This window comes from Procambarus clarkii, chromosome 33 (assembly GCF_040958095.1).
Source record: "Procambarus clarkii isolate CNS0578487 chromosome 33, FALCON_Pclarkii_2.0, whole genome shotgun sequence".
Classification (NCBI taxonomy): domain Eukaryota; kingdom Metazoa; phylum Arthropoda; class Malacostraca; order Decapoda; family Cambaridae; genus Procambarus; species Procambarus clarkii.
Genome location: NC_091182.1, coordinates 17,638,365 through 17,710,453, shown reverse-complemented (window position 1 = coordinate 17,710,453; position 72,089 = coordinate 17,638,365). Strand labels below are relative to the sequence as shown.

General features: G+C 45.7%; 1 protein-coding gene across 1 annotated transcript; it reads right to left on the bottom strand.

Annotated features, from left to right (window-relative positions):
- Positions 1-27,762: 27,762 nt before the first annotated feature.
- On the bottom strand, positions 27,763-38,682 carry LOC138370865 (homeobox protein Hox-A3-like). Its single transcript, XM_069335475.1, has 2 exons — positions 38,649-38,682; positions 27,763-28,989 (listed from the first exon to the last, which is right to left on the bottom strand). The coding sequence occupies exons 1-2, from the start codon at positions 38,662-38,664 to the stop codon at positions 28,238-28,240; spliced, it is 768 nt and encodes a 255-aa protein (XP_069191576.1). The 5' UTR covers positions 38,665-38,682; the 3' UTR covers positions 27,763-28,237.
- Between the last annotated feature and the right edge of the window lie 33,407 nt (positions 38,683-72,089).

Sequence of the window (72,089 nt, the reverse complement as noted above, 5' to 3'; positions counted from 1 at the left end):
ATGTTGGAATCTGTGGAAATGAATGAGCAAATGTGCTGGCTGAAGGTGCTGAAGGAAACCACATTGGTTTCATTTTGGATACAAATGTCCATGGAGATTCAAAATGGAAACTAATTATATAGTTGAACCTGCAGAGAGTTTAAGAATCTGTGTTGAGAGTGATGGACACAGCCTTCACAATTATACTTCAGAGAATGTAAACATCTAAGAGTCATTAGAAATATGTGTAGAATAATAAACCCTACATTGTTTGAGTTAGGGAAAACACCATTTGTGATATATAGATACTATAGCTGTTCCTAAAGATTCACCCTTTTTTGCACCAGCAAGATAACATATAAGATTTTAAGAGTTGACGAATGTTAATATTCTTGTTTGATAAACTGTGAACTTGAGACATAGTTAATAAGAACATATTAACACAACAAAATGTTTTCAGAATCCTTAACACCACTTTCCAACAACTTATATAATTTATATAAATTATTTTAGAGAATAATACATAAATTATATATTTAAACATGATATAGTGTTTAGTGGAATGTATAAGGAGTCAAATTGTGTTAAAAAGAGCAATTTTTAGAAAATTTGGAAAAATACTTTTTTCTGTTCAAATTATAACTAAATGGATTATAAAGGTTTCACTCAGCCAATATATATCATTCACAATTTATTAATGAATTTTACAAAAAAACACCATAAATTTTATATTTAAACATGTAAAAACTATTTGTTTTACATTTGGAAGAAAATAATTGTAGAAAAACAATTTATAATTAAACCTTTGTGTTTGGATTTTTTGAGTAAAAGTTTCTCAAAGGCTCTCCTGCACCATTCTCAATGCAAATCATTCCCACACCTATGGCAAGAGATAGGCGAACGTTGTGTAGATGATTTGTGTTTGCTGGGAAATAAGTGCTGGTAGCAAAGTATGGAGAAAGAGCTTTGATACAAGAGATATATTTATTGATTTAAGGGAATGTGGTATATCTCTTCTCACAAGGAAGGAAAGCAAAGCATTGGCTAAGAATTAGGGACCTGTTGCACTAACGTCTCACATAACAAAAGTATTTGAGAGTGTGATCAGAAGTCAGGTCTTCTGTTTCATGGAGACCAATGTTCTCCACAACCCAGGTCAACATGGATTTAGAGCGGGAATATCATGCCTCTCGCAGCTACTTTACCACTAAGGCAAAATTACTGAGGTATTAGAAGAAACAGAATTCAGATGTAGTATACATGGACTTTTCAAAGGCATTTCATAATCGAGACCATGGAGTGTTTAGCACACAAAATGTAGTTAATCAGGTGAAGTAGGTTGGTGGATATTCCATTTTCTGTGTAACAGAACACAGTAAGTAAACCATTTAAAATCGAGTTCAAGTAAGTAAGTAATTATCAAAAGAAGGCACCAAACCAGGAAGGCTATGTAGCACCATCAAATACGCAAAATAATCAGAGGGCGCTAAATATCACCAAGGATGCCAATACGAGAATAAAAACGCATAAGGCGAACGATATCAAAAGTATCCGAGTCACCAAGAATTCTATCAAGGGACAGGTGACCGCGAGGGGCGGTCGGAAAGCAAGACACACGCTCGTCCTGGAAGTCAGGACATTCAAGAAGGACATGCACGACCGTACGAGGGACAATGCAACTAGGACAATAAGGAGCAGGGCGGTGCTCCATCAAGTGACCATGGGTTAAGCAAGTATGGCCAATACGCAACCTCGCCAGAGCTGTTTCCCACCGCCGGTGACAGTGGAAGGAGGACTGCCATGAGGAAACACAACATTTAAGAGTGCGTAGCTTGTTACCAGTAACAGACAACCAAGAAGCCTGCCAACGGGTAAGGACTGAGGAATGGATAACCGGGTAAAAGTCGGAATACGGAATGCCCTTACGAGAGATGGGACAAGAGCGGACAGCTTCCTTGGCGGCAGCATCCGCACGCTCATTTAAAGACACACCAATATGGCTGGGAACCCAACAAAACTCAACCGACTTAAATTTACTGTGAACGAGAAACAGCCAATGCTGGATCTCGACAACCACTGGATGAACCGGATTAAAGGACCCGAGAGCCATGAGGGCACTACGAGAGTCAACAACAACTATAAAGGAAGACTGACAACGAGAAAGCAGGAGACGAAGAGCATAGAGAATAGCATAAAGTTCCGCTGTACAGATGCTAGTCTCCGGAGGCAAGCGACACATATAAGTGCGATCAGGAAAAACAACAGTAGCCAACACCGTCTGCTGACTTAGACCCATCGGTGAAGACAGAAACGGAGCGGGAGTGAGAAGAAAAGTGCTCGAGGAAAAGGCGTTTTAGAACCGTAGGAGGCGTAAAAGCTTTAGTGAGACGGGTCAAGGATGTACAAAACCGCGGAAGAGGGACCCTCCACGGGGGCAAAGAAGGAACAACACGAGGAGAAACATCAGAAATACGAACGGAAAGAGAATCCTGCAGGCGAGAAAACCGGACAGAAAGAGAGAGGTGGTGAAGAGGAACAGGAACTGCAGGAGGGGTAAAAGTTAAAGCACGACAGAGGCGAGAGGAAGGATGTTGCAAGGACCGCGCAAGATAGCCAAGACAGTAGCGATCACGGCGGTCCTGGAGAGACAGGAAGCCAGTGTCAACATACAAGCTAAGGACAGGAGTCGAACGAAAGGCACCAGAACTGAGGCGCAACCCAGTATGGTGCAAAGCATCAAGACGGCGAAAAGTAGAAGGAGAAGCAGACGAGTAAGCAGGGCAACCATAATCGAGCTTAGACAGGACGAGAGAGGAATGTAAAGCAAGGAGTGCGCGCCTATCTGCCCCCCAAGAAGTATGGGACAAGACCCGAAGGAGGGTAAGGGCCTTCGAGCACTCAACACGGAGGTAAGAGATATGGGGAGACCAAGACAAACGAGTGTCAAGGAATAACCCCAAAAGCTTCGCGGAATCTTTGTATTCAAGGGGATGACCATAAAGTGACAAAGAGGGACGAAGAACAACCCGTTTCCGCGTAAAAGTCATGGCACAAGTCTTAGAAGTAGAGAACTTGAAGCCATGATCAGTGGCCCAAGACGACACGGCATCAATGGCAAGTTGAAGCCGGCGTTGAAGGAGAGGCGAATCATCACCCTGACAACAAAGGGTAAGATCATCGACATAGAGAGCGGAGAAGACACCAGAAGGAAGAGAGGAAAGAAGACCATTGAGGGCAACCAGAAAAAGAGTAGTGCTCAGAACACTACCCTGGGGCACACCTTCGTATTGCTGAAAAGAGGGAGAGAGAGCGGTACCAAGGCGCACCCGAAAGGAACGACGAGAGAGGAAGCCGCGGAGAAAGAGAGGGAGATGACCACGAAGGCCCAAAGAATGAAGTTGAGATAGGATATGATAACGCCAAGTGGTGTCGTAAGCCTTTTCCAGGTCAAAAAGGACGGCAACAACGGAGGTCTTCACAGCAAAAGCAGTACGAATATAGACCTCCAAGTTCACCAGGACATCTGTCGTGCTGCGGCACTTGCGGAAACCAAATTGAGAAGGGGAGAGGAGGTGATGGTGTTCCAGGAACCACATCAGACGAACGTTAACCATACGTTCAAAGAGTTTGCAGACACAACTTGTGAGAGCAATAGGGCGAAAGTCCTTAGGGGAAGTACCCAGAGACCCCGGTTTGCGAACAGGGAGGACAACGGCATCGAGCCAGTCCTCAGGGACTGACGACGACTCCCAGATCCGATTATACAGTCTCAGTAAATACTGAGACGTGCTCGGAGGGAGATGGCGAAGCATCTCATAATGAATACCATCGGAGCCCGCCGCCGTAGAACCGCAGAGGGCCAGGGCAGAACGAAGTTCAGAGAGAGAGAGAAGGGATCATTATAGGGAAGCTGAAGATGAGTGCAGAAATCTAAAGGACGAGACTCAAGGACAGGTTTACGAAGAAGGAAAGATTGGGGAAGATGAAGACCAGAGCTAACAGAAGAAAAGTGGGAACCCAGTTCGGAAGCGACCTGCAACGGGTCCGCCACAAGAGTATCATGGAAGTGAAGGACCGGTGAAACATCGGGAACGAACTTACCCGCTATCTTGCGGATACGCTTCCAGATCTGGGCCAGAGGGGTTTCGGACGTAATTGTTGAGACATAAGATGCCCAACATTCACGCTTAGCCATACGGATGGCCCTACGGGCCACCGCACTCGCTTTCCGAAAGAAAAGAAAAGAATCGGTCGTCTGCCTACGGCGGTGCCTCTTCCAGGCTGCACGCTTACAGCGGACAGCCCGAGCACAGTCCGCATTCCACCAGGGAACGCACTTCCGTGGACCCCGAGAGGAAGAGCGAGGAATAGAGCGGAGGGCAGCGTTGAAGACAGCGTCATGAAAAAGGAGGAGAGCGCGAGAGAGAGGCATAAGGGACAGGTCAGAGAGAGCAGCACTGAGGGTAAATAGGGTCCAGTCTGCCTTAGTAAACTGTAGTAAAGAGAGGGAAGGGCGAAAAGAGAAAAAGGAAACAAGGATGGGGAAATGATCTCTTCCATGGAGGTCATCAAGAACCTGCCACGTGAAATCTAAGTAAAGAGAAGAAAAGCAGAGAGAAAGATCAAGACAAGAAAGGGTGCGAGTCCGAGAGTCCAAATGAGTGGGCTCACCAGAATTCAGAAGAGACAGGGAAGAAGAGAGGAGAAACGGCTCAAGGAGGCGACCCTGGGTATTCGTCAGAACGTCACCCCAAAGAGAATGACGACAATTGAAGTCACCCAGCAGGAGCACAGGCTCCGGCAAGGAGTCTAGGAGGTGTTTCAAATCAGGAAGAGAGAGCGGGACACTCGGGGGGAGATAAATGGAACAAATTGTGTACCATTTCCCCACAAAGATACGAGCAGCAGAACAATGGAGAGGCGAAGGAAAAAGCAAAGGAACAAAGGGAACATCGGCACGAATCAGGAGAGCAGAAGAATTAGAAGCCCCAGCAATGGCTGGGGGGGGGGGGAGAGAGAAAGGAATAGCCACGAAAACGACCAGGACGAACACCAAGCATTGGCTCCTGGAGACAGACACAAAGGGGTGAAAACCGCGAAATCAGAAGTTGGAGTTCGAGGAAATTGGCGTAATAACCTCGAACGTTCCATTGAAGAATGGACAACGACGAGAAGAGAAAGGACAAAAACAGAGAACAAGGAAGAAACAAAGGCGAAAGAGCAACAGAGCACGTTAAAGAATATCAGGGTCGGGATCAGGGTTTGCAAAGTCAGGGTTAGGGGGCATGGGTAAACTGAGCAAAGACGGAGGGAAGGAAACGGGAGAACAGATAAGAGGTGGGCGGGCGGGGTCCGGAGGAGGAGGAGGAGGAGGAGGAAGAGGAGGAGACAACGGAGAGGAGCAGTCAAGGACAGCAGCAGGAAGAGGGGGAGTAGAAAGAGGGGAGCGCACCTCAGCAAGAGCAGCAACCGAAAGGGAAGCAGGGGCCAAAGAAACCCCCAAAGCAGGAACAGGGGGCGCAATCACTGAAACGGGAGAGGAAGGAGCAACAGAGCCAGAAGTAGGAGCTGAGGAAGAAAGCGAAGCCTTCTTACCCGCCGGGGAAGAGGAAGGAGAGGAGCCAGGCTTTCGCTTCTGACTTAAAGAGACCGGTGTCCCAGCAACTACGTACCGGGCAACGGATTCCAGTGTCTCAACAGGAGAAGCCGAACGAGAGCACACACGACGGCCGTAAGGAGAGCGATGGACATCCGCCCGCACCGACAGGCGGTGGGGAGAGCCGATAGATGGAGGAAGAGGATGGGAAGGAGGCTCGGAGGGAGACGAGGAAGAAGACACAGGAGACATGACAGACCGGGTAGAAGGAAGGGGAACCCCAGACAGAGGACCAGGAGGAGGATCCTTCGGGAGAGAACCCAAAGGAACAAAGGAGGGGGCAGTGGGCGCATCAGGGTCCAAGGCCCGGAAACGGTTGTGAGTCTGAGGAAGGCGGGAAGGACGAGGAGAGGAAGAGCACAACACGCGAGCAGAAGAGATATTAGCAAAAGGCGGGAGCCGGCGAACCTGGCGCCTCGCCTCAGGAAAAGATAAACGCTCCCGGTGCTTCAAGTCGAGGACGGCTGCCTCAAGCTTGTAATGGACACACGCACGGGAGAAGGTAGGATGGGCCTCACCGCAGTTGAGGCAACGAGCCTGGGGAGAAGTGCACTCCGACTTAGAGTGACCTTCACTCCCACACAAAGGACAGAGACAGTCAGTCCCAGAGCAGCGGAGGGCACCATGCCCAAACCTCCAGCACTTGTTACAAAGTCGAGGAGAAGGAATATACTCCTGGACAGAGCACCTAGCACCAGCAAGAATGACAGAGGATGGAAGGGTCCTACCATCAAAGGTGATCTTCACAACGCGAAGGAGTTGACGGCGACGACCACGAGGGGGACGAGTAAACGAGTCAACCTGGAGGACAGAATGGCCTTGGGCATCAAGGATATGCCGAATATCATCGTGGCAATCCTGCAGATTCCGAACACCGGTTGCAACATGGGGTGGGAAGAGAATAGTGCCAACACTGGCATTCATCTGAACGTTCTTGGAGACCCGAACAGGGGTCTCGCCAAGGCAAGATAAGGCAGCCAAGCGGGAAGCCGCATCCTGAGAAGGAGCAGCAACAACACGTGTACCGAGACGAGTGGGTTTGAAAGTAACAGACGCATCCACGGAATCTACAAGATGCCGATGGAGGGAGAAATTGTCAGGAGGCGCAGAATCATGAGGGAGGAGATCAAAGTATTTGGCCCATGAAGCAGGACCAAACAAGGCCTGATACGCATCGGCACGAGAAGGAATCGAGCGAGTGCGGTTGGGGCGCGAACGGCGTTGAGAACCCCTAGAGAGAGAGGGGTCAAAAGGCGCAGTAGTCACAACGAAAGACTTAGCCACACCAGGGGACGAAGTGGTCACCACCGGGGGCTGGAGGCTCGACCCAACCGCAGAGGAGGGAGGGGAGCTGGGGGAAGAAGTCAGGACGGTCAAAGGAGGAGCAAGGTCGGGGCCCAACGCAGCGGGAGCTACAGAGCCTGGTCTTCCAATACAGGCCGACTCGGGGGCTTGGTCGCCCACCCCACGAGCCTGAGAGGGTACAACGGAAACATTCAACGACATAGAGACGAAAAATGACAAATTCATCCACGAATGTGCCCCCATACCCACCATGGAGTCACAATTAGAGGCAGGACACCCAACAGGAAGCTATCGCCGATCAAGCCGGGGCCCCCTAGGGGTGCGTCGTGAGTATACGCCCCACAAACGCCACCTTAAGAACCGTCAGTCCGTCGAGATCGGGTTCAGCGACGAAAGGGGGATTGACAATAAAAGGTTCCCCTCACTCGAGACGTTGGGTACTACAGTTCTACGGGTGCAAGAGTATGCCTCCTCAAGCACCCGGGCGTCAAAATAAAAGAAGTCCAAAGAAAGAATCCAAAACAAGCAAAAGGTCGGCAGGAAACGATAAGCAGATAGGAGAAGAGGGGGGAGAAAAACGAAACATAAGGAAAAGGAAAAGCGATCCGGCACAATTGGAGAAGACAGCAGCAGGAGTGCAAGGCCAGAAAAGGACAGAGGACTGCCCAACGGAGCATCACACTCCGGCAGCCGTCCACCAAGCCCCCTCACGACGCCAACGGGCCGGATGGGGAGGGGGAATCGAGTTCAAGTGCAGTTAAAAACTATGAGCCTCAGGGTACAGTCCCTGCACCTCAGCTTTTTCTTATACTCAAAGCAGATATATACAAAAATACAAGTCACAGCATCGTATCATTTGCAGATGCCACAAAAAGTCAGCTTGAAAATTATTTCTGTTGAAGACATTGATAAACTACAAGCAGAAATTATAAAGAACAAATCCACAAAGGCCGAGAGGAGGGTTCGAACTTATGCCCGGGGAGATCCCAGATGCACATTAGTCAACTACCATGACATGGTAAAAGAATTGCATCCTGGAGTGCTACTGCCCTCACAAGGATCCCCCGCAGCTTCTACGAAGCACAAACCGGGGTTTCACACAATTCCCCCATGCACCCGGGCTCTGTCAACCCGATGTTCTACCTCTTCAGCTTTACTTCAACACACACAAATTACAATTGCGTGATATATTAAATCAAGAAGTCTACAAGGGCCACAAATTTCACGGCCCTTGTGTATTTGTATATTTGATATACCATGTTATTGTGATTTCTGTATGTGTGGAAATTATAATGTTTTCGACTGGGCAGGAGAAAATAACATGATGTTTAACATTGATAAGTTCCGGGTACTCAGGTACGGTAAAAATGAGAACATTAAAGAAAATACAGGGTAGGAAACACAATCAAATTTGCCCATAGTAGGGCAGCTTTTATTGTTTTTTAAGAGTATTATGTAAAATATCTAGGAATAATGTTTGAAGACCAAAAGTTTAGAGCGTGTAACCAAACAAATTTAGCATCAGCCAGAAAAATGATGGGATCTATGGATTTGAAGGTTCCCATAATCCATCCTATCACAATGAAGACTAAACCACACATAAGGAGACGACGACGTTTCGGTCCGTCCTTGACCATTATCAAGTCGATTGTCTTGATAATGGTCCAGGACGGACCGAAACGTCGTCGTCTCATTTTCTGGTGTGTGGTTTAGTGTTGATATCTTCAGCCACGTTATTGTGACTCATCGTCTGCATCCCATCACAATGGTTGTATTATTACAATCACTTCTGCTGTCCCGTTTTGAGTACTACTCTATACTCGCTTCCCCCTTCAGAGCTGGAGAGATTACTGAAATAGAGGGAATACAGAGAACATATACGGCACACAAACACACGATAAAGCATCTAAATAATTGGGATCGTCTCAAAGCTCTTTAAAAATTTTCCCTAAAAAAAAAAAAAAAAAAAAAAAAAAAAAAAAAAAAAAAAAAAAAAGGAGTGAGGTATCAAATAATATACATAAGGAAAGTACTTGAGGGCCAGGTCCCAAATCTACATATACTAGATTGAACGATATAGAAGGAAATGCAGAATAGATCCATCCTCGAGCTGTCCCATAGGCACAATCAGATAACACTGTATAAACATCAGAGGTCCACGGTTGTTCAACATCCTCCCAGCGAGCATAAGAAATATTCCCGGAACAAACGTGGACATCTCCAGTAGAGAATTTGAGAGTTTTCTCCAAGAAGTGCCAGGCCAACCAGGCTGTGGTGGATATATGGACCTGCAGGCTGCTCCAAGTAACTGCCTGTTGAACCAAGCTCCCGCGAGTCAAGCCCGGCCCCGGGCAGGGCTTGGGTAGTAGAACAACTTCGAGAACCCCCCCCCCCATCCAGGTACATCCAGGCACAGTACTAAATTTGTAATATAAATAAAACCCGGGATTATGTAAATATGCTCTTGTTAAATGCTGTCGTGTCAATGTCTGGCTAGTTTATTCCATTGCCATTATTCTTGGAATAATGGCACACACAGTGGCCCTGTGCGCACTACCAGGAGATAAGGGCAGATATTGACAGCATAATGAAGCAGGTGACCCATAATGGAGGGCAAGGTGTCTCGCAAGGATACAAGGAGAAGCTCCATCGAGATAACCCAATTTATCAACCACTCGCCAGCTAAGACGGCGAAAACGTCAAAGAAATCAAGAACACTGATTAGAACGTTTAACCACTTCAGTTGAATGGGGGAAGACCATTAGCGGTAACTAACCAGAGAAGCTGAGCATCACAACAAAAGCCTAGACATTTGTTGGCGGCTTGGCACATGCACTGGTTAGGCCAAACCTTCTGCTTCATAAATGCAAGCGTTTAGGCATGTTCACCGCGGGCAAGGAATAAAGGTAACAAGTAAGTAATTATTAAAAGAAGGCACCAAACAGGGAAGGCTATGTAGCCCCATCAAATGTGCGGATTAATCAGAGGGCGCTAAATATCACCAAGGATGCCAATACGAGAACTAAAACGCATAAGGCGAACGATATCAAAAGTATCCGAGTCACCAAGAATTCCATTGAGGGACAGGTGACCGCGAGGGGCGGTCGGAAAGCAAGACACACGCTCGCCCTAGAAGTCAGGACATTCAAGAAGGACATGCACGACCGTAAGAGGGACAATGCAATTAGGACAATAAGGAGCAGGGCGGCGCTCCATCAAGTGACTATGGGTTAAGCGAGTATGGCCAATACGCAACCTCGCCAGAGCTGTTTCCCAATGCTGGTTACGGTGGTAGGAGGACGGCCACGAGGAAACGCAACATTTAGGAGTACGAAGTTTGTTACCAGTAACAGACGACCAAGAAGCCTGCCAACGGGTAAGAATGGAGGAATGGATAACCGGGTAAAAGTCGGAATATGGAATACCTTTACGAGAGATAGGACAAGAGCGGACAGCTTCCTTGGTGGCAGCATCCGCACGCTCATTTAAAGACACCAATATGGCTGGGAACCCAACAAAACTCAACCGACTTAAATATACTGTGAACAAGAAAGACCAATGCTGGATCTCGACAACTACTGGATGAACCGGATTAAAGGACCCGAGAGCCATGAGGGCACTACGCGAGTCAACCACAACTACAAAGGAAGACTGACAACGAGAAAGCAGGAGCCGAAGAGCATAGAGAATAGCATAAAGCTCCGCTGTAAAGATGCTATTCTCCGGAGGTAAGCAACATATAAGTGCGATCAGGAAAAACAACAGAGTAGCCAACACCGTCCGCAGACTTAGACCCATCGGTGAAGACAGAAACGGAGAGGGAGTGAGAAGAAAAGTGCTTAAGGAAAAGGCGTTTTAGAACCGTAGGAGGGGTAAAAGCTTTAGTAATGCGGGTCAAGGATGTACAAAACTGCGGAAGGGGGACCCTCCACAGGGGCAAAGAAGGAACAACACGAGGAGAAACATTAGAAACACGAACGGAAAGAGAATCCTGTAAGCGAGATAACCGGACAGAAAGAGGGAGGTGGTGAAGAGGAACAGGAGGGGTAAAAGTTAAAGCACGACAGAGGCGAGAGAAAGGATGTTGTAAGGACCGCGCAAGATAGCGAAGACAGTAGCGATCACGGCGGTCCTGGAGAGACAGGAAGTAAGTAAGTAATTATCAAAAGAAGGCACCAAACCGGGAAGGCTATGTAGCACCATCAAATACGCAAAATAATCAGAGGGCGCTAAATATCACCAAGGATGCCAATACGAGAACAAAAACGCATAAGGCGAACGATATCAAAAGTATCCGAGTCACCAAGAATTCTATCGAGGGACAGGTGACCGCGAGGGGCGGTCGGAAAGCAAGACACACGCTCGTCCTGGAAGTCAGGACATTCAAGAAGGACATGCACGACCGTAAGAGGGACAATGCAACTAGGACAATAAGGAGCAGGGCGGCGCTCCATCAAGTGACCATGGGTTAAGCGAGTATGGCCAATACGCAACCTCGCTAGAGCTGTTTCCCACCGCCGGTTACGGTGGAAGGAGGACGGCCACGAGGAAACACAACATTTAAGAGTACGTAGCTTGTTACCAGTAACAGACAACCAAGAAGCCTGCCAACGGGTAAGGACTGAGGAATGGATAACCGGGTAAAAGTCGGAATACGGAATGCCTTTACGAGAGATGGGACAAGAGCGGACAGCTTCCTTAGCGGCAGCATCCGCACGCTCATTTAAAGACACGCCAATATGGCTGGGAACCCAACAAAACTCAACCGACTTAAATTTACTGTGAACGAGAAACAGCCAATGCTGGATCTCGACAACTACCGGATGAACTGGATTAAAGCACCCGAGAGCCATGAGGGCACTACGAGAGTCAACAACAACCACAAAGGAAGACTGACAACGAGAAAGCAGGAGACGAAGAGCATAGAGAATAGCATAAAGTTCCGGTGTAAAGATGCTAGTCTCCGGAGGCAAGCGACACATATAAGTGCGATCAGGAAAAACAACAGAGTAGCCAACACCGTCCGCTGACTTAGACCCATCGGCGAAGACAGAAACGGAGCGGGAGTGAGAAGAAAAGTGCTCGAGGAAAAGGCGTTTTAGAACTGTAGGAGGGGTAAAAGCTTTAGTGATACGAGTCAAGGATGTACAAAACCGCGGAAGAGGGACCCTCCACGGGGGCAAAGAAGGAACAACACGAGGAGAAACATCAGAAATACGAACGGAAAGAGAATCCTGTAGGCGAGATAACCGGACAGAAAGAGGGAGGTGGTGAAGAGGAACAGGAACCGCAGGAGGGGTAAAAGTTAAAGCACGACAGAGACGAGAGGAAGGATGTTGCAAGGACCGCGCAAGATAGCGAAGACAGTAGCGATCACGGCGGTCCTGGAGAGACAGGAAGCCAGTGTCAACATACAAGCTAAGGACGGGAGTCGAACGAAAGGCACCAGAACTGAGGCGCAACCCAGTATGGTGCAAAGCATCAAGACGGCGAAGAGTAGAAGGAGAAGCAGACGAGTAAGCAGGGCAACCATAATCGAGCTTAGACAGGACGAGAGAGGAATGTAAAGCAAGGAGAGTGCGCCTATTTGCCCCCCAAGAAGTATGGGACAGGACCCGAAGGAGGGTAAGGGACTTAGAGCACTCAACACGGAGGTAAGAGATATGGGGAGACCAAGACAAACGAGTGTCAAGGAATAACCCCAAAAGCTTCGCGGAATCTTTGTATTCAAGGGGATAACCATAAAGTGACAAAGAGGGACGAAGAACAACCCGTTTCCGCGTAAAAGTCATGGCACAAGTCTTAGAAGTAGAGAACTTGAAGCCATGACCTGTGGCCCAAGACGACACGGCATCAATCGCAAGTTGAAGCCGGCGTTGAAGGAGAGGCGAATCATCACCCTGACAACAAAGGGTAAGATCATCGACATAGAGAGCGGAGAAGACACCAGAAGGAAGAGAGGAAAGAAGACCATTGAGGGCAACCAGAAAAAGAGTAGTGCTCAGAACACTACCCTGGGGCACACCTTCGTATTGCTGAAAAGAGGGAGAGAGAGCGGTACCAAGGCGCACCCGAAAGGAACGACGAGAGAGGAAGCTGCGGAGAAAGAGAGGGAGATGACCACGAAGGCCAAAAGAATGAAGTTGAGATAGGATATGATAACGCCAAGTGGTGTCGTAAGCCTTTTCTAGGTCAAAAAGGACGGCAACAACGGAGGTCTTCGCAGCAAAAGCAGTACGTATATAGACCTCCAAGTTCACCAGGACATCTGTCGTGCTGCGGCACTTGCGGAAACCAAATTGAGAAGGGGAGAGGAGGTGATGGTGTTCCAGGAACCACATCAGACGAACGTTAACCATACGTTCAAAGAGTTTGCAGACACAACTTGTGAGAGCAATAGGGGGAAAGTCCTTAGGGGAAGTACCCAGAGACCCCGGTTTGCGAACAGGGAGGACAACGGCATCGAGCCAGTCCTCAGGGACTGACGACGACTCCCAGATCCGATTATACAGACTCAGTAAATACTGAGACGTGCTCGGAGGGAGATGGCGAAGCATCTCATAATGAATACCATCGGAGCCCGCCGCCGTAGAACCGCAGAGGGCCAGGGCAGAACGAAGTTCAGAGAGAGAGAAGGGATCATTGTAGGGAAGCTGAAGATGAGTGCAGAAATCTAAAGGACGAGACTCAAGGACAGGTTTACGAAGAAGGAAAGATTGGGGAAGATGAAGACCAGAGCTAACAGAAGAAAAGTGGGAACCCAGTTCGGAAGCGACCTGCAACGGGTCCGCCACAAGAGTATCATGGAGGTGAAGGACCGGTGAAACATCGGGAACGAACTTACCCGCTTTCTTGCGGATACGCTTCCAGATCTGGGCCAGAGGGGTTTCGGACGTAATTGTCGAGACATAAGATGCCCAACATTCACGTTTAGCCGTACGGATGGCCCTACGGGCCACTGCACTCGCTTTCCGAAAGAAAAGAAAAGAATCGGTCGTCTGCCTACGGCGGTGCTTCTTCCAGGCTGCACGCTTACAGCGGACAGCCCGAGCACAGTCCGCATTCCACCAGGGAACGCACTTCCGTGGACCCCGAGAGGAAGAGCGAGGAATAGAGCGGAGGGCAGCGTCGAAGACAGTGTCATGAAAAAGGAGGAGAGCGCGAGAGAGGGGCAGAAGGGAGAGGTCAGAGAGAGTAGCACTGAGGGAAAATAGGGTCCAGTCCGCCTTAGCAAACTGCCACCTAGGGAAAGAGAGGGAAGGGCGAAAATAGAAAAAGGAAAGAAGGATGGGGAAATGATCACTTCCATGGAGGTCATCAAGAACCTGCCATGTGAAATCTAAGTAAAGAGAAGAAGAGCAGAGAGAAAGATCAAGACAAGAAAGGGTGCGAGTTCGAGAGTCCAAATGAGTGGGCTCACCAGAATTCAGAAGAGACAGTGAAGGAGAGAGGAGAAACGGCTCAAGGAGGCGACCCCGGGTATTCGTCAGAACGTCACCCCAAAGAGGGAACAGAACACAACATAGGTACGAACCATAAACATTCATTCACGAATGTGTGTCCATGCCCACAATGGAGCCACAATTAGAGGCAGGACACCCAACAAGAAGCTATCGCCGATCATGCCAGGGCCTCTTAGGGGAGCGTCGTGAGTATACGCCCCACAAATGCCACCTTATGAACCGTCTGTCCGTCTAAATCGGGTTCAGTGACGAAAGGGGGATTGACAATAAACGGTTCCCCTCGCTCTCGACGTTGGGTACTACAGTTCTACGGGTGCAAGAGTATGTCTCCTCAAGCACCCGGACGTCAAAATAGAAGAAGTCCAAAGGAATAACCAAAACACGCAAAAGGTCGGGAGGAAACCGATTAGCAGATAGGAGAAGAGGGGGGAGAAAAACAAAACAGAAGGAAAAGGAAAAGTTATTCAGCAAAATTTGAGATGACAGCAGCAGGAGCACAAGGCTACAAAAGGACAGAGGACTATCCCAAGGAGCATCACACTCCGGCAGCCGTCCACGAAGCCCACCTCTTGGCATCAACGAGCTGAACGGGGATGGGGTCTTCGTCTTAAATAAAATAATTCATCTCATTAATAAATAATTCACAACATGGATTTACAAATGGCCGTTCATGGTTAACGAACTTGCTATAATTTTATTCCAGGACCCTTCCGCCCTCTAGTTCTTGCTGGCACCAGCAACAATAATAGAGGGCGGAAGGGTCCCACAATAGAAGTTAGGCTAATTGGCCGATAGTTTGAAGCAAGTAAGTAAGTAATTATCAAAAGAAGGCACCAAACCGGGAAGGCTATGTAGCACCATCAAATACGCAAAATAATCAGAGGGCGCTAAATATCACCAAGGATGCCAATACGAGAACAAAAACGCATAAGGCGAACGATATCAAAAGTATCCGAGTCACCAAGAATTCTATCGAGGGACAGGTGACCGCGAGGGGCGGTCGGAAAGCAAGACACACGCTCGTCCTGGAAGTAAGGACACTCAACAAGAATGTGCACGACTGTAAGAGGAACAAAGCAATTTGGACAATAAGGAGCAAGGCGACGGTCCATTAAGTGACCATGAGTTAAACATGTATGGCCAAGACGTATAATAGCCAGAACCGTTTCACACTGCCGGTTTCGGTGGTAGGAGGAAAGCCACAGGGGACACATGACCCTTAAGAGTACGCAGTTTGTTACCAATAACAGAAGACCAACCCTGCCAAAGGGAAAGGATGGAGGAATGAATAACGGGTAAAAGTCGGAATACGGAATACGTTTATGAGAGAAGAGACAGGTGCGGATTGCTTCCTTAGCAGCAGCATCCGCACACTCATTTAAAGAGACTCCAACATGGCTGGGAACCCAGCAAAACTCTACCGACTTAAATTTACTGGAGATAAACGTCCAATGTTGAATCTCAATGATCACTTGGTAGACCGGATTAAAGGACCCTAAAGCCATGAGGGCACTACGAGAATCGACTACCACCACAAAGGAGGATTGACAACGAGAAAGCAGGAAACGAAGAGCATGTAGTATAGCATAAAGTTCTGCTGTGAAGATGCTAGCCTCCGGAGGGAGGCGACACATAAGTATGGTCAGGAAAAACAACAGTAGCCCACACCGTCAGCAGACTTAGACCCATCGGTGAAGATTGAAACGGAGTGGGAGTGTGAAGAAAAATGCTCAAAGAAAATGCGTTTCAGGACTGTAGGAGGGGTAAAAGTTTTAGTGATGCAGGTCAGGGAAGTACAAAATTTGGGAAAGGGGACCCTCCTCGGGGGCAAAGACAGAACAATACGAGGAGAAACATTGGTAAGACGAATTGAAAGAGAATCTTGTAAGCAAGACAAACGAACAGAAAGAGGAAGGTTGTGAAGTAGAACAGTAACCAATGGAGGGGGTAAAAGTCAAAGCATGACAGAGGCGAGAGTAAGGATGCGGTAAGGACCTTGCAAGATAGCAAAGACAGTAGCGATCACGGAGGCCCTGGAGAGAATGGAAGCCAGTGTCAGCGTATAAGCCGAGGGTAGGAGTGGAACGAAAGGCACCAGAGCTGAGGCGCAACCCAATGTGGTGCAAGGGATCAAGATTGAGAAGAGTATTAGGAGAAGCAGAAGAGTATACAGGGCAACTATAATCGAGTTTAGACGGGACGAGAGATGAGTGCAAATAGAGGCGTGTGCGCCTATCCACACCCCAAAAAGTATGGGACAAAACCTTGAGGAGGTTAAGGGCCTTAGAGCATTAAACTCTGAGGTAGGAGATATGGGTCGACCAGGACAAACGAGTGTCAAAGAATAACCCCAAAAGCTTCGCGGATTCTTTGTACACAAGGGGATGACCATGAAGCGACAGAGAGGGACGAAGAACGACCCGCTTCCGAGCAAGTCAAAGCACAAGCTTTGGTTGTAGAAAACTTGAAGCCATTATTGGTGGCCCAAGATGACACGGCATCAATCGCAAGTTGAAGCCGCCGTTAAAGGAGAGGCGAATCATCACCTCGACAGCAAAGAATAAGATCGTCAACATAAAGAGCGGAGAAGATAACAGAAGGGTGGGAGGAAAGAAGACCATTGAGGGGAACCAGAAAAATAGTGCTCAGAACACTACCTTGGGGCACACCTTCGTACTGCCGAAAAGTAAGTAATTATCAAAAGAAGGCACCAAACCGGGAGTACTGCCGAAAAGAGGCAGAGAGAGTGGTACCAAGCCATATTCTAAAGGAACGACGAGAGAGGAAGCTTTGGAGGAAGAGAGGGAGATTACCACGAAGACCGAAAGAATGAAGCTGGGACCGAATATGATATTTCCAAGCCGTGTCATGAGCCTTTTCCAGGTCAAAAAGGACAACAACAATGGAGGTCTTCGCAGCAAAAGCAGTACGAATATAGACCTCCAAGTTCACCAGGACATCAGTCGTGCTTCGGCACTTGCGAAAACCAAATTGTTGAGGAGAGGAGTGGTGATGGTGTTCCAAGGACCACATCAGACGAACCTTCACCATACGCTTAAAGAGATTGCAGACAACTCGTGAGGGCAATAGGGCAGAAGTACGTAAGGGAAGTACCGAGAGCACCTGGTTTCCGAATACGGAGTACAACGGCATCGAGCCAGTCCTCAGGGACTGACGACGACTCCCAGACACGGTTATATAGACTCAGTAAAGACCGAGACGTGCACGGAAGGAGATGGAGAAGCATCTCAATGAACGTCATCAGAGCTCGCTGCTGTAGATCCGCAGAGGGCCAGGGCAGAACGAGGTTCAGAAAGAGAGAAAGGATCGTTATAGGGAAGTCGGAGACGAGTGTGGAAATCTAAGGGGTGATATTGGAGAACAGGCTGACGAAGAAGGAAGGATTTAGGAAGATGAGAACCAGAGCTAACGGTAGAAAAGTAGGAACCCAGTTCGGTCGCGACCTGCACTGGGTCCGCCACAAGATTACCACGGAGGTTTAGAACCGGCGAGACATCGTGAAAGAACTTACCAACAATCTTGCGGATCTTCTTCCAGATCTGCGGCAGAGGAGTATCGGACGTAATAGTGGAAAAAAAGGATTTCCAATTCTCAAGTTTAGCTGTATGGATGGTCCTACGGGCTACCGCACTAACCTTCCAGAACAAAAAAAAAAAGAGACGGCCGTCTGCCGGCGTCGGTATTTCTTCCAGGGTGCACGCTTACAGCGAACAGACCGAGCACAGTCTGAATTTCACCAGGGAACGCACTTCCGCGTGCCTCGGGAGGTAGAGCGAGGAATAGAGCGGAGGGAAGCGTCGAAGAATGTGTCATGAAAAAGGAGGGCGGCGCGAGAAAGGGGCAGACAAGAGTGGTCAGAGTGTTGCTCGGAGGAAGAATAGGTACCAGTCAGCCTTGGCAAACTGCCACCCTGGAAGGAGAGGGGAGAGTGAGAGAAAAAGGGAAACGAGGATGGGGAAATGATCACTGTTATAGAGGTCATCAAGAACCCACCACGTGAAATCTTTCACGTGAAATACAGGAAAGGGTGCGAGTCCGAGAGTCCACATGAGTGGGCTCAAAAGAATTCAGAAGAGATAGAGAAGAAGCGAGGATGAACGGTTCGAGGAGGTGGCCTAGGGTGTGTCAGAACATCACCCCAGAGGGTATATCGACAGTTTAAATCACCCAAAAGGAGCACCGGCTTTGGCAAGGAGTCCAGGAGGTGCTTAAGATCAGGAAGGGAAAGCAGGACATTTGGGGGGGGAGATAAATGGAACAGACTGTATACAATTTACCCACAAAAACACGGGCAGCAGAACAATGGATAAGTGATGAAAGAAGTATAGAGACGAAGGTAATATCAGAACGAATTAAGAGCAGTAGAGTTATGGGCCTACTGGGGGGGGGGGGGAGGGAGAAAGAAAGGAGTAACCACAAAAGTGACCAGGACGAGCAACAATTGGTTCCTGGAGACAAACACAAAGTAATGAAAACTGTAATTAGAAGTTGGAGTTCATGGAAGTTGGCATAACATCCACAAATATTCCACTGAAGAATAGACATTATCAAAGAGAAAGGACAGTAACAGAGAACAATAAAGAAACAAAGGTAAAGAAGAACACAGTTTATTAAAGAATCTCAGGATCAGGGTCAGCAAAATCAGGGTTAAGGGGCATGGGTAAACTTAGTAAGGATAGAGGGAAGGGAGCGGGAGGACAGACCAGAGGCGAACTGATGGGGTCCGGGAGAGGTGGTGACAACTGAGAGGGGCAGTCAAGGATAGCTGGAGGATGGCGGGGGCAGAAGTCAGGGAGTGCACCTCAACAAGGGCAGCAAGCGAGAGGGAATCGGGGACGAAAGAAGCCTCCATACCTGGGACAGGGGCCCCCCGACCACTGAAATGGGAGGGGACGTAGTGATAGAGTCAGAGGGAGGGGGCGAGGAAGAAAGCGATACCTTCTTACCCCCTGGGGAGGAAGGAGACGAGCCAGGCTTACTTTTCTGACTCAAAGAGACAGGCGTTCCAGTAACAACGTACCGGGCGACAGACTCAATGGTCTCAGCAGGAGAAGAGGAACGGGAGCGAACAACACAGATTGCTGGGAGGATGATGGACATCTACCTGGAGAGATAGGTGGCGTGGAGGGTCAAGAGACTGGGGGGGTAGGGTTGGGAAGAAAGAGTGGAGCGGAGATGGGGAAGAAGACAAAGGAGATATGGTGGACTGGGTAGGAATGGGGAAAACTCCAGATGGAAAACCATGAGGGAGATCTTTGGGGACAGGACGCAAAGGAATAGGGGAGGAGGTGGAGGGCATTTTCGGGTCTAAGGCCTGGAAACGGTTGTGAGACTGAGAAAGTTGGGAAGGACGAGGAGAGGTAGAACGCAACACACGAGCGTAGGATACACCCACGAAAGGGGTGAGATGACGAACTTGGTGTCTTGCTTCTGGAAAAGGTCAGACGATCACGGAGTTTCAAGTTGAGGACGGCTTCCTCGAGTTTGTAGTGTATACACGAGGCGGTAGGGTGGGCCTCGGCGCAATTGAGGCAGCGAGCCTAGGGAGAAGTGCACTCGGACTTGGAATGATCATCGTCACCATACATGGGACATTGATAAGCAGTACTTGTGCACTTGAAGACACCGTGCCAAAACTTCTAACACTTATTGCAAAGTCTAGGAGAAGGAATGTTCTCCTGAACGGAGCATCTGGCACTGGCAAGAATAATAGAGGGCGGAAGGGCCTCTGTCCACCTGGAGGACAGAATGGCCTAGGGCTTCGAGGATATGTTTAATATCCTCATGACAGTCTTTGAGATCCCTAACATCAGTTGCAACATGGTGTGGGAAGAGAACGGTATCAACTTTGGCATTTAACCGCGCGTTTTTGGAGACCCGAACAGGGGTGTTCCCAATGCAGGACAAAGCGGCTAAGTGAGTAGCTGCAGCAATGACACGCGTGCCGTAAGTGGTGGGGTTAAAAGTAACAGGCATCTACTGATTCAACAAGGTGTTTATGGGGGGGAGAAATCGTCAGGAGGAGTAGAATCCAGATGGAGGAGATTAAAATATTTAGCCCATGCAGTTGGACCATACAAGGTGTAAGTATTAGTATGGGAAGGGATCGTGCGAGTGCGACCATGGTGGCGACGGCGTTGAGAACCCCCAGAGTGAGAGGGGGGTAAAAGAAGCAGTTGTCAAATGAGAGACGGAGTCGTGCCAGGGGAGGAGGTGGTCACCACTGGGGGTTGGAAAATCGACCCAACCTCAGGGGACGGAGGGGAGTAGTCAGGAGAAGAAACGTCGGGGCCCAATGCAGCGGGGACTACAGGACCTGGTCTTCCAACATAATCCGACTCGGGGGCTTGGTCGCCCACCCCACGAGCCTGAGAAGGTACACGGGTGCAAGAGTATGCCTTCCCAGGCACCCGAGCGTCAAAATAGAAGGCCAAACGAATAACCAAAACAAGCAAAAGGTCGGCAGGAAACCACAAGCAGATATTAGAAGAGAGGGGGGGGGGGGGGGGAGAAAAACGAAACATAAGGAAAAGGAAAAGCAATCCAGCACAATTGGAGAAGACAGCAGCAGGAGCATTAGGCCACAAAAGGATAGAGGACTTTCCCATGGAGCATCACATTATCCCATAAATGTTCGTCTTCTATTCATTCTTAAGTTTGGCGGTCTGTATACAACTTCTGCAAGGTGATTTGCTTTTTAGTTTAATTCTAGCCAAATTTGCGAGTAGCTCGGTTTTGATTCCCACCGAGACAATTTCAAATTTTCCCTCATATATAGCTACTCCCTCTCATTGTCTATTATACTTGTGTGAAATAGCCGATTATCAAATAAATGGATTTCAACTAATCGTTCTCCATTTTCTACATTAATCCAAGTTTCGGTAAGTGCAATAATATCTATTTTTTCTATGCAGACAAGAGCATATAAATTGTTTAATGTTTCTTAGACTCCTACTGTTCGTGTAACATGACATTAGTGACACAGAAATCACAATAGCGTGATGCATCAAATGAACAAGTCCACAAGGGCCGTGACGAGGATTCGAACCTACGTCTATAGCTCAGTCGCCTAAGGCAGCGTCTGGGATGCTCCCGGACGTAGGTTCGAATCCTCGTCACGGCCCTTTTGGATTTGTTCTTGACATAAGTGACTTATTGAGGCCCTTCTCATTCCCGATTCATTTTGCCAAATTTATTTTCCCCATTAACACATACTTTTATTACCTCCCCTCTCCATACCAATTCCCATGCCACAATCTACTAACGGTTTAAACCCAAACAAATCCCTCCAACGACTGGTTCAAACGAGTTTGCAACAACCCTGCCCTGGACCCTATCATTAATACACCCCATCCCGAACATTCATGTCATTCCTTTAGAAATGTTCCCAGTTATCTATGAATGATATTACATTGATTTGCAGTATTTACCTAGTGGGTAATTGACACCAAGTGCCATCGACACCCATTCATTTCCAACTATTTCTTGGAAGAAAGGCACATACGAGCAAGGGCGGAATCCATATCATAACATTCTATATTATTAAACTTCAGTATTATTTCCTCACTCCTAACTCGTCGAACATCATTTCCACCAGCACTGATACAAATAATGCGTTTGTTCCTATTTCCAGCAATATCATTCACGTTAACAATGTCACCAATCCCTGCTCCCTGATAGCAAACTCTTAACTTGTTCCCTCCATCACAAAAAGTTCTATCCAGATACCTATGTTTGGTATTATTAAGTAAATGCCAAAATTATATAGCAGCACATTTACTTTGACTTTAATATGACTAAATTCTCCCCCCCCCCTTATATAAGAGCACCGATCAGCATGCATAATTTATGAAATACATTAAATAATTCTCCGTCTTCACAGGTATAGACAGGACAGTTTACAAATTTCCTCTATTTAGGTCTCTTTTTATGTAGAAATTTAAATGGCCTAGTCAAACGTATGCGTACGTCGGTCACTATACTGCATATTTAAGCAATTATCGAAAGAAGGCACCAAACCGGGAAGGCTATGTAGCACCATCAAATGCGCGAAATAATCAGAGGGCGCTAAATATCACCAAGGATGCCAATACAAGAACAAACGCACAAGGCGAACGATATCAAAAGTATCCGATTCACCAAGAATTCTATCGAGGGACAAGTGACCGTGAGGGACGGTCGGAATGCAAAACACGCTCATCCTGGAAGTCAGGACATTCAACAAATATGCACGACTAAGAGGGACAATGAAATTTGGACAATAAGGAGCAGGGTGACACTCCATTAAGTGACCGTGAGTTAAGCAAGTATGGCCAATACGTAACCTTGCTAGAGCCATTTCCCCACCTCCGGTTATGGTGGCAGGAGGAGAGCCACGGGGATACACTACTCTTAAGAGTACGGAGTTTGTTACCAACTACAGAAGACTAACAACCCTGCCAAGAGGCAGGGCCGTTTCCAATCGCCAGTTACGGTGGTAGAAGGACGGCCACGAGGACAACTCTTAAGAGTATTCAGTTTGTTACCAGTAAAAGAAGACCAATAAGCCTGCCAACGGGTAAGGATGGAGGAATAAGAAATACTTTTACGAGAGATGGGACAAGAGCGGACAGCTTCCCTGGCGGCAGCATCCGCACGCTCATTTAAAGAGACACCAATATGACTGGGAACCCAACAAAGTTCATCCGACTTAAATTTACTGTGAACAAGAAACGGCCAATGCTGGATCTCGACAACCAGTGGATGAACTGGGTTAAAGGACCCGAAAGCCATGAGGGGACTACGAGAGTCAACAACCACTACAAAGGAAGATTGACAATAAGAAAGCAGACGATGATGAGCAGAGAACAGCATCAAGTTCCGCTGTGAAGACGTTAGTCTCCAGAGGCAAGCAACAAGTGCAATCAAGAAAAACAACAGTAGCCAACACCGCCGCAGACTTGGACCCATCGGTGAAGACGGGACCGGAGCGGGAGTGAGAAAAGTGCTCAAGGAAAAGGCGTTTCAGAACCGTAGGAGGGGTAAAAGCTTTAGTGATGCGAGTCAAGGATTTACAAAACTTTGGAAAGGGAACTCTCCACGGGTCAAGAAGAAGGAACAATTTAGGAGAAACATTAGAAATACGAACGAAAAGAGAATCCTGTAAGCGAGATAGTCGGGCAGAAAGAGGGAAGTGGTAAAGAAGAACAGGAACCATAGGAGGGGTAAAAGTCAAAGCATGACGGAGGCGACAGGAAGGATGTTGTAAGGACCGCGCATGATAGCGAAGACAGTAGCGATCACGGCAGACCTGGAGAGATAGGAAGCCAGCGTCAACCGGGAGTCTAACGAAAGGCACCAGAGCTGAGGCACAACCCTGTATGGTGCAAAACATCATGACGACAAAGAGGAGGAGGAGAAGCAGACGAGTAAGCAGGGGCAACCATAATGGAGTTTAGACAGGACGAGAGATGAGCATGCCCTTATTCTTCCTCCAAGAAGTATGGGAAAAAACCTTAAGAAGGGGAAGGGCCTTAGAACATTTAACTGGGAGGTAAGATATATGGGGGTGACCAAGACAAACGAGTGTCAATGATTAACCCCAAAAGCTTAGCCGAATCCTTGTGCACAGGAGAATGGCCATAAATCGACAAAGAGGGTCGAAAAACGCCATGCTTCCGAGTAAAAGTCAAAGCAAAAGTCTTAGACGTAGAGAACTTTAGGGCAACTAGAGAGGAAAAAAAAGTGCTTAGAACACTACCTTGGGGGTACACCCTCATATTGCCTGAAAGGTGCAGAGAGAGGGGTACCAAGCCTCAGTCGAAAGGAACTAGACAAGAAACTTTGGAGCAAGAGGGAGATTCCCATGAAGGCCAAGAGAATGAAGTTTGGACAGAATATGATACCTTCAGGTAGTGTCGTATGCCTTTTCCAGATAAAAATGGACGGCAACAACGGAGGTCTTCACAGCAAAAGCAGTATGAATATAGACGTCCAAGTTCACCAAGACATCTGCTGTGTTGCGGCTCTTGCGAAAACCAAATTGAGAAGGGGGGAGGTGGTGATAGTGTTCTAAGAACCACATCAAACGAACCTTAATCATACGTTCAAAGAGCTTGCAGACAACTCGAGGGCAATAGGGCAGAAGTCCTTGGGAATGACCCGAGAGACCCTGGTTTCGAATAGGGACGACAACAGCATCAAGCCAGTCCTCAAGGACTGAAGACTACTCCCAGACCCAATTATACAAACTCAGTAAATACCAAGATGTGCACGGAGGTAGATGGCGAAGCATCTCAATGAATGCCACTGGAGCCCGCCGTCGTAGAACCGCAGAGGGCCATGGCAGACTGAAGCTCAGGAGATAGTTGGGATCGTTATGGAGAAGGCGGAGAGGGGGGGTAGAGAAATATAAAGGTCGAGATTCTAGAATAGGCTTACGGAGGAAGGAAGGATTGAGGAAGAGGAGAACCAGAGCTAACAGATAAAAAGTGGGAACCCAGTTCGGTCGCAACCTGCAATGGTCCGCCATGAGTACCATGGAGGTGAAGGACCGGCAAGACATCGGGGACGAACTTGCATACTATCTTGCAGATATGCTTCCAGATCTGTGGTAGAGGAGTTTCGGACGTAATGAAGGAGACAAGACATCCAACATGCACGTTTAGCTATACGGATAGTCCTATGGGCCACCGCACTATTTCCGAAACAAAGACTCGACTGTAAGCCAACGGCGGTGTCTCTTCCAGGCCACACTTACAGCGGACAGCCTGAACACAGGCCACACTCCACCAGGGAACGCAATTCCGCGTTCCGAGAGGAAGAGCGAGGAATAGAGTTGAGGGCAGTGGCGAAGACGATGTCATTAATAAGGAGAAGGGCACGTGGGAGAGGCAGAATGAAGAGATCGGAGATAGTAGCACGGAGGGTAAAGAGGCACCAGCCAGCCTCGGCAAGCCGCCACCTAGGGAAGGAGAGCAGCAAGAGCACCAACCGAGAGGGAAGCAGGGGCCAAAGAGACCTCCATAGCAGGAACAGGAAGCGTAACCACTGAAAAGAGGGGACGGAGCGAGAGAGTCAAAAGTATGGGCCAAGAAGAAAGCGAAGCCTTTTGACCCGCCAGGGAGGAAGGAGGAGTCAGGATTACGCTTCTGACTCAGGTGTCCCAGCAACTATGTACTGGACAACGGATACTAGCATCTCAACAGAAGCTGAACGAGAGCATACACGACGGCCGTTGGGAGAGTGATGGACACCTGCCCATACTGACAGGGGCCGTGGAGAGCCAATAAGTGGAGAAGGATGAGAAGGAGAATCGGAGGGAGACAAGGAAGAAGACACAGGAGACATGACTAACCGGGCAGAAAGAAGGGGAACCCCAGACAGAGGACAAGGAGGGGGATCCTTCGGGACAGAACTCAAAGGAACAGAGGGGGGTGGTGGGTGTATCAGGGTCCAAGGCCTGGAAGCAGTTTTGAGTTTTAAGAAGGTGGGAAGGACGAGGAGAGGAGGAGCGCAACACGTGAGCATAAGAGACGCTAGCATAAGGCGGTAGCCAGCAAACCTGGCGTCTCGCCTTATGAAAAGATAATCGCTCCCGGTGCTTCAAGTTGAGGATGGCTGCCTCAAGCTTGTGATGTACACAAGCACGGGAGAAAGTAGGGTGGGCCTCACCACAATTGAGGCAGCGAGCCTGGGGAGAAGTGCACTCCGACTTTGTCCTTTGTGTAGGGACGAAGGTCAACGAGACGGTTCCAGAGCAGCGGAGGGCACCATTCCCAAACCTCCTGTACTTATTACAGAACCGAGGAGAGGGAATGTACTCCTGGACGGAGCACCTGGCACCAGCAAGTATGACAGGGTGAAGGGTCCCACCATCAAAGGTTTGATGGTAGGACGGCGTCGGCCACGAGAGGGGGACGAGTAAACGAATCTACCTGGAGGACTGAATGGCCCTGGGCATCGAGGATTTGACGAATATCTTAGTGGCAGTCCTAACAATTCCGAACAACGGTAGCAACATGGGGTGGGAGGAGAATAGTGCCAATACTGGCATTCAACCGAGCATTCTTAGAGACTAGCAGGGGTCTTGCCAAGGCAGGACAAAGCAGCCAAGCGGGAAGCTGCATCCTGAGAAGGAGCAGCAACGACACTTGCACCGAGACGGGTGGGGTGGAAAGTAAGAGGCACCTACAGAATCAACAAGGTGTCTATGAAGAGAAATCGTCACGAGGCGCAGAATCAAGAAGGAGGAGATCAAAGTAGTTGGCCCACGAAGCAGGACCTAACAAGGCCTGATACACATTAGTACGGGAAGAAATCGAGCGAGTGCGGCCGTGTCGAGGGCGGCGTTTAGAACTCCCAGAGAGGGGGTTAAAAGGCACAGTAGTCACAAACTAGAAACGAAGCCGTGCCAGGGGACGAGGTGGCCACCACTGGGGGCTTGGGCTCGACCCAACCACAGAGGAGGGAGGGGAGCCAAGAGAAGTAATCAGAGGTCAAAGGAGGAGCAAGGTCGGGGGCCCAATGCAGCGGGGGCTACAGAGCATGGTCTTCCAACACGGTCCAACTCGGGGGGGGGGGGCTGGGTCGCCCACCCCACGAGGCTGAGAAGGTAAAAGAGGAACAGAATGCGACATAGGTACGAAAGGAAAAACATTTTCATGAACGTGCCCCCATACCATCCATGGAGCCAAAATTAGAGGCAGGACACCCAACAAGAAGCTATCGCCGATCATGTCAGGGGTGCGTCATGAGTATATGCTCCACCTTCGCCACCTTAAGAACCATCAGTCCGTCAAGATCGGGTTCAGTGACGAAAGGAGGATTGACAAAAAAAGGTTCTCCTCGCTCTCTAAGTTGGGTACTACAGTTCTTTGGATGCAAGAGTATGCCTCCTCGAGCACCCAGGCATCAAAATAGAGGAAGTCCGAAAGAACAACTAAAGCAAGCAAAAAGGTCAGCGGGAAACGACAAGCAGATAGAAGAGGGTGAGAAAAACTTAACATAAGGAAAAGGAAAAGCAATCTGGCACAATTGGAGAAGACAGCAGCAGGAGCACTAGGTAAAAAAAAAAAAAAAAAAAAAAAAAAAAAAAAAAAGACACAGGACCGTCCCATGACGCATCACCCTCCATCAGCCGACCACCAAGCCCCCTCACAGCGCCAATGGGCCGGATTGGGAGGGGGGTTCCGTAAATAAACCCACGATAAACAAAATTAAAGAACTGGGCGAGACTAGCTTGAGCTGCCACATCCCATTTAGGGCATTTACCTCAATAAACCTCAATGAAATCTCGCTCTAAAATGTTACTGAAAAATGACACTAAATAAAATTATAGTGATAGTCACACTTAGTTAAGCCATTGCTAAGGTTTCATATTTAATACTACTAACCAAATACATTTTCTTACATGCTAGGTAACTATGATTACTCTTAAGTTTAATTAAGAGAGTCTACTTTATACCATCTTTACAAATGTCTAAATTTATTCTTTAGTTCCACCCCCCCCCCATCACTCCCCTAAAGGATAACCAAACCTATACTTGCCCCATCCTGGGGGATGGGGGTGGGAGAGTGTGGAAAGAATGTTACCAGATATATTGTGGTGGGTGGCCACTGACGTTCCACGTTCACGGCTAACAACAGTTGTGTGGAATTTCAGCCTTCAGCACTATGTAAACATTCTAGCATCTTCGACGTCTTTAGAGATTAATAAAGATACACGCCACTAGCTATCTTTACTGCCCATGCCGCGTCAGCGATAAATAATTGTCCTTTGGCGTGAGGGGGGGGGGGGAAAGAGTGAAAGACAGCCAAACTACCCATAGATGAACTAGAGATAGTCTACAGGCTGGTTAGTGTCTCTTTCCTCTTGTCGTAACTCATTTGTCCAATCTGTTGCGACTGAGGGTATATGCAACAGAGGGTAGGGTGGGGACTCTTGTAGGGGCGGTGGGCATGGCATGTGCAGGTTGTATTGATACCCATAATGATCTTGTCCCATCAATTGCATGTCGTGCATGCTGACGGCAGGAGAGAAGTTAGTGGGCGCCATGTAGTGGGGCGTGGGTCCATGGTGTCCCGTCATTGAGGCGACCATACCGGATCTGTTGTACTGATTGGGCCCACTGTAATTGCTAGGGAAGTAGTGAAGAGCTTCTTGTAGGTGCTGAGGACTGGACACTCCCGACCCGTGTGACGACTGCTGATGACCCCCGCAGTGAAACTGGTTGGCTGGAGAGAAGGCGTTTACTTCGCTTGAAGGGGATGCTGTTGGCATAGACACAGCAGGTGATGCACACGGTGAACTGGGGCTCTTGTCGAATATTCCCTCGGATTTCTGCTTCTTATACTTCATCCGACGGTTCTGAAACCATACCGTGATCTGCCGTTCAGACAGGCTGAGCGACGCCGCAATTTTTATCCGCCTTACCCGAGACGGGTAACTTTTGAAGTGGAACTCATTCTCAAGTTCGACAAGCTGAGCTGAAGTGTAGACCGTGCGTGCTCTTCTAGCAGACCCACCTCCGGGCAGGGCAGCAGGGCTGGCATTTAATCCTGCAGCAGTGCTGCTGACTGCGTAATCTGTGGAGAAGCTAACGTTAATGACTAATGCACAGCTTTGTTACAACCACTTTATGATGTGGTTCTCTGTCCTAGCACCTATTAAGGTGCTGCATCATTAAAACAATGCAAGAAACCATGAGTTAATAATTAGAAACGCCGAACTAAAAATAGCATTTCCCAGGCAGTTAAGACCAACTTTAAGTCAACACTTCAATATTTGTTATTATTATTATTTAGGTTTTTTACTAGAAAACTGCCATCTTTTATTACCACTTTCGGTCTACTCTGCCTTTATTCATACAAGAATTTTCAATTATTTGCTCACAAATTATTCACCAAGGGGCCTCGTAGCCTGGTGGATAGCGCGCAGGTCTCTTAATTCTGTGGCACAGGTTCGATTCCCGCACGAGGCAGAAACAGATGGGCAAAGTTTCTTTCACCCTGAATGCCCCTGTTACCTAGCAGTAAATAGGTTCCTGGGAGTTAGTCAGCTGTCACGGGCTGCTTCCTGGGGTTGGAGGCCTGGTCGAGGACCGGGCCACGGGGACACTAAAGCCCGGAAATCATCTCTAGATAACCTCTGAAGATAACCATTCAAATCTTTACTTCATTGACAATGAACCATGATGGGGAGTCACCTTTATTGCTAAGCATTAAGTATATTTCCCACTCCCTGCTAACACATTCAGTTTGCACACTAGTGCATTAAGAATTGTGCTGCAACCGCATCAGATAATCTAGCAAGGTTTGCCAAGTTGGTGTAACACCATAGTACTCTCCTATTTGTGCTTGCAGTGGGTCGAGCTTTTATTCTGTTCCTGCCTCTCATCTGCAGTGTATAAATAGTTACAGAAGCCTTGGTTACACTAGACAATTTATTGAATCCAAGGTTAAGAGTAAAGATCCACCTACCATCAATTATTATAGTTGGCAGCATCTGCCATTTAGTCCCACCTAAATTTATTATTAAAACAAGGTGCTACAGTGGCTATAATATCCCTCTGGCGGTTGTTAAGGGGGCATGGTTTCTTAAAAGTTGTTCAATGTCAACCAATTTTTTGACTAGTATATGAAAAGGGATGCAATTGTTCCAAGTTTAAGTACTGCAGCGTAATTGTATTTTTTTCCAACGAATTTTACACATTTTCAAGTGTCAATAAACAAACACCTCTCAGATATAATCATTCTATAACACTTTTCCGACACATTAGCATATAAAGGATCCGGAGTTAAGGAGTTTCCAGAAATTCTTTAGTTTTCCCTAATATATATATTCAAAGTTCCCCCTAAAAAAAAATCAAATATGTGACGTTTATTGCCATTATAAAATCAATAAATGAACTAAGAAAAAACGCTTACATGGGATTGTAGAGAAACTATGTAAAGTAAGTTTCATGCAAATTGTCTGATTAAAAAATATTGAAAACTAAATTTTTTATTAACTTTTTTGAATAGAACAATTTTTAATGTATGCTATTGTGATAGCAGTCAAATTTGATTTCAGTTTTCACTTTTTTGATAATCATTTTACCATTTTGGAATAATTTTGACACCTTCACTATTTGTTTTCTCCTTATTTATGCTATGATGCCGAGACTGGCCAGATGAAACCCTTTTCATATACAACGAGGTCAGAAGTTTGAAATCTAACTAGTATTCATTTAATGCATTTTCTTTGCCATCTGGAGCCCTTGCCCCCCCCCCCCCCCCCCAAGAGCCAAACTCAAAAACACAAGTGACAAATATACTTCGACGTATTTCACTTCTGTGGACGTACGGTGTTTTAGAAGTTTAACACCGTTTACGGCCTTCAGAATACTTAGAGGGGTTCATCCTTCCAGGGCCAGAAAGGGGGAGCGGCAGGGATTAACAAGCTTAAACCCACTCAAATACGTACTATTAACGTGCCACCAAGAAGTCTTTGGGGAAAAGATCCAGGAGCGAGCAATAGACAAAAGTGATTGTTCCAGTTCCTCCGAAAACAATGCTGTTGTGAGAACTGTCCACTCAGACTAATTTTGCCACGAGGGAGTTTATTAGGCAGCACCACTTGTCCTGCGAGTGGATATACCATCATAGTAGCATTTAGAAGCCCCCCCCCCCCACCCTTCTGCCTTAAGGAAAAAGCACCCGCTGGGTTGTTCATCTTAACACTTACCCAGATTCAGCCGAGACTTTATGGTCAAGTGGTGGTGGAGACGACGACGAAAAATTAACATTTGTCAACCTTTTAATTCCCCTCCCCCCCCCCCCCCCCCCCCAAGTCTTGCAAGTGCTAAATGGGGAGTTTAGAACCGCATCTATATTTGTCAAATAATGTTCTAACAACTCAACAATGTAGGGTTTATTATTCTCCAAATTTTTAGTATATAAAATATCCACAGTCTCGTAGATAGTGGTCAAGGCGGTGTCCGTCACTCCAGATGCTGCAACTAAACTGCTCAACTGTTTTCATTCCGAATCTCTGGATATTTCAATCCTAGACCGATTCTCGCTATTACGGATTATCTCCCACGGCCACAACTCTTCGTTCATAATGACTGGCAATGCCAGCTGCAATCATGTTGTACCAGCGTACTGTCACCGATTTGTGACTATCCTCCTTTCCTCAGTTACCTCGGCACCGAGGTAAGGCCCTGAATAGCTCTAATTTTATAAAGTCTTTGGTATGATTAATATCGTCACCTTCAACAGCCAGAGGGAGTGTGGATGGTTCAAATTAGAGCGTTTTTAAAAGGTATAGATGGGTAAAACACATGGGCGAAGTATACCATGACACTTTAAGATGTCTGCGAGGTTCACACAATCTTAAACAGTGACTTAACAGCTTCCACCAAGATTTACCTCCCCTTCTCCCTCCAGTCTACTAATACCTCCAGCCACGACAAGTATCAATATAACACCTCACCGCGACCCTTCCTCCCATTCGTGATCCATCTTAATGCCTGAAAGCACTATCCCTCAAACAATGCAATGGGTGGTTACACTCAGGGTGGTCTCTAGTCGGTGTTTGTGGGGTGGAGGAGGAACCCCACACATTTGGTAGGTAACATGGCTGGGGGGAAGGGGGGGGGGGGGGTGGAGAGGCGGGGGCGACCGTTAGTAGTGGTGCACGGAAAAGTACTCTAGTACTGACTGGATGGGTAGCAAGAAGATGTAGTACTTAACTTTAACAAAACCCCAACTATAATGGCTTTTGGCTACCGTTTCGTCTTCAGCAAGTTACTGATACCAGGCTCGGAGGGAGGGATTCAAGTATTTAATGTATACTAGTGAATAATTTGTATTTTGGGGTAAACTAAATCCCACAAATTTTTCCAAGTGCTACTAGTTCAAAATATAAAATTATCCGATAGTCAGCGGAAAATTAAAATCAAGTAATTATCAATAGAAGGCACCAAACTAGGAAGGCTATGTAGCACCATCATATGTGCAGGATAATCAGAGGGCACTAAATATCACCAAAGATGCAATACGAGAACAAACGCATAAGGCGAACGAAATCAAAAGTAACAGTCACTAAGATTTCTATCAAGGGACAAGCAACCATGGGGGAAGGTCGGAATACAAGACATGGTTGTCCTGGAAGTCAGGACATTCAACAAGGATATGCACGACCGAAAGAGGGACAATGCAATTTGGACACTAAGGAGGCAGGCAGCGCTCTTAAGTGAGCGCAAGTTAAATGGGTAACCTTGCCAGAGCCGTTTCCCATCGCCAGTTACAGTCGCAGGCGGAAGGCCACGACTTTAGAGTACGCAGTTTGTTATCAATAACTGAAAACCAACAACTCTGCCAGTGGGCAAGGATGGAGGCATGAATAACTGGGTAAAAGTCTGAATCAGGAATACCTTAACGGGAGATGGGACAAATGTGGATAGCTTCCTTAACTGCAGCATCTGCACGCTCATTTAAAGACACCAACATGGCTGGGAACTCCGCAAAACACAACCGATTTAAATTTACTGGAGATAAGAAACAGCCAATGTTGAAAATCTGACCACCGGGTGGACCGGGTTAAAGAACCCTAAAGACATTAGGGCACTCTGAGAGTCGACTACCACTACAAAGGAGGATTGAGACCGGGAAAGCAGGAGACGAAGAGCATAAAGTTCTGCTGTGAAGATGCTAGCCTCCAGAGGAAGGCGACACATACAAAGTGTGGTCAGGAAAAACAACAGTATCCCACACCGTCAGCAGACTTAGACCCATCGGTGAAGATGGGAACGGAGTGGGAATAAGAAAAGTGCCCAAGGAAGAGGCATTTCAGAACTGTAGGAGGGGTAAAAGCTTTAGTGATGTTGGTCAGAAGTACAAAATTTGCGAAGCGGGACCCTCCATGGGGGCAGGGATGGAACAATACGAGGAGAAACATTGGTAATACGAGGAGAAACATTGGTAATACGAACCGAAAGAGTATCTTTTATGCGAGACAAATGAACAGAAAGAGGAAGGTGGTAAAGAGGTACTACAGGTGGGGGTAAAGGTAAAAGCAAGAGAGGCGAGAGTGAAGATGCTGTAAGGATCGTGCAAGATAGCGAAGACTTTCACGAACACGGTGGTCCTGGAGAGAGAAAGCCAGTGTCAGCGTACAAGCCGAGGGTAGGCATTTAACGAAAAGCACCAGAGCTGAGGCGCAACCCAGTATAGTGCAAAGGATCAAGATGGCGAAAAGTAGAAGCAGAAGAGTATGCAGGGCAACCATAATCGGGTATAGATAGGACGAGAGAGGAATGCAAATAGAAGTGTGCGCGCCTATTCGCTTCCCAAGAAGTATGGGACAAAACCAAGTAGGTTAAAGGCCTTAGAGCATTCATCACAGAGGTAAGAGACATGGGGCGACCAAGATAAACGAGTGTCAAAGAATAACCCCAAAAGCTTCGTGTATTTTTTGTACTCTAGTAGATGACATTAAGTGACAGAGGGACGAAGAACGACCCCACTTCCGAGTAAAAGTTATGGCACAAGTTTTAGTAGTTGAGAACTTTAAGCCATGATTGGTGGCCCAAGATGACACGGCATCAATCGCAAGTTGCAGTCGATGTTGAAAGAGGCGAAACACTACCCCGACAGCAAAGAGTAAGATCGGCAACAAAGGGTGGAGAAGACGCCAGAAGGAAGGGAGGAAAGAAGACCATTTAGGGCAACCAGAAAAAGTGTAGTACTCATAATACTACGTTGGGGCACACCTTCATACTGCCGAAAAGATGCAGATAGAGTGGTACCAAGCCTGACTAAAGATACAAGAGAAAGCTTTGAAGGACGAGGGGGAATATTACCATGGCAAAGACCAAAATAACGAAGTTGGGACTGAATATGGTATCTCCAATTCGTTTCATAAGCCTTTTCCAGGTCAAAAAGGACAGCAACAACGGAGCTCTTCGCAGCAAAAGCAGTACGAAAATAGACCAAGTTTACCAGGACATCAGTCGTACTGCGGTACTAGCGAAAACCAAATTGAGTAGGAGAGAGTTGGTGATGTTCTAGGAATAACATCAGACGGACATTTACCATACGCTCAAAGAGCTTTCAAATAACTCTTGAGAGCAGTAGAGCGGAAGTCCTTAAGGATCGTACCGAGAGACCCTGGTTTCCGAATAGGGAGTACAACGGCATCGAGCCAGTCCTCAGGGACGGACGATGACTCCCAGACCTGGTTATACAGACTAAATACCTAGACATGCATGGAGGGAGATGGTGAAGCATCTATGAACGTCATCCGAGCCCGCTGCTGTAAATTCACAGAAGGCCTGGGCAGACTGAAGTTCAGAAAAGAAAGGATCGTTATAGGAAAGGTGGAGACGAGTGTGGAAATCTAAAAGACAAGATTCAAGAACAGGCATACGAAGAAGGAAGCATCGACGAAGATGAGAACCAGAGCCAACAGAAGAAAACTGGGAACCCAGTTCGGTCACGAACTTCACTGGATCCGCCAGAAGAGTTCTACGGAGGTGGAGAACCGGCTTGACATCTGGAACGAACTTTCCTGCAATCTTGCAGATTTTCTTTCAGATCTGCAGCACAAGAGTATTGGACGTAATGGTGGAAACATTTCCAACTCACGTTTAGCTGTACGGATGTTCCTACAGGCCACAGCACTTTCCGTCCGAAACAAAAAAGAATCTGCCGTCTGCAGGCGGCGGCGTTTCTTCCAGGCTGCACGCTTAGAGTGGACAGCCTGAGCACAGTCCGCATTCCACCAGGGAACGCATTTCCATGCGCCACAGGAGGAAAAGCGAGGAATAGACCAGAGGGCAGCGTTGAAGACTGTCATAAAGAAGTAGGGCGCGAGAAAGAGGTAGAGAAGAGAGGTCAGAGATAATTGTACGGAAAGAATAGCTTTCTGTTTGCCTTGGCAAACTGCCACCAAGGGAAGGACACGCGAGGGTGGAAAGAAAAAGGAAACTAGGAATGCGGAAGTGATCACTGTTATGGAGGTCATCAAGAACGTGCCACATGAAACCTAAGTAAAGGGACAAGGTGCAGAGAGAAAGACCGAGAAAGGAAAGGGTGCGAGTTAGAGATTCCACACTAGTGGGCTCACCAGAATTCAGAAGAGAAGAAGCAAGAACGAACTGTTCGAGAAGACGACCTCGGGTGTTTGTCAGAATATCACCCCAGAGGCAATGTCGACAGTTTAAATCACCCAAAAGGAGCACCTGCTCTGGCAAGGAGTCCAGGTGATGTTTAAGATCAGGAAAGGAAGACTTTTTTTTTGGGGGGGGGGGGGAAGACATGGAACAGACTACTGTTTACACACAAACACAGGCAGCAGAACAATGGATAGGTGATGGAAGAAATAGGAGGACGAAGGGAATATCAGAACGAATTAAGAGAGCAGTAGACTTATGGGTCCCAGCAAGAGCTGGGGGGGTACAAAGGAATAACCACGCAAGTGACCAGGACGAGCACCAAGCATTGGTTCCTGGAGACAAACACAATGTGGTGAAAACTAATTAAAAGTGGGAGTTCATGGAAGTTCGCATAAAATCCACGAGTATTCCACTGAAGAAGACATTATCAAAGAGAAAGGACAGTAACAGAACAAGAAATAAAGGTAAAGAACACAGTTTATTAAAGAATTTCAGAGTCAGGATCAGCAAAATCTGGGTTAGGGGGCCATGGGTAAACTTACGGATAGAGGGAAGGGAGCGAGAGGGATTGAACCATAGGCGGACTGATGAGATCTGGAGGAAGAGAGAACCTAGAGAGGCAGGCAAGGACAAATGGACGAGGGGGGGGGGCCCAGAAATCGGGGAGTGCACCTCAACAAGGGCAGCAACCGAGAGGGAATCGGGGGTCGAAAGAAACCTAAATATTTGGGACAGGGGGTCCGACCACTGAAATGGGAGGAGACGTAGTGACAGTCAGAGGGAGGCGACTTCTTACCTACTGGAGAGGAGCCAGGCTTACATTTCTGACCAAGAGACCGGCGTTCCAGTAACAACGTACCGGGCGACAGACTCCATGGTCTCAGCAGGAGAACAGGAACGAGAGCGAACACGAAGATTGCTGGGAGGATTATGGATATCAGCCTGGACAGACAGGTGGCGTGGAGGGTCAAGAGACAGGGGGGGGGGGGGGTAAGAACGTGAGGGGAGATTGGGAAGAAGACAAAAGAGATGGTGGACTGGGTAGGAAAGGGTAGGAACCCCCAGATGGAGAACCAGAAGGGAGACCTTCCAGGTAAGAAGGCAAAGGAATAGGGAAGGAGGTGGTGGGTGTGGTCGGGTTTAAGGCCTGGAAACGGTCGAGACTGGGGAAGGTGGGAAGTATGAGGAGAGGTAGAACGCAACACGCGAGCACAGGATACACCCGCGAAAGGGGCGAGACGATGAACTTTGCGTTTCTTCAGAAAAAAAAAAAAAAAAAAAACATCACGGTGCTTCAAGTTGAGGATGGCTTCCTGGAGTTTGTAGTGTATACACGAGCATGAGAAGGTAGGGTGGGTCTCACCGCAATTGAGGCAGCGAGCCTGGAGAGAAGTGCACTCTTACTTAGAATGACATCCCCACACATGGAACAGACACAGTACTTGTGCATTTGAGGACACCTCGCCGGAACTTCCAACACTTATTGCAAAGGCTAGTAGAGGGAATGTACTCTTGAACTGAGCATCTGGCACCAGCAAGGATAATAGATGGCGGAGGGACACGTTTACACGACCACGAGGGGGTAGAGTAAAAGTGTCCACCTGGAGGACAGAATAGCCTTGGGCTTCGAGGATATGTCTAATATCCTCATGGCAATCTTTCAGGTCCCAAACACCAGTTGCAACATTGTGTGGGAGGAGAACAGTGCCAACACTGGCATTTAACCGAGCGTTTTTAGAGACCCGAACAGGGGTCTCTCCGATGCAGGACAAAGCCAAGGGATTAGCTGCATTCCGAGAAGGAGCAGCGACGACACGCATACCGTAATTGGTGGAGTTAAAAGTAACAGGCATCCGAATCAACAAGGTTTTTATGGAGGGAGAAATGGTCAGGGGGAGTAAAATCCAGATGCTCTAGATAAAGTATTTAGCCCACATAGCGGGACCAAATAAGGCGTTTCAAGTATTATTACAGGAAGGAATCTTACGAGTGCGGCCGTGTCGGCGACGGCGTTGAGAACCCCCCCCCCCCCCCCCCCAAGAGAGAAGCGCAGTAGTCACAATGAGAGATGGAGCCGTGCCAGAGGACGAGGTGGTCACCACTGGGGGCTGGGAACTATACCCTACTCAAGAGGGAGGGAGGGAGGGGAGTAGTCAGGAGGTCGGAGAACAATGCAGCAGAGGTTATAGGGCCTGGTCTTCCAACAGCTTGACTCCGAGGCTTGGTCGCCCACCCCACGAGTCTGAGAAGATACAAGGGAAACCTTATCTGCCATGAAAAAGAGGAAAAAAAGTCATTCACGAATGTGCCCCCACACCCACCATGGAGCCACAATTATAGACAGGACACCCAACAAACTTTTGCCGATCTTGCCGGTATAGGTTTGTATATATTGAAGAGTATATACAAATACTCCCCCCCCCCCTGTAAACTGCTGGGTATAAGGTGGTTTTAGTGAGCAGTGCGTCGGTCGAGTTTAACAGCGGTTGTCGACAACCTGACCAAATATATCAACTGGTGGCCAGGCGCGGCCGCCACCACTCTAGACCTGTTTCCGTCACCCCCTCAGTTTTTTCATCTACAGCCCTTACTTATATTTTTGACGTTATGGTCACACCGCCTCTACGCATTTAGAAAAACTTTAAATTATATACATACTGAAAAGAAATACGACTTCAAGGACAATCGACAGGCTCTGCTGATCAAACTTAAAAAAAAAAAAAAAAAAAAATTATAACCTTATTTATACCCACCAACCTGTTGGCGGGTAGGTTACACGGGTGTAAATATATATTATTTATTCTCTCTACAGTTCCATACTGACTTAAGGGGGTTGGGTAGGATGGTCAGTACTACTCTTCAATATATACATAACTCCACCCTCCCCACCCAGGTAAAACGAGTATGAATTAAAGACTCCTCAAAATTCCCAGTAAGAATATGCATGCAAGAATAATCAGACTTTCAACACATACACACACATTAAAAACCTATACATATATATATAACCTCTCTGACATTTAACGAAACAAAGCAAGACAAAATTGCATTAAACAAAACACAAAACAAATAAACGGGAAATACCTGGAGAATAACCCATCCTGTCAGAGACCAAGGCTGAACTGAGGAGGAACAAGGCAACTAGAAAACATTACAACTAAGAACATGGGGGGGAGGGGAAGGGGGGAATTTTGTTTATAAAGAAAACCAAAGAAGGAGAAACAAATATAACCTGACAGGCCTCTTCAACGTACACAACGCAACTTTAAGCCCAAGTGTGTTTAACTCACGTTTATTTAAACTGATATAAATTTTCTTAAATCATCAAATATGTTTCTTCACCAGACTTATCCAGAATGGTTAACTCTCATAACTTAAACCAATCATTTTATTCACGCGAACTAACAAGGAAATTGGATAGTTTAGCGAGCAGGAACATCTGATGCTCTCAATTTATAATCTTGAAATTACGGTATGTGCTTCTGATACATCTCGTTTTCCGATAATATTCAAATTAACTAAATTAAATCTAAAATCTAAGTTAAAAGATAGTGTAAGAGCACAGGTATTTGTTCCTAATTTTATTACCGAGCTTAAAGACATAATTGTTACGGATTTTCTGTTAGAGACGTACGTATAGGAGACGTAAGAGACATACGTCTGTAAGAGACATATAGAAGACGTTAGAGACATATAGAAGACGTTAGAGACATATAGAAGACGTAAGAGACATACGTCTGTAAGAGACGTATAGAAGACGTAAGAGACAATTGTCTGTATCCAACACCGGGTAGCCAAGATGGCCGTATGACTCGTCAGCTAGTGGCAATTCCCAGACCATAAGGAAACTATTTCATTAACATACATACACATATATAATCTAAATGCATTTATTTATTATATAAACTCGCAATTAGAAGGAATAGAAATAGGAGAGAAGTGTAATGAGATAGAGAAAGAGAGCGTAAGAATGTGGACGAGAAACAGTCCCATCTGTGGCCGGGAGTTCCGCCTGGTGATCCATCACAGCCCATTGGCAAAATCGAAGCAGAAATTAATTTTGTCCATATTCCTCAGGGTTTTGTGGTGGGTCAGATGTCCGGTCGCAGCCTCCACGACCGCCGCCTCTTCTTCCTCCACATTCTTGTACATTTACCAGTATTATTGCTAGCTGTATTCACCTAATTGTACTTGCGGAGGATGAGCTCTGCTCCTTCGGCCAGCCTCTCAACTGTCAATCAATCAACTGTTACTAACTATTTTATCACACACACACACACACACGGGGGCTCGCTGGCTGAGTGGACAGCCCACTAGACTCGTGGATCTAGGGTTCGATCCCGGCAGCTGGGGAAAAACAAATGGGCAGAGTTTCCTTCACCCTGACGCGCCTGTTACCTAGCAGTAAATAGGTACCTGGGAGTTAGACAACTGCTACGGGCTGCTTCCTGAGCGTGTACTCACCTAATTGTGCTTGTGGGGGTTGAGCTTTGGCTCTTTGGTCCCGCCTCTCAACTGTCAATCAACTTGTGTACAGATTCCTGAGCCTACTGAGCTCTATTATATCTACATAAGAAACTTTGTATTGAGTCAGCCTCCACCACATCACTTCCTAGTGCATTCCATTTATTAACTACTCTGACTCTGAACAAATTCTTTCTAACGTCTCTATGACTCATCTGGGTACTAAGTTTCCACCTGTGTCCCCTTGTTCGTGTCCCACCCGTGCTGAAGAGTTTGTCTTTGTCCACCCTGTCAATTCCTCTGAGAATTTTGTAGGTGGTTATCATGTCTCCCCATACTCTTTTGTTTTCCAGGGATGTGAGGTTCAGCTCCTTTAGCCTTTCCTCGTAGCTCATTCCTCTCAGTTCCGGGACGAGCCTGATGGCATACCACTGAATCTTCTCTATATTTGGCTTGTGTTTAAATAGGTATGGACTCCTGGCTGGAGCTGCACAATCCAGTATTAGTTTTACATAAGTGGTATACAGGGTCCTGAACATTTTTTTACACAAGTTTCTAAAGGCAGTTCTTATGTTGGCCAGTCTAGCATATGCCGCTGATGATATTCTTTTGATGTGGGCCTCTGGGGACAGGTTCGGTGTGATATCAACCCCCAGATCTTTCTCTCTATTTGACTCCTGCAGGATTTCACCTCCCAGATGATACCTTGTGTTCAGCCTTCTGCTCACTTCGCCTAATTTCATTACTTTACACTTTCCTGAGTTGAACTTTAGCAGCCATTTTCTAGATCATTCCTCCAGTTTGTCCAGGTCATCCTGTAGTCTCTGTCTATCTTCATCCGTCTTGATTCTTCTTATAATTTTTGCATCATCAGCAAACATTGAGAGGAATGAGTCTATACCCTCCGGAAGATCGTTTACATATATTAGAAACAGGATGGGTCCAAGTACTGAGCCCTGTGGGACTCCGCTGGTGACATTTCGACACTCTGATGTCTCCCCCCTCACCGTTACTCGCTGTTTCCTGTTGCTTAAGTATTCCCTTATCCACTGGAGCACCTTCCCTTTTACTCCTGCCTGTTGCTCCAACTTTTTTAACAGCCTTTTATGGGGTACTGTATCAAAGGCTTTCTGGCAGTCAAGGAAAATGCAGTCTGCCCACTCTTCTCTTTCCTGCCAATTTTTTGTTGTCTGGTCATAGAATTCTATTAAACCTGTGAGGCACGATTTACTATCCCTGAACCAATGTTGGTGGTGCGTTACAAAGTTATTTCCCTCCAGGTGTTCTACGAGCCTTTCCCTCATGATCTTCTCCATCACCTTGCATGGTATACACGTTAGGGAAACTGGCCTGTAGTTCAGTGCCTCTTGCCTGTCACCCTTCTTGTATATTGGGACTACGTTAGCTGTCTTCCAACTTTCTGGTAAGTCTCCTGTTTCCAGTGACCTGTTATACACCATAGAGAGTGGCACACTTAGTGCTTCTGCACCTTCCTTTAGTATCCATGGTGAGATTCTATCAGGCCCAACAACCTTTGTCACATCCAGCCCCAGCAGTCACCTTTTGACCTCATCACTGGTGAGGTCAAATTCCTCCAAGGTTGGTAGCTTTGCAGCCTCCTCCTCATTTAGTGCAGGGGCTTCTCTTTGTTCTATTGTGATGACCTCCTGGAATCTCTTGTTGAGTTCTTCACACACCTTGTCATTCTCTATGTATCTGTTCTCCCCTTTTCGCAGTTTCATCACTTGTTCCTTCACCGCTGTTTTCCTCCTGATGTGGCTGTGGAGCAGCTTTGGCTTGGTCTTGGCTTTACTCGCTATGTCATTTTCATACTGTCTCTCTGCTTCTGTCCTCACTCTGAGGTACTCATTTCTGGCCCTCTGGTATCTCTCCCTACTCTCCGGTGTTCCGTTATTTCTGTAGTTTCTGCATGTTGTTTTACTCAGTTGTTTCGCTACATTGCATTCCTGGTTGAACCATGGGTTTTTCTGTTGTTTTTCGTTTTTCTCCTTTTGGACGGGGATAAACCGGTCTGCAGTTTCCTGGCACTTCTGGGTGACAAAATCCATCATGTCCTGCACATTCTTGTCTCTATGTTCTGTTTCCCATGGTATTCCTCTGAGGAAGTTACTCATCTCGTCATATTTTCCTCTTCGGTAATTTAGCCTTTTTCCCTCCAATCCCATCCTTGGATAGGTTATCCCTACCTCCACCAAGTACTCAAAAGTCAGTACACTGTGGTCACTCATTCCTATGGGGGCTTCAACTTTGACTTCCCTTATTTCTGTGTGTGTGTGGGTGGGTTAAAAAATTTAATCGTCAGTAACAGTTGATTGATTGACAGCGAAAGATCAGAGCTCAACCCCTGCAAGCAAAACTAGGTGAATACAACTAGGTGAATACACAAATGCACACAAACGCACACACACACACACACACACACACACACACACACACACACACACACACACACACACACACACACACACACACACACACACACACACACACACACACACACGCACACACACACACACACACACACACACACACACACCCTACCTGCCCCAACCCCTGTCAGCCTCCCACTAAGTACCCACCTAAGGCACCCTCCCACCACCCACCCCCTCCTCCCACTCACCCCCCCTCCTCCCACTCACCCCCCTCCTCCCACTCACCCTTCCCACCAGGACCTCCCTTCTCCCCCATCCCCCAAGCCCTCCCTTCTCCCACATGCCCTCCTGTCTCTCCCATCCACAAGCCCTCCGTTCTCCCCCGTCCCCCACTCTCCCCCACCCCACCTAAGCCTTCCCCTCTCCACCACTCGCCAAAATCCTCCCCTATTCCTCACCCACCTCAGCCTTCCCTTCCCCCCATGCCCCTCAAGCCCTCTCCCCTTTACTGCCCCCCCAAACCCCCCCCTTCTCCCCCATCCCCCCAACCCTCCCCCTTTCACCCCCCCCCCGAAACCTCCCCCCTCTCAACCCTCCCCCTCTCACCCCCAACCCTTCCCCTCTCACCCCCCAACCCTCCCCCTCTCACCCACCCCCCAACCCTCCCCCTCTCACCCACCCACCCTACCCTCCCCCTCCCCCCACCCCCCCCAAGCAGTTCCTCCTCCACCAGTCTCCCCGTACCAGATCCTCCCAGCTCCCGCTCACCCCAGACCCCACAGGTCCCCCCCCCCCCCAGAGGAGAAGTAGAAGAGAGTCAGTTTCAGGGCAATGTACTCGAACATAGATGAGATCACAAGCAAGGCAAGTGAACTAAGGGAAAAAGCCCAAGAAGTGAACCCAGATGTAATCGGACTCACTGAAACAAAACTCTATTACACAGTAATAAGGAAAGAGAAGGAAGGTAGGGGAGGAGGCGGAGTGGCCCTACTCGTGAGAGAGGAATGGAGTTTTAAGGAGATAGCTATTCAAGGCATTGAGGGTTTCAGAGACTACATAGCAGGCACCATGACAATGGGAGGACCAAGAATAGTAGTAGCAGTAATATATAACCCTCCACCAAATGACAGAAGACCCAGTCAAGAGTACGAAAACAACAACATGGCAGTTAACACTATAATTGAGAGGGCAGCCACTGCTGCCTGTAGAAATAGATCCCACCTGCTAATCATGGGGGACTTCAATCACGGAAGGATTGACTGGGAGAACAAGGAACCGCATGGGGGAGAGGATACGTGGAGAGACAAACTACTGGAGGTGGTGACTAGGAACTTTTTAACCCAGCATGTCAGTGAACCCACAAGGATGAGAGGAAATGACGAACCAGCGAGACTCAACCTGGTCTTCACCCTGAACGACTCTGACATAAGAGAAATCGGTTTTGTGGCCCCAGTAGGAAAGAGCGACCACAGTGTATTGGTGTTTGAGTACCTGATTGAAGAAGGGTTATTGAACTCGAGGAGGGATACCGAAATCAAAAGGTTAGCATACCGAAAAGGAAACTATAAGGAGATAAGAAAATTTCTAACAGATATAGCATGGGAAACAGAGCTCAGGGAAAAGACGGCCCAAGATATGATGGACTACATCACGCAAAAGTGCAAGGACGCAGCAAACAAGTTTGTCCCAGCCCAAAAGGAAAACAGTGAAATGAAGATGAGAAACCCATGGTTTAATCAGAGATGTAGGCTAGCTAAGCAGCAAAGTAAAAGGGCATGGAGAAACTATAGGAATAACAGGACACTGGAGAGCAAAGAAAGATACCAGAATGCCAGAAATGAATATGTCAGGATGAGAAGAGAGGCAGAAAGACAATACGAAAATGACATCGCAAGCAAGGCAAAGACTCAGCCTAAATTGCTGCATAGCCACATCAGGAGAAAAACGACATTAAAGGAACAGGTTATGAAATTAAGGATAGGGGCAGAAGGATTCACTTCAAACGACAAGGAAGTGTGTGAGGAACTGAATAAGAAATTCCAGGAGGTGTTCACCTTAGAGCAAGGAGAAATCCCAGAGATAAGAGAGGGAATAGCTAACCAGGAACGACTGGAAGAGTTTGAGATTACCAGCGGGGAAGTAAGGAAGTGTTTACTAGAGTTGGATGTGACAAAGGCTATAGGCCCAGATGGAATCTCCCCTTGGATACTAAAGGAAGGAGCAAAAGAACTGTGCCTACCACTCTTCATACTGTATAACAAATCACTGGCAACAGGGGAATTGCCAGAAATTTGGAAAGCAGCTAACGTAGTCCCGATATACAAAAAAGGGGATAGACAAGAGGCACTGAATTACAGGCCAGTGTCCCTAACCTGCATACTATGCAAGCTGATGGAGAAGATTATGCGAAGAAAGCTAGTGGAGCACCTTGAGCGAAAGAACTTTGTAACACAGCATCAACATGGGTTCAGGGATGGCAGGTCCTGCCTCACAAGGTTACTTGAATTCTATCACCAGGCAACAAAAATAAGGCAAGACAGAGAAGGGTGGGGAGACTGCATATTTTTGGATTGTCAGAAAGCCTTTGATAAAGTGCAACACAAGAGGCTAGTGAAAAAGCTGGAGATGCAGGCTGGAGTGAAAGGGAAGGTACTCCATTGGATAAAGGAGTACCTAAGCAACAGGAGACAATGAGTGAGTGTGAGGGGTGAGGTCTCAGATTGGCGAGATGTTACGAGTGGAGTCCCGCCGGGGTCAGTACTTGGACCTATACTGTTTCTGATATATGTAAATAATCTCCCAGAGGGTATAGAATCGTTTCTCTCAATGTTTACCGATGATGCAAACATTATTAGGATGAATGAAACTGAGGACCATAGTAGGGGGCTACAAGATGACCTAGACAGACTGAGTGAATGGTCCAACAAATGGCTGTTGAAGTTCAACCCGAGTAAATGCAAAGTAATGAAACTAGGCAGTGGAAACAGGAGGCCAGACACAGGATACAGAATAGGAGATGAAGTACTTAATGAAACGGGCAGAGAGAAAGATCTAGGAGTTGATATCACACCAAACCTGTATCTTGAAGCCCACATAAAGAGAATAACGTCTGCGGCATATGCGAGGCTGGCTAATATAAGAACAGCGTTCAGGAACCTGTGTGAGGAATCATTCAGAATCTTGTACACCATATATGTAAGACCAATCCTGGAGTATGCGGCCCCAGCATAGAGCCCGTACCTTGTCAAGCACCAGACGAAGCTGGAAAAAGTCCAAAGGTATGCCACTAGACTAGTCCCAGAACTAAGAGGCGTGAGTTACGAGGAAAGGCTGCGGGAAATGCACCTTACGACGCTGGAAGACAGAAGAGTAAGGGGAGACATGATCACAACCTACGAAATCCTCAGAGGAATCGACCGGGTAAACAAGGATAAACTATTCAACACTGGTGGGACTGAGTACCCACATGAGCCACAAAGACGTTAGAAGGAACTTTTTCAGTGTCAGAGTAGTTAACGGATGGAATGAATTAGGCAGTGATGTGGTGGAGGCTGACTCCATACACAGTTTCAAATGTAGATATGATAGAGCCCAGTAGGCTCAGGAATCTGTACACCAGTTGATTGACACTTGAGAGGCGGGACCAAAGAGCCAAAGCTCAATCCTCACAAGCACAAATAGATGAGTACAAATAGGTGAGTACACACACACACACATACAGAGGAAGCAGCCCGTAGCACCTGTCTAACTCCCAGGTACCTGTTTGCTGCAAGGTAACAGGTGCATCAGAGTAAAGGAAACTCTGCCCATTTATTTTTCCGGCGGTGCCAGGTATCGAACCCCGGTCCCTATGTCTACGAGTGTAGAGTGCTGTCCACTCAGCCACCAGCCCCCTTCCCAGCTGTTCGAATTCACAGCTGTGCGAGTGAACTGGTGTGTAATATTATGCAAATAAAATAGATGCAAGAGCCTCCGCCCATAATGCTCAAGGTTATGTGATACAAAAAATAATTTCACCTTAATTTTTTTCGGCTGGGAATCGAACCAGGGCCAATGGAATGTTCACCTATTTGTGCCTTCCGGATCGAACTCCTGTTTTTGTGTATGTGTGTGCTGTAGGGGAGGGGGGGTACAGGAGAAGGTTGGCGTTTTAATAAGTAGAACTGAGAAGACTTTTGTGTGCATATTCATCTGCATTTTTTGCGAGGAACTGAACCTTTGATCTGCAGTGTAACTAAGGTGTACAAAATCGTATAAAGCATTAGAACATAAGAATTAGGAAACATTGCAGCAGACCTATTGGCCTCTCTCGTCGTTGTACCTAATACATATCTTTGAAATTAGTTACCCAAATATGCATGAGTAGCGTTAATTCAACGTTGAAGTTACGTTACTCATGCATATTTTGGCCACTGGGATCAACTGTTTACTTCAGTAGTGTTACCTGTCTATTCCACTCATCTAGAACCCAATAACCCACATGGGCCTCGTGGTACAGTTGGCTTCCCTTTCGACTCATAATCGGGAATCCCGGGATCGTTTCCCTAGATACAAATAGTTTGGCACTTTTTCCCGTAATTCCTCTGGTTACCAAGCAGTAAATAGGTACCCGAGAGTTAGGCAACTGTTGTGGGGTGACATCCTGGGGAGAGTCAGTAGGTCGATCTTGAGGGGGATCTTGATATAAGCCTAAGGTGTACTTACCTATTTGTGCTATCGGGGATGACCTCTGGCTCTTCGGTCCCACCTCTCAACTATCAATCAACTAATGTAGAGGTTCCTGAGGCTACTGGGCTCTATCATATCTACACGTGAAGCTGTGTATAGAGTCAGCCTCCACCACATCACTTCCTAATGCATTCCATTTGTCTACTACTCTGACACTGAAAAAGTTCTTTCTAATGTCTCTGAGGCTCATTTGGGCACTCAATTTCCACCTGTGTCCCCTAGTGCATGTGCTCCTTGTCTTAAATAGTCTGTCTTTATCTACCCTATCAATTCCTCTGAGAATCTTGTATGTGGTGATCATGTCCCCTCTAACTCTTCTGTCTCCCAGTGACGTAAGGTTTAGTTCCCATAGTCTCTCCTCGTAGCTCATACCTTTCAGCTCGGGTATTAGTCTGGTGGCAAACCTTTGAACTTTTTCCAGTTTAGTCTTATGCTTGACTAGATATGGACTCCATGCTGGAGCCGCATACTCTAGGATTGGTCTGACATATGTGGAGAGCTGAGGGCAACATATGATTGTTTAATTAGAAAATTACCTACAGAAAACACTCTACATGTATATTGTGATGGGTCAGTAGCTAGGGATGGGAAGGCAGGATGTGGAGTCTTGATCAGGGAGTACACTGACATCGGCACTGTAGATACTGTTATTGGACGCCGCTTAACTGACAATGTCTCTTCAACGCAGGCTGAACTCCATGGTGTATTATCAGGATTACAGGAAGTAGTCAAATGTGGTAAAAATGTCTGTTTCTTCATTGACAGCAGAGGAGCGTTAGAGTCTTTAAATAGCAGATGACCAGTATACCAGAGAATTGTGATGGAGTGTAGAGAGAATGTTAAGAAATTAGAAAAAACTGGATATAAAGTAAGATTCGTGTGGATCCCTACACATGTGGGAATACTGTTGAATGAGGTTGTTGTGTTCGAGCCCAGTGCCAATCGATGATGGGCATTAAAATCTCCACAAATGATTGTGTTTGATGTTGTTGCATGTCCAAATAACACAGAGAGATCCATTTCGGCATGTGGAGACCTGCACACATTAATCACTTCAAGTTTGTCGTGTCTTAGCTCAATGGTTACTCCCATTACCTCTGTCCCTGCTCCACAATCGGGTGGGCTGGTTATGGGCTTAAAGATTAGGTCACATTTTATATAGATTGCACATCCCCTGGATTCCCCGTTGATCCATGAAAGGAAGAAGCCTCGATAGCCTGAGATTTTAGGTTCTAATCCGGCTCGAAGCAAGCTCTCCTGTAGTATCAGGATGTCTATGCCTTTGGTTGCTGCTATGCATTGCAAGTGTTGCAATTTTGTTCACAGCCCTTGCGTATTCCATTGCAAGATCTTTAGATCTCTAGGTTCTTGGAATTTGCTGATAATACCGTGGTATCCATGGAGTCTGATGAACACGCCATGGAAGTTGCAATTTGTGTATAGGTTCTTAGTGGACCTGAAATTGATTCATTAATGTCGCTTTCCGACGAGCTGGACTCGTTGGAAATCTGTTTTTTAGGGGGGTGTCTCCTACCCTGCGTTCTTGAAGGTGAGGATATTATATTTTCGAATTTCTTGAGCTTGTGCTCAATTGTCTTCCGAGTCTTTGTGGTTTGCTTGATACCGTGTAATAACAGCAGACTTTCGATCAATTCGGTGACCAAAGATTTGAGCATTGGCCAGAGAGCGTCCAGTTGTGCGAGAGCACTATTTAATGCTGTGCAGGTTTGGGGCCTGGTTACTTTTTGACCCTTCTCAGTGGTCACTTTGACACTGGAACTGTTACTCTTACTCTTATTGCCCCCATTGTGCTTACCGGATGCAATGGGAGGGTGACTGCTTTGAATATGTTTCTTGTGGCCCCCAGCTATCTTTTTGTCCTGTACGGAGGCCTTCACACCCTTCACCATGGCCGATGGTGAAGGGCCATGTGCCCCCCTCTACCTGAATAGGTAGACCCCACACGGTTTTAGTGGGCAAGGGAGCTGGTTTAAGTTATAGTGGGGGCTTCGGCTCCCCTGTAGGCGTGGTGGGGTTCGTTTGAAGCCTTTTGAGCCGTTCAGGGCATTTCAAGTTCCAGGCGTGATGTGCCTTGGAGCAATTTGGGCACTTTGCTTGGACAGGGTGGTTTGCCTTGTGTTTATAAATGCATATTTTTGTGTCATGGGGCTGGCTGCAGACTCCGCACCTCACTGGACGTTGGCAGCCATCTTTGTGATGCCCAAATCTCTGACATCTAAAGCATCTTAGGGGCTCTGGAGTGTAAGGCCTGTGTTGGAACACGCCCCAGATTCCAAGGTCAAGTGGCTCCTGGATCCGTCCTCTTACTGTGAGAAGGACATGTCGGGTTTCCTGTTTTGTGGTTCTTACCTGGCATCTCTCTGCTGACACCACATAGTTCACCTTTTCGAGATGGTCAAGAGCCATATGCAAGGGATAGTGGAGGACAATGATTTTTCGTATTTTTATGCTCTGGTTTGAGTTCCTCACATTTTGTGTAATTTTTCAGAATCGTTGCAGCTGACTCGTCTTTGGGACTCAGAATATATTCTCCTCTGAGATTTGGTTTTGCTCTGATCTGGAGCTGGGGGTCCTCTCTTTCGAGGTCCACTACAGTAGCGTAGGAAGACTTACCTTCGATATGCTGGACTTTGAAGACTGGCAGTGCAGATTTAGTCTGAGGAGCTGGAAGAACTGGAGAAGCTGGAGTGTTTGTCGGAAGATGGGTTGTCATGGAGTGGCTTGTCCTGTTTGCCTTAGTCACACGATTCCACTCGCCGTCACTTTCGGAATTGGAATTGAGTATAGATTTTCTTTTCCTACACTGAGCAGCATTGCTGGATCTGTCACAATTCATTTTGAATTCCATGATTTAATTCAAATGCTCACTGTGGAGTGGTGTTTGGTGAGTGAAGATGATGCTCTGTGCTACAGGAGACAAAGTCAGCGAGGAATTGGCTCACTGGGTGAACTGTCATAAGAACATAAGAACAAAGGCAACTGCAGAAGGCCTATTGCCCCATACGAGGCAGCTCCTATTTATAATCACCAAATCCCACTCATATACATGTCCAACCCATGCTTGAAACAATCGAGGGACCCCACCTCCACAATGTTACGCGGCAATTGGTTCCACAAATCAACAACCCTGTTACGGAACCAGTATTTACCCAAGTCTTTCCTAAATCTAAACTTATCCAATTTATACCCATTGTTTCGTGTTCTGTCTTGTGTTGATACTTTTAATACCCTATTAATATCCCCTTTGTTATGTCCATTCACCCACTTGTAAACCTCTATCATGTCACCCCTAACTCTTCGCCTTTCCAGTGAATGCAACTTAAGCTTTGTTAATCTTTCTTCATATGAAAGATTTCTAATTTGGGGAATTAACTTAGTCATCCTACGCTGGACACGTTCAAGAGAATTTATATCCATTCTGTAATATGGCGACCAAAACTGAACTGCATAATCTAAATGGGGCCTAACTAGAGCAAGATATAGCTTGAGAACCACACCAGGTGTCTTGTTACTAACGCTGCGATTAATAAATCCAAGTGTCCGATTTGCCTTATTACGAACATTTATGCATTGATCCTTTTGTTTTAAATTCTTGCTAATCATAACTCCCAGATCCCTTTCGCAATTCGACTTCGCAATCTCAACACCATCTAGCTCGTATCTTGTAACTCTATCATCATTACCTAACCTCAGAACTTTACATTTATCAGCATAAAACTGCATCTGTCAATCCTTCGACCATTTCAAAACCCTATCTAGATCAACTTGAAGTGATAGTGAGTCCTCCTCCGAATTAATTTCCCTACCGATTTTCGTATCATCGGCAAATTTGCAAATGTTGCTACTCAAACCTGAATCTAAATCATTTATATATATTATAAACAACAGAGGTCCCAGGACAGAGCCCTGAGGCACCCCACTTACAACATTTTCCCACTCTGACTTGACTCCATTTATACTAACTCTCTGTTTCCTTTGGTATAGCCATGCCCTAATCCAGCTTAATATAGCACCCCCAATACCATGAGACTCTATTTTTTTAATCAGTCTTTCATGTGGCACTGTATCAAAAGCTTTGCTAAAGTCAAGGTACACAACATCGCAATCCTTACCACTATCAACTGCCTCAACAATGCTAGAATAAAAAGATAACAAATTTGTTAAACATGAACGGCCATTTATAAAACCATGTTGCGACTCAATTATTAATTTATGTTTTTCAAGATGAAGACGAATTTTATTTGCTATTATAGATTCGAGTAACTTTCCCACAATAGACGTTAGGTTAATTGGTCGATAGTTAGACGCAAGTGATCTATCTCCTTTCTTAAAAACTGGTATCACATTAGCAACTTTCCTAAACTCTGGCACTCTGCCTGACTCTATTGATTTATTAAATATGGTAGACAGTGGGTCACAAAGCTCCTCTTTGCATTCTTTAAGCACCCTGGCAAACACTCCATCCGGCCCTGGGGATTTGTTTGGTTTGAGTTTTACTATTTGTTTAAGAACATCCTCCCTGGTAACTGCTAAACTCGTCAACCTGTCCTCGTCCCCACCCGCATAGACTTGTTCGGCTGAAGGCATATTGTTAAGTTCCTCTTTAGTAAATACAGATACAAAATATTTAATAAAAATACTACTCATCTCTTCATCATTATCTGTTATTTGACCTGTCTCAGTTTTTAATGGACCTATCCTTTCCCTAGTCTTAGTACGATATAACTGAAAAAACCCTTTAGAATTTGTCTTTGCTTGCCCTGCTATGCGAACTTCATAGTTTCTTTTTGCTTTCCTTATCTCTTTTTTAACATTTCTAACCAGTTGTACGAATTCCTGTTCTAAAGTGACCTCCCCATTTTTAATCCTTTTGTACCAAGCTCTCTTTTTACCTATAAGGTTCTTCAAATTCTTTGTTATCCACTTTGGGTCATTGGTGTTAACTTGGTAGATCAATTGGTGATCTATTCAATTTGTATGGCATACTACGTTCCTGTGTTTTGTTTAGAATATTCTTAAATAAGTTATATATTGAATCCACATCGAAATCCCCATTTACGTCACCTATCGCTAGGTTCATGTCTCGCTCCAAGACCGGCCCCCACCCCATACCCAAGACTTTCCAATCAATTTGACCCAAAAAATTTCTTAGGCTATTAAAATCAGCTTTTCGAAAATCTGGCACTTTAACAGAATTTTCTCCTACAGGTCTATTCCATTCTATGCTAAATCTGATTTCTTTGTGATCACTGTTCCCTAGCTCACTCCCTATTTCGATGTCATTAATTTGTGTTTCCCTGTTAGTTAACACTAAATCTAAAATATTATTTTCCCTTGTTGGTTCCTTAATGTGTTGCGTAAGAAAGCAATCGTCAATTAATTCTAGAAAATCTTCTGCTTCACTATTCCCTGTTTTGTTCAACCAGTTTATTCCACTAAAATTAAAGTCACCCATGAAGTAAATACTGTTAGATCTAGATGCCCTAGATATTTCATCCCATAGATGCTTTGCTTCCATTCTGTCAAAGTTTGGTGGCCTATATATAACTCCTATTATAATATTATTTGCTTTTTCGTATAATTCTATCCAAATAGTTTCTGTGTGTGGCTCAGTTTTGATTCGCTCTTTGAGACTACATTTCAAATTGTCCCTAACATATATGGCTACTCCTCCTCCTCGTCTAATATATCTATCTGTGTGAAATAGTTTAAATCCATTTATTTGATACTCAGCTAATAGTTCTCTATTTTCTACATTCATCCACGTTTCGGTAAGTGCATTGATATCTATTTTTTCTGTGCAGACAAGAGCATTTAATTCGTTAATTTTATTTCTTAGACTTCTACTGTTAGTGTAATATACCCTAAGTGAATTGTTATTTTGAGGCCCTTCTCTTTCCCTGATCATTTTGCCAATTCATTTCTCCCACAAACACGTACTTTTATTATCTCCTTCCACCAAATCAATTCCCATACCTCTATCTACTAACAGTTTAAATCCAAACAAACACCTGTAACCACTTCTTCCAACGAGTTCGCAACAGCAACAACCCCAGCTCTCGATAGATGCACCCCATCACGAGCATACATTCCATTTCTTCCATAGAAGTGTTCCCAGTTGTCTATGAAACTCCTTAATGCTGATAAATGTAAAGTTCTGAGGTTAGGTAATGATGATAGAGTTACAAGATACGAGCTAGATGGTGTTGTGATTGCGAAGTCGGATTGCGAAAGGGATCTGGGAGTTATGATTAGTAAGAATTTAAAACAAAAGGATCAATGCATAAATGTTCGTAATAAGGCAAATCGGACACTTGGATTTATTAATCGCAGCGTTAGTAACAAGACACCTGGTGTGGTTCTCAAGCTATATCTTGCTCTAGTTAGGCCCCATTTAGATTATGCAGTTCAGTTTTGGTCGCCATATTATAGAATGGATATAAATTCACTTGAACGTGTCCAGCGTAGGATGACTAAGTTAATTCCCCAAATTAGAAATCTTTCATATGAAGAAAGATTAACAAAGCTTAAGTTGCATTCACTGGAAAGGCGAAGAGTTAGGGGTGACATGATAGAGGTTTACAAGTGGATGAATGGACATAACCGGGGGGATATTAATAGGGTATTAAAAGTATCAACACAGGACAGAACATAAGAACATAAGAACAAAGGGAACTGCAGAAGGCCTATTGGCCCATACGAGGCAGCTCCTATTCTATAACCACCCAATCCCACTCATATACTTGTCCAACCCGTGCTTGAAACAATCGAGGGACCCCACCTCCACAATGTTACGCGGCAATTGGTTCCACAAATCAACAACCCTGTTACTGAACCAGTATTTACCCAAGTCTTTCCTAAATCTAAACTTATCCAATTTATATCCATTGTTTCGTGTTCTGTCCTGTGTTGATACTTTTAATACCCTATTAATATCCCCCCGGTTATGTCCATTCATCCACCTGTAAACCTCTATCATGTCACCCCTAACTCTTCGCCTTTCCAGTGAATGCAACTTAAGCTTTGTTAATCTTTCTTCATATGAAAGATTTCTAATTTGGGGAATTAACTTAGTCATCCTACGCTGGACACGTTCAAGTGAATTTATATCCATTCTATAATATGGCGACCAAAACTGAACTGCATAATCTAAATGGGGCCTAACTAGAGCAAGATATAGCTTGAGAACCACACCAGGTGTCTTGTTACTAATGCTGCGATTAATAAATCCAAGTGTCCGATTTGCCTTATTACGAACATTTATGCATTGATCCTTTTGTTTTAAATTCTTACTAATCATAACTCCCAGATCCCTTTCGCAATCCGACTTCGCAATCACAACACCATCTAGCTCGTATCTTGTAACTCTATCATCATTACCTAACCTCAGAACACGAAACAATGGGTATAAATTGGATAAGTTTAGATTTAGGAAAGACTTGGGTAAATACTGGTTCAGTAACAGGGTTGTTGATTTGTGGAACCAATTGCCGCGTAACATTGTGGAGGTGGGGTCTCTCGATTGTTTCAAGCACGGGTTGGACAAGTATATGAGTGGGATTGGGTGGTTATAGAATAGGAGCTGCCTCGTATGGGCCAATAGGCCTTCTGCAGTTACCTTTGTTCTTATGTTCTTATGTTCTTATGAAAGATATTGCATTTGATTTGCAATATCTTTCCAGCCGGCAATTGACACCAAGTGCCGTCGATATCCATTCATTTCCTACTCCCTTTCTTGAAAGAATGCCACATATGATCAGGATTCCTCCCTTGCTCCTAACTAATTCAATGGCTGTCCTGAATCTCTGTATTAGTTCCTCACTCCTAACTCGTCCAACATCATTACCCCCTGCACTAATACAAATAATGGGTTTGTTTCCATTTCCTGTCATAATATCATTCATGTCTGTCGTGTGGCAAATTGCGAAATTCAAGTAAGAACTTAGGCTCAAGAACTTTTTGCTTGGTGAAAATTAATGAACGTTATTAGTTTTGATATTGATATAATTGGACTGGAAGAGAAACGAACGAGTGTTACACAGAGCGTTTATTGACCCAATTATACCCTACTTGGTTATCGGTTACATGACCGACTAGTTAAAATGCATATACTACAAAAGAGCATGTGCTCGAAAGATTATGCACCTAATTTAAGTAATATTTAATCCTACAAAATACCTTAATCTTAACAGATATTTTATTCATCGGCATGAGAATTAAACCAAAACTCAGTTAACTAGTTAACTAGCGGATGACCATCCAAAGCTTATCCTGTTAAAGGAAACTCCTAGATAGCTAAGATGGAGTGCATTTGCTAACCATACAGAGATTATTCTATTTACTAACTCAAATAGTAAAGAGATTACCAATCACTTTTGGTAATCAGATTATGTCAGTTTACATTACCCTTTAATATAATTTAAATTAACAATTACAACTCCTGTTTTGAATTATAACTAAAATCACCAAAACCGGTGAGATTGCAAAAGTGATCTGGGAGTTATGATTAATAAGGATTTAAAACCAAAGGATCAATGCATGAATGTACTTAATGAGGCAAATAGGACACTGGGATTTATTAACCGAAGCGTTAGTAACAAGACACCGGGTGTGGTTCCTCAGCTATATCATGCTCCGGTAAAGCCCCATTTAGATTATGCAGTTCAATTTTGGTCGTCGTACTATAGAATTGATATAAATTCACTTGGGAGAGGTTGTTCAGTCACAGTGAGAGGTTGTGCTAGCTGGAGCTCCGATTCTAATAACATTATTTGTGCAATAATGGAGGGATTAGTGAGGGATTTGGTGAGTATGATTGGAGCTCTGAGAGCAGAGATGGATTCCATGCGGGAGGAGGTGCAACGGCTGGGACTTCGGGAGGAAACGAAGGAGGAGGCCAGTGTTGACGGGACCTCATTAAGAAGGACTGACGGGACCAGTATTAAGAAGTCCTCGTCTTGGCAAGTTGTGAAAGACAGGGGTCTTAAGAAGACCTTGGCAAAACCGACAACTAATAGCCTACACCTAAGGACTTTTAATGCATTTGACGTATTAGAGGACGAGTGCTGTGTTAAACCTGTTGTTCAACGAGGTGGCAAAGACAAAGTAACGAGGAGCATTAAAGCGCAGGTCCCTCAAACTGCTCGAAAGGAAAAGGGAGGATCGAAGCGAATTTTGGTTGTGGGAGATTCCCAGGTGAGGTATTTAGACAGAACGTTTTGTGCCAGAGACAGGGGGAACAGATTAAGGGTTTGCTACCCGGGAGCTGGAATTGGTGATATTGTTGTAAACATGAATGATATTATGACAGGAAATGGGAACAAACCCATTATTTGTATTAGTGCAGGGGGTAATGATGTTGGACGAGTTAGGAGTGAAGAACTAATACAGAGATTCAGGACAGCCATTGAATTAGTTAGGAGCAAGGGAGGCATCCCGATCATATGTGGCATTCTTCCAAGAAAGGGAGTGGGAAATGAATGGATGTCAAGGGCACTTGGTGTCAATTGCCGGCTGGAAAGATATTGCAAATCAAATGCAATATCTTTCATAGACAACTGGGAACACTTCTATGGAAGAAATGAAATGTATGCTCGTGATGGGGTGCATCTATCGAGAGCTGGGGTTGTTGCTGTTGCGAACTCGTTGGAAGAAGTGGTTACAGGTGTTTGTTTGGATTTAAACTGTTAGTAGATAGAGGTATGGGAATTGATTTGGAGGAAGGAGATAATAAAAGTATGTGTTTGTGGGAGAAAGGAATTGGCAAAATGATCAGGGAAAGAGAAGGGCCTCAAAATAACAATTCACTTAGGGTATATTACACTAACAGTAGAAGTCTAAGAAATAAAATTAACGAATTAAATGCTCTTGTCTGCACAGAAAAAATAGATATTATTGCACTTACCGAAACGTGGATGAATGTAGAAAATAGAGAAGTATTAGCTGAATATCAGATAAATGGATTTAAACTATTTCACACAGATAGATATATTAGACGAGGAGGGGGAGTAGCCATATATGTTAGGGACAATTTGAAATGTAGTCTCAAAGAGGGAATCAAAACTGAGCCACACTCAGAAACTATTTGGATAGAATTATACGAAAAAGCAAATAATATTATAATAGGAGTTATATATAGGCCACCAAATTTAGACAGAATGGAAGCAAAGCATCTATGGGATGAAATATCTAGGGCATCTAGATCTAACAGTATTTACGTCATGGGTGACTTTAATTTTAGTGGAATAAACTGGTTGAACAAAACAGGGAATAGTGAAGCAGAAGATTTTCTAGAATTAATTGACGATTGCTTTCTTACGCAACACATGGAATCAACATGGGAAAATAATATTTTAGATTTAGTGTTAACTAACAGGGAAACACAAATTAATGACATCGAAATAGGGAGTGAGCTAGGGAACAGTGATCACAAAGAAATCAGATTTAGCATAGAATGGAATAGACCTGTAGGAGAAAATTCTGTTAAAGTGCCAGATTTTCGAAAAGCTGATTTTAATAGCCTAAGAAATTCTTTGGGTCAAATTGATTGGAAAGTCTTGGGTATGGGGTGGGGGCCGGTCTTGGAGCGAGACATGAACCCAGCGATAGGTGACGTAAATGGGGATTTCGATGTGGATTCAATATATAAATTATTTAAGAATATTCTAAACAAAGCACAGGAACGTAGTATACCATACAAATTGAATAGATCGAATACTAATGACCCAAAGTGGATAACAAAGAATTTGAAGAACCTTATAGGTAAAAAGGGAGCTTGGTACAAAAGGATTAAAAATGGGGAGGTCACTTTAGAACAGGAATTCGTACAACTGGTTAGAAATGTTAAAAAAGAGATAAGGAAAGCAAAAAGAAACTATGAAGCTCGTATAGCAGGGCAAGCAAAGACAAATCCTAAAGGGTTTTTTCAGTTATATCGTACTAAGACTAGGGAAAGGATAGGTCCATTAAAAACTGAGACAGGTCAAATAACAGATAGTGATGAAGAGATGAGTAGTATTTTTAATAAATATTTTGTATCTGTATTTACTAAAGAGGAACTTAACAATATGCCTTCAGCCGAACAAGTCTATGTGGGTGGGGACGAGGACAGGTTGACGAGTTTAACAGTAAGCAGGGAAGATGTTCTTAAACAAATAGTAAAACTCAAACCAAACAAATCCCCAGGGCCGGATGAAGTGTTTGCCAGGGTGCTTAAAGAATGCAAAGAGGAGCTTTGTGACCCACTGTCAACCATATTTAATAAATCAATAGAGTCAGGCAGAGTGCCAGAGTTTTGGAAAGTTGCTAATGTGATACCAGTTTTTAAGAAAGGAGATAGATCACTTGCGTCTAACTATCGACCAATTAGCCTAACGTCTATTGTGGGAAAGTTACTCGAATCTATAATAGCAAATAAAATTCGTCTTCATCTTGAAAAACATAAATTAATAATTGAGTCGCAACATGGTTTTATAAATGGCCGTTCATGTTTAACAAATTTGTTATCTTTTTATTCTAGCATAGTTGAGGCAGTTGATAGTGGTAAGGATTGTGATGTTGTGTACCTTGACTTTAGCAAAACTTTTGATACAGTGCCACATGAAAGACTGATTAAAAAGATAGAGGCTCATGGTATTGGGGGTGCTATATTAAACTGAATTAGGGCATGGCTATACCAAAGGAAACAGAGAGTTAGTATAAATGGAGTCAAGTCAGAGTGGGAAAATGTTGTAAGTGGAGTGCCTCAAGGCTCTGTCCTTGGACCTCTGTTGTTTATAATATATATAAATGATTTAGATTCAGGTTTGAGTAGCAACATTTGCAAATTTGCCGATGATACGAAAATCGGTAGGGAAATTAATTCGGAAGAGGACTCACTATCACTTCAAGTTGATCTAGATAGGGTTTTGAAATGGTCAAAGGATTGGCAGATGCAGTTTAATGCTGATAAATGTAAAGTTCTGAGGTTAGGTAATGATGATGGAGTTACAAGATACGAGCTCGATGGTGTTGAGATTGCGAAGTCGGATTGCGAAAGGGATCTGGGAGTTATGATTAGTAAGAATTTAAAACAAAAGGATCAATGCATAAATGTTCGTAATAAGGCAAATCGGACACTTGGATTTATTAATCGCAGCGTTAGTAACAAGACACCTGGTGTGGTTCTCAAGCTATATCTTGCTCTAGTTAGGCCCCATTTAGATTTTGCAGTTCAGTTTTGGTCGCCATATTATAGAATGGATATAAATTCACTTGAACGTGTCCAGCGTAGGATGACTAAGTTAATTCCCCAAATTAGAAATCTTTCATATGAAGAAAGATTAACAAAGCTTAAGTTGCATTCACTGAAAGGCAAAGAGTTAGGGGTGACATGATAGAGGTTTACAAGTGGGTGAATGGACATAACAAAGGGGATATTAATAGGGTATTAAAAGTATCAACACAAGACAGAACACGAAACAATGGGTATAAATTGGATAAGTTTAGATTTAGGAAAGACTTGGGTAAATACTGGTTCAGTAACAGGGTTGTTGATTTGTGGAACCAATTGCCGCGTAACATTGTGGAGGTGGGGTCCCTCGATTGTTTCAAGCATGGGTTGGACATGTATATGAGTGGGAATGGGTGGTTATAAATAGGAGCTGCCTCGTATGGGCCAATAGGCCTTCTGCAGTTGCCTTTGTTCTTATGTTCTTATGTTCTTAACGTGTCCAGCGTAGGATGACAAAGTTAATTCCCCAAATTAGAAATCTTTCATATGAAGAAAGATTAACAAAGCTTAAATTTCATTCACTGGAAAGGCAAAGAGTTAGGGGTGACATGATAGAGGTTTACAAGTGGATGAATGGACATAACAAAGGGGATATTAATGGAGTATTAAAAGTATCAACACAAGACAGAACGCGAAACAACGGGTATAAATTGGATAAGTTTAGGTTTAGGAATGACTTGGGTAAATATTGGTTTGGTAACAGGGTTGTTGGTTTGTGGAACCAATTATCACGAAACGTAGTCGAGGTGGGGTTCCTCGATTGTTTCAAGCGGGGGTTGGACATGTATATCTGTGGGATTGGGTGGGTATAAGTAGGAACTGCCTCGTATTGGCCAATAGGCTTTCTGCAGTTACCTTTGTTCCTATGCATCTAGCATCTAGATGCATAGAGCATCTAGATCTAACAGTATTTATGTCATGGGTGACTTTAATTTTAGCGGAATAAACTGGTTGAACAAAACAGGGAATAGTGAAGCAGAAGATTTTCTAGAATTAATTGACGATTGCTTTCTTACGCAACACATTAAGGAACCAACACGGGAAAATAATATTTTAGATTTAGTGTTAACTAACAGGGAAACGCAAATTAATGACATCGAAATAGGGAGTGAGCTAGGGAGCAGTGATCACAAAGAAATCAGATTTAGCATAGAATGGAATAGACCAGTAGGAGAAAATTCTGTTAAAGTGCCAGATTTTCGAAAAGCTGATTTTAATAGCCTAAGAAATTTTTTGGGTCAAATTGATTGGAAAGGCTTGGGTATGGGGTGTGGGCCGGTCTTGGAGCGAGACATGAACCCAGCGATAGGTGACTTGAATGGGGATTTCGATGTGGATTCAATATATAACTTATTTAAGAATATTCTAAACAAAGCACAGGAACGTAGTATACCATACAAATTGAATAGATCGTATACTAATGACCCAAAGTGGATAACAAAGAATTTGAAGAACCTTATAGGTAAAAAGAGAGCTTGGTACAAAAGGATTAAAAATGGGGAGGTCACTTTAGAACAGGAATTCGTACAACTGGTTAGAAATGTTAAAAAAGAGATAAGGAAAGCAAAAAGAAACTATGAAGTTCGCATAGCAGGGCAAGCAAAGACAAATCCTAAAGGTTTTTTTCAGTTATATCGTACTAAGACTAGGGAAAGGATAGGTCCATTAAAAACTGAGACAGGTCAAATAACAGATAGTGATGAAGAGATGAGTAGTATTTTTAATAAATATTTTGTATCTGTATTTACTAAAGAGGAACTTAACAATATGCCTTCAGCCGAACAAGTCTATGTGGGTGGGGACGAGGACAGGTTGACGAGTTTAGCAGTTACCAGGGAGGATGTTCTTAAACAAATAGTAAAACTCAAACCAAACAAATCCCCAGGGCCGGATGAAGTGTTTGCTAGGGTGCTTAAAGAATGCAAAGAGGAGCTTTGTGACCCACTGTCAACCATATTTAATAAATCAATAGAGTCAGGCAGAGTGCCAGAGTTTTGGAAAGTTGCTAATGTGATACCAGTTTTTAAGAAAGGAGATAGATCACTTGCGTCTAACTATCGACCAATTAGCCTAACGTCTATTGTGGGAAAGTTACTCGAATCTATAATAGCAAATAAAATTCGTCTTCATCTTGAAAAACATAAATTAATAATTGAGTCGCAACATGGTTTTATAAATGGCCGTTCATGTTTAACAAATTTGTTATCTTTTTATTCTAGCATTGTTGAGGCAGTTGATAGTGGTAAGGATTGCGATGTTGTATACCTTGACTTTAGCAAAGCTTTTGATACAGTGCCACATGAAAGACTGATTAAAAAAATAGAGTCTCATGGTATTGGGGGTGCTATATTAAGCTGGATTAGGGCATGGCTATACCAAAGGAAACAGAGAGTTAGTATAAATGGAATCAAGTCAGAGTGGGAAAATGTTGTAAGTGGAGTGCCTCAAGGCTCTGTCCTGGGACCTCTGTTGTTTATAATATATATAAATGATTTAGATTCAGGTTTGAGTAGCAACATTTGCAAATTTGCCGATGATACGAAAATCGGTAGGGAAATTAATTCGGAGGAGGACTCACTATCACTTCAAGTTGATCTAGATAGGGTTTTGAAATGGTCAAAGGATTGGCAGATGCAGTTTAATGCTGATAAATGTAAAGTTCTGAGGTTAGGTAATGATGATAGAGTTACAAGATACGAGCTAGATGGTGTTGTGATTGCGAAGTCGGATTGCGAAAGGGATCTGGGAGTTATGATTAGTAAGAATTTAAAACAAAAGGATCAATGCATAAATGTTCGTAATAAGGCAAATCGGACACTTGGATTTATTAATCGCAGCGTTAGTAACAAGACACCTGGTGTGGTTCTCAAGCTATATCTTGCTCTAGTTAGGCCCCATTTAGATTATGCAGTTCAGTTTTGGTCGCCATATTATAGAATGGATATAAATTCACTTGAACGTGTCCAGCGTAGGATGACTAAGTTAATTCCCCAAATTAGAAATCTTTCATATGAAGAAAGATTAACAAAGCTTAAGTTGCATTCACTGGAAAGGCGAAGAGTTAGGGGTGACATGATAGAGGTTTACAAGTGGATGAATGGACATAACCGGGGGGATATTAATAGGGTATTAAAAGTATCAACACAGGACAGAACACGAAACAATGGATATAAATTGGATAAGTTTAGATTTAGGAAAGACTTGGGTAAATACTGGTTCAGTAACAGGGTTGTTGATTTGTGGAACCAATTGCCGCGTAACATTGTGGAGGTGGGGTCCCTCGATTGTTTCAAGCACGGGTTGGACAAGTATATGAGTGGGATTGGGTGGCTATAGAATAGGAGCTGCCTCGTATGGGCCAATAGGCCTTCTGCAGTTACCTTTGTTCTTATGTTCTTATGTAACTGCAGAAAGCCTATTGGCCCATACGAGATAGTTCCTATTTATACCCACCCTATTCCACTCATATACATGTCCAACCCACGCTTGAAACAATCAAGGGACCCCACCTCCACCAAGCAACGTGGCAACTGGTTCCACAAATCAAAAACCTATTACGGAACCAGTATTTACCCCTAGGTCTTTCTGAAATCTGAACATATCCAGTTTATACCCATTGTTTCGTTTTCTGTCTTGTTTTGATACTTTTAATATCCCTTCTGTTATGTCCATTCATCCACTTGTAAACCTCTATCATGTCACCCCTAACTCTTCGTCTTTCCAGTAAATGCAATTAAGCGTTGTTAATCTTTCTTCATATGACAGGTTTCTAATTTGGGGGAAATTCTTCTGGAAGAGAAGCGCCCACCACCGTCGACGCCAGATCGCTTTTTTTTACAGTGTAAACACGTGTTGGTCTTCAGATACCTTTATCACAGGAAATACACCGCACTGACTAATATTATATTAGCAGTCATAGCTTCCTAGTTGTTGTTTAAGATTCGTTACTCAGAACAATAAGTTCCAGTAGCACGAGCTATGGTGAGTCCGTAAGTGGAGGCTCTTTGGAGCCATTATCTGCTGATACTAGAGATCTGGCGATGGATGGGGGTCTTCATGATGGTTTTCAGCCTGTGGGCTGGCTATACCAGTTATGGAGCTGGTAGGATTAGTGTGGACCACTTGGTTTTCCGTTTTTTCTTTGCCTGCGACTTTGGCTGAACAGTGCTGTCGTTGGAGTTTGGTGACGTAGCCTCCATGAGGAAGTCTTGAACTGTGTAGGTGTCGTATTTGTGATGCGGCGGTGGAGCTCCTACTATGATTTTGTAATGTACAATTGTTACGTTGTTGGGTTGATTAGATACACAGTGTTTAGTGAGTTTCATATTTATTTAGTAGTCCTGGATACAGCAGTGTCGTAGACGTTGAGACGAAGCCTGGAGCAGAGCAGAGAGCTGAGTGAGGCCGGAGTCATGGAGCTCTATGCGGGAGAGCGTGGCGGCTCGGTTGGGAATTGCGAGTGTCTGAACTCGGGGAGCGAGAGCGTTGTAGCTGGATGCGGTCGTAGTATGTTGTCTGCTCTGTGTCGAAGCTGTAGCGTCTTGGGTCGAGTAGAACTGTCCACGCCGAGTACTACATTCTTGATTGGAGATTGTACTGGTTTGCTATTCTCAAATCGCTTGCTTAAATAGGGTGACTACACCTCACAGTAAGAGAGGAGGGTGGAAAAACCGTTACCTGTAAATAGGGATAGGATTATAGCTTGTGTAATTTGTTATGCCATTAAGATAATGAGACAATGGAACGAGTATAAGGATTACTCGCTACAGGACTCCCCCTGCCAGGGAATGGAAGAAAAGCAATACAACAAAAAATACGAGGCTACTGTTTCCTGGGTCGCGGTGGAACCGCGACCCAGGAATGCAGGAACCAGGAATGCAGGAACCGCGATGTAGTGCAGTACCACAAGATGCAGGCAGTGTGTGGACAAGCTCGGTGTAGCAGGAGAGAAAAATGTGCATGATTGTTGCGTCCTTGGGTCGCTGGTGGAGCATTTAGATCCGGGGCGCATGGGCTCGGGCACCAGGACATTAGGAGGTAATGTAGACACGTAGGCAGGACAACGAGGGAATCACTGCTAGAGCTGAATTGTCCTGGAGGCGACGATGAGTTGTAAATGCAAGCTGTAAGTCCTGTACTGCGCAAGGTACTTGAGTCGGCAGAGTATCAGAATGCAGTAAACGTGTAGATGAATCTGATGACAGAGCAGCTGTCGTGGGAGTCCCTGTAGAACAAGCAGTGCCTTGGCAGCGACGGAGAGTCGGCAGGCCAGGCTGTAGATCCCACATGATGTAGTGGCTGATTAAACTGTCAGATGAGTAAGTAACGCTCTTGGTGCAGCAAGCTGAAGTTGATGAAAATGCAGAGATGATCGTGGTGAAAATCATAACTGTAGTGAGGTTGTTGGCAGCGTTCCATGACAGGTGGCAGTGGTCTATACCATGCAGCAGTAGCAGTAGAGGTCCAGTGAGAGTTCATATATTGTAGTCAGTCATGGCTGGGTATCGTCGCAACACTCTGGGGGTCACCAATGTAACGTACAATTAAGTTATGTTGTTGGGTTGATTAGATACACAGTGTTTAGTGAGTTTCATATTTATTTAGTAGTCCTGGATACAGCCGTGTCGTAGACTGTTACGGACCCGAGTACATAGTCGGAGCACGGAGCAGTGACGACAACGCCATCTGTGAATCCGCTCCCGAAACCCCTCCAAATGGATGACGCCATCTAGTGATGACGAGAGACGCCGGCAATACGTGTTGGATTCCCGTCTTAATTGACTCGTGGAATAGCCGTTGCTGACCTCTGGCGAGGTGGCGCTTAGACAGCAACACCATCTATGGAGTGAAGAGGTGGACGTTTCTGTCTAAGCTTGTGAGTGAAGCGTCCCAGTATTAATGATGTGTCTGATTGCAGAGTCGACCTGGGACTGATGTGTTGGACGATGGATCAGTCTACCCAAGGCAGCCAAGGTCTCCTCATCAGTCTGTTTTGAAGAAGCTGTGAGCCATCCCTGGACAAACTCTGTTGAGAGTAATAGCCTGCCTGAGGAGTGGCAGTGTTGGGAATCGCCTTATCCGGGGTTGGCTGGTGGAAGAGACCATCCACTGGGGTGCTGTATGAGGAGAGTGACCAGCGAGTCACACGAGGCTCCTGGCTAGGGCTCGCAACCCTAAGTATCGATCGTGGAGTGGCCTATAGAGCGGAGTTGATCGGTACCTGCCAGCTACAGGCTGGATTGTGGTTGAAGGCCTCCATGACGAAGCACCCAGTGGGACTGTGTTTTAAATGGCCTGTGGCCAGGGTAGATTCGTCATAGTCATAGTGGATTCATCGTGGGCCATGGAAGAAGGAACCAGGGCTACCCAGAGTGAGCATCGTTGAGCATCCAGTGTCTTCGGAGGAAGACGCAACTGTACATAAGTGTAGTAATAATCCCTGCGTGCGACTGTTATTTATTTATATATGGTGGTGGTTATCTTGAGATGATTTAGGGGCATTTTAGTGTCCTTGCGGCCCGGTCCTCGACCAGGCCTCCACCCCCAGGAAGCAGCCCGTGACAGCTGACTAACACCCAGGTACCTATTTTACTGCTAGGTAACAGGGGCATAGGGTGAATATATGGTAAATATATCAGAAAAATTGGAACATTCGTATCCCTCCCCCTTTAATTTAATTTGCGTTACGGAACACACCCCTTGAAAGCCTCTACTAACTTGGGGCCGGATTCCCAAACTCTACTACCATCAGAGAAGAACCCGGTTGCGTCCCAGTAGGGCCGTAACATAGACGTTGAGACGAAGCCTGGAGCAGAGCAGAGAGCTGAGTGAGGCCGGAGTTGTGGAGCTCTATGCGGGAGAGTGTGGCAGCTCGATTGGGAATTGCGAGTGTCTGGACTCGGGGAGAGAGAGCATTGTAGCTGGATGCAGTCGTAGTCTGCTGTCTGCTCTGTGTCGAAGCTGTAGTGTCTTGGGTCGAGTAGAACTGCCCACGCCGAGTACTACATTCTTGATTGGAGATTGTACTGGTTTGCTATTCTCAAATCGCTTGCTTAAATAGGGTGACTACAACTCACAGTAAGAGAGGAGGGTGGAAAAACCGTTACCTGTAAATAGAAATAGGATTATAGCTTGTGTAATTAGTTATGCCATTAAGATAATGAGATAATGGAGCGAGTATAAGGATTACTCGCAACAATTTCCTCGTCTGAGGAGCCCGTAACCTCCGTAGTGGGCGTTTTTGTCTTTCACTTTGCAGCCTTAGGTAGGCTTAGGTGTCGTTGATTGGTGGTTGTAGCTATTTCAGGAGCGCTGGTGGTGCTGCTATCGTTTGTAGACAGCACGTCTGCTAGCGCGGCTGCTGAGATAGTGATGGTAGGAGTGTTGGGAGCTGAAGAAGGAATTGCCTCTGTTTGTGTCGCCCGGGTCATGGGCGGTTCTGGTGTCGGTGTTGTAGTTGACCGCATGGTTGTCCTGGTGGCAGTCTCCAGAGTGGTAGAGAAGGCAGTGAGATTTACGCTAGTGGCTATGATGGGGGCCAGGCCATTGTCTATGTATAATGCGTTTAGTTCACTGACAAAGCGCTGGTTGTCTGGTCCTGCTAGCCTTTCCGCAAGTCTAATAAGACCAGGGATAATGCCTGCACGTGATGCAGGGGGCTGTGAAGGAGCCTGTGGGACCTTAGGTCCCCAATGAGAAAGCTGTGTCGCCTGCTGGGAGGAGCCACATGTTGGTAAGACTGGAAAGTCTTCTGGTCGATTAGTAAGAGCTAAGGTGGTGGGTTGAACACTTAGGGCTCTGGTCGAGAAGGTAGAAGGGTTGTTTCTCTTAGCTTCAACCTGGGCCTTGATGCTTTCCTGTCTGCGAGGGCAGCGGTAGGAAATTGCAGGGTGATTGCCATCACAGAGCAAGCAGCGATGGACTGTTGCCTTGCATATGGAGTAGTGATGGTCTAGTGCGCACAGGCTGCAGTTCTGGACAAGGTGCTGACACTTATTGGTCGGGTGGGAGAGCTCGTAGCACTTAAAGCACTGCTGGATCTCAGGGTATCGTTCCTTTTTTATTTGGTGGGGTGGAATTTTTAAGCCGAAGCAGTAGAATCCTTGTGTGGCAGCCTGGGTGGCCGCAGCTATGGTGGTGAACGTAATTTTCATTGATGTTTTGTCGGTATTGCAGAACTCTAGTTTGAATATAGCCAGGTTTGGAATTTCGTCCTCGATATTGTCCTTGATATGATGTTGAGGTCGGTCAGCGATCCACTGGCTTGTCCTGCTGATCAAAACAGTTCTTCCGGCCAGGAACTGACGTGGGAAGTGAGGATGTAGGTGGTGGGATCTTTACGAAGGATGGCATCGTTAGTCAGGAGTTTTTCTAGCTCCTCTTCACATGAAAAGAAGAGCACGATATCTTCATTTTCCTGACTAAAGTCAGTGGGTTCGATGCCAATAACGTCCTTCAGGATCTTTAAAATATTGCTTCTCCCAATAGCATGACCATCAAGTGGAGTAGCTCTGACCTTAAGGCGTTTGGGTCGCATTGTGACTGTGAGATTTTTTTCTACGCCTACCTCCCTTAGGAGGTGGACTACAAGTTTAAAGTCTGCTGACGGCAGTTAAGCATGAGTCCAATAGAAAAAGGAAAAGCGGGAGCAAACCGCCAGGCCTCCACCACTAGAGGTGAAAACCTGTCCACAATAGGCCGCTGGCTCCTCTTAGTTAAACAGGACGTTAAAACTAATAAAGGGTAACCGACGGGTTCTCACAATCAAATATTTATATTTGATGTGGCGCTATGAATTGGAATTCGAATTCCCAAGAACAGCCGTCATTTCAAGATCACATCAACATTTAATAATAGGCAGAAATATGGTGGAATAATATGGTTGAAGGGTTGACATTAAAGACCGTTTCTATAACATAACAATTTATTAATAACAAGAGACTAACTACTACATTACCGAGTTTACGTTACGTTAATGTCCATCCAGTGGCACGATAACAAACAGCTAAATAGCAACCCTTGCTGTGAGGCTGCATACTGAACTAACCTGAACACAGGTGTGCCCACTGATGACGCAATATTGCAAATCAAAGAAAAATATCACAGACTAAGTTACACCACAGCGAATGGTTACGTTATTGTACATCAAGTGGCATTTGCAACACGGCTATTCAACAGCCCCTCGAGAAGTGACAGCAGGCTCCATCTTGCTGACACTTCAGGCTGACAACATGAACTAACTGAACAAATGAAGGATATCCACTGAAGACACAAGTATGCAATCAATAGTGTCTCGGTTTCCCTGACAGCTACTATAATCACAAACTTAGGGGGTCCTCCCGCCCCCCAGGAGAGACCCACGTAACTAGGCGGGTAGTCCAACAGTGACCCCCCCCTATCACAACCCAGTGTGAACACTATGCAACTCCCTACAAGAAGTTGCACTGTTGTAAACAGTACAGTAACAAAGACAGGCAAGGCGGGATTCTGGGACACAGCTGCACAGATCCCTAGATTACTCTACTCTCGTCACCAGACGACAACGAAAAGAAATTGCCTTAAGTGATTAATTACGTTAATTGACTGATCGCAGCAGTCAGCAACAAAGTACTACGGTAATCACAAACAATTGTCTCACCCTAGACAACAACATGATGAAACTCTACGTTAATCTTTAACACTTGTCTCTCTTGTTAACAATAACTCAAACTTATATTACATCACACTTGACTCCTTGCAAGTATTCAGTGAGTAATCCTCAATTAAGGTCAAACGGACCACTAATTACATCCCTATTGAGTTACGTTAACTAAGCCTACCCTAACTTGGTAGCTTCTCAACAGTCTGTGTAAAAAAATTTACTAGTGAGTGTTAATTACCCTAATTAATCCCCTAATTAATTCTGAGCAATTAACTGTCACCAGGACCGATAATTAATTATCCATAAATACGTCTCACTCCGCACTGCCTAAGCAGGTCTCATCAAACACTGTGAATTCACGGGAAAGGAGTTCATTACCCCTTATTAACAAGATGTGCGACTAATCCGCTGTCCTCAGACAGGATATGATTAATACAACGATTTATGCTAGCTCCATGACCTCGCTTTACCGAGTCATCGGAGCTCTCCAATGTTAATTACTCCACTAATTAACCTGAGCCACTAATTGCTATACCCCAGAAAGGTAATTAGTCTCGAGCAAATTACGTTAACACAAATACTGACAGCCTCTGACAGATCCTCTCCCACTACGTGAATTCATGATGAGAAGGCTAATTACATAATTAGCTAGAGTGGTCAATTAGTTGTCACACGGATAATTAATTGCTCCCGAGACGTATCTCACTCAAGCTCAACGCTGTTCTCTCTCATAACAGCCCTTACGCACTCCACAATACTAAGTGTGCACCCCTTATCTAGTTAATTACCCCTTACTTAATTAACTCACTGAATCCTTAAGTCCTCAACACAACTTAAAGAAACAAAGTAACCCCAGCGTTACATAGGTCACACTACAATGGCATGCAACATCATAAATGCACTGCCCACATATGGTTGCGGCTACTGCAACTCGCTAATTACTGTGCCCACACAATAATGACACACGGTTGTGCAACACACAAGAGTATACCAATATTACTGCCCCCCTTATCTTGCACCCATTGCAAAGGACTACTGTGAACACACGCACTTACCTCAGCAAGGCAATTAACCCATCAATTGCCTGCTCTCATTAAGCACTGTCAATTCCCCTGAATAATCCTAGAAGTCCCTTAAACCCTCAATACAGTTCCTGGGTCAATAATATCGTATAAACTGATAACAACACTGCACAAACCTGCAACATAATGATGCCGTCAGCATACCCCACATGCTAATGACATCATTAGGCAATCAGTCAGCAATCACATCTACTGACTCACCACACAACACAGTACATAAAGCATGCAAATGAACACATAGAAATGGCATTCACATACTCAATGAAAATTATATCATCAGGTAAATGTAACTAACTACACAGACCTCAGGGGTCCCCACTGACATCCCTGCAACCTGGCCTGCCTACCTCTAATTATTATAATTTACGGTACTCTATGGCATTAATCCAGCCTGAACAATTATATATAGAATCGACAGGCTGGATCACTTATATGGTAAATCTCTACACTGACCGGTTACATACTCTAGTCAGTCTACTATATATACATTATGATACTACAGTGTGGTCCCGTGTATAACATCTATCTCCAGGTACCGCCCTACCAATCACCTGGACCCTACTGACAGCTTTCACTCAGCTGCTTCTCTCGCCTGGTGAGGCTCTGAGACAACTCTTACCGGGAATTTCCACCGGTACTCATCACACTGTACACAATGATAATAGTACTCACGTCTTTCTCATTTTCCAGGTCACTACCACACTAGCTGTCAACACTTAGCTTGCTCCTCATGCGTCGACAAGATGTGGCCCTAGGCTGTCCCGGGAAAGTGGCCAAGGCATGTGGCCACCGCGTGGCCCACAGCGCCCCTCCCGAGCTGAGAGGGGGGGGGGGGTGGTAGTAGCCGGCGCGCGGGCCGAGCGGCTGGGTGGCCTGGGGGTGGCCACGGGTAACGCATGCCGTCATAGCACCCCACCCGGCTGAGCTGGTGCACGGGGTGGGGTGGGGTGGGGTTTGGCCGCGTGGGTGGCCGGCGCGGGCAGGCGGGTGAGGTAGCCGGGCCATGTGGCCGGACCATGCGACGGGTGGCCGGGGGGGCCCCCGGGAATACAGACGTGGTTGAGGAATCGCCCACAACTCCAGCAAACCAGAGCCTGCCTTGCTCTACACTGGGGTGACAATGGCCGGCGGCGTCACCACATGGCCGCCGCCAGGTGGAATACAAAAAATCCAACAGGGGCCTGTAACATCACACTCAATTACACTGCCCATAATACCACCGATTGTCCATTGTCCATACAACACTAGACAGGATACTCGACCCACCTGTTACACCATGAGTCTCTGCCAGGTGCCTCATGGGTGAACACTGTCAACTGTCTCTTTAGCTTTTTACTGTTCCTTCCGTAAATCGTCGGCCCTCGAATTTCACGAAAATTGGGCCTAGACACAAGCAGGGATAGCAGGGGTGCCATCCCTGCTAGTTAACACGGTAACGTCCGCGATTAACGGGGGTGGAGGGGGGAAAACTCAACCCCTCCACCCAGACACGTCCTCGTCCACTTGCTACCCTGCTCAGACTCCTATCTCCCGGGCTAGGGTAACTCAAAATGCCCATACAACCTCCCTACTTTGTCTTGACCAATCAGCCTGGAGCCGGCACGGCTCCCTCGTGCCGCTCCCAATCACAGCTCTTCGCGTAAAAATTCGGCTTGGAATACAGGTGCCTAAACCAATCACATGCCTCTGTCACCCTCAGGCGTCCTGTGACGTCACAAGGAGGGGGAGGCCTAAAAGACAGTGGCATACTGTCTCCCATGTTGGGGGGGGGGCAACGTTCGCCCCACTCTCCCCCCCCCCCCACCTCTAACGGTTTTAGTTAAGTATCCACCTCATCATATTTCACAGAAACAGGAAAATTAATGTAATTCTCTCTACAGAGCAATCACAGACTTCTAACCAGTCCCAACCGACAGTCCTTCACAT